Raw genomic sequence first — 71,629 nt, 5'->3', positions numbered from 1 at the left:
CGACCACCCACCTATATAACTCCTAGCCATATCCCGATCACCCATGAGGAGATGGGGGTTAACGTGGTTCTTGCTAAAGATAGCCAATAGAATGTCGGCAACCCTCTTATTCTCAAGGGACAACCCCTTATATGTCACTTTTGTGAAGGCGTTCGCCCCCGTCTCGAAGCTCCAATAGGTCGGGATGTGGCGTTCTCCCTCCAGGGTCAGCCAGAAGGGGTGCCGACCAGCGGTAGGACGAACCTTAAAGTATCTATCCTTGAAGCCATGATACGAATCATTGAACAGACCAAAGATTCTTCAGCCCTGGGCTAACCGGAACGACATGAATCCCTTCTTGGCTTTTTCCTCCTTTGAAGGGTTCGTTAGGGTAAAGAGAAATAAGAAGACCTCCACTGAGGCCGGTAGCTCTAAAAATTTGCAGACCATCTCAAAACAGCGGATAGAGGCCCAGCTATTTGGATGCAGTTGGGACGGCGCCACGTCACACCGGTTTAGCAGCGCCATCTGAAAGGCGGAGAAGGGTAGGCGGACTCCCAAGCTAGTAAACATTGCTTTATATACCCAGATCCAATCGGCAACCCGGGGAGTGTGTAGGTTTAGGTGGAATATCTGCTCATGAGCAGTAGGGACGAAAACCTCATAGTTGGCCTCCTCGTCGCCCCCTCCACAGAGATACTCAGCTTGTTGGAACTCCGTGAGTTCCTCTACCGTCATTTGGTTAGGGGTTTCCTTCAAGTCTAAGGTCACCCAGGCGTATCGGTCGTAGGGCGCTCTCGCGATAGGAACCCTCATGACAGGACGCTGGGCCATACCTATAGTGGGGGCAACATTCAAAGATAGTCTAAGAGGTCGGAAAATCGGCACTAATACCAGAAAACTACTGTCTGCCTACCCAAGGTCTATAGTTAAGCAAAGCCTAAATCTATGGTAAAAAACGAAGTCTAAACATCAAAAGCCTAAAATGGTTACCCCCTAATGCCTATGTACTGAAACTATTCAAGCATTCAACAAAATGTATAGTGCGCATGCAAAATTGAAATAGAAGAACGAGTGGCTTAACAGCAAGGTTAAACTAGCCAAAATAAGAAAAAGAAAAAGAACATACCAGAATGATGATGATCGATGGAAACCGGGACGATGATGATCAAAAGAAACTGGGACGTGCTGTGAAGATTTGGACGAATCAAGGGCGATTGTGAACAAAGACCTTTAGAAAAATGTGGAAAGGGAGATTGTGCGGTAGCAATTTGAGGGAGTGAGAAACTGAAACACTGAGGCAAAGAAAGGAAAAATAAAAGCAAAGCGAAACTACCATGAAGAAGAGCAAAAGACAGGGGTAAAATAAACTTTTCCCCAAGCTTTCAAATCACCCATAAATGCACTTAATGGCAGGCACGAGGAACGAGGCAACAAAAGGCGCTTCCCCAAAACGACGAAACTAACTCGAGCATAGGAGGGATGCACCAACCACGAGCAGCCGACCTCGCGAAGAAACAAAACGATTGAAACACGCCAACAACGGCGCTCCCGGCCTTAGCTGGCGCGTTGGGGGCACTGTTACGGCCTGGCCCAGTTGGTGCGGTGTCTCAACCCGGGCGACCGACCCGACCTAGACGACGGACCCGAACCGGGAAACCGACGCAGACACTTGTCCCTCTACAACCCCACCATGCAATAGTTGTGCAGGGAAACTTCTAGGAAGATGGGCCTGTCCTTGCAGAACCCACCCCTAACAGGGTATATATGGGTAGGGCCAGTACGTCACTACCACTCTGACTCTCAGTGCCATCTGTATCATTTCTGACTTGAGCGTCGGAGTGTCATTGCAGGTGGCATCCTGGTGCACGAAATTGTGATCATCAATGGCGCCATCAACATGGTACGCTCATTGCAATCTCAACTCTCTATCACAACTCCGCACAACTAACCAGCAAGTGCACTGGGTCGTCCAAGTAATAAACCTTACGCGAGTAAGGGTCGATCCCACGGAGATTGTTGGTATGAAGCAAACTATGGTCACCTTGTAAATCTTAGTCAGGCAGACTCAAATGGGTATAGATGATATACGAATAAAACATAAAGATAAAGATAGAGATACTTATGCATATCATTGGTGAGAGCTTCAGATAAGCGCATGAAGATGCTGTCCCTTCCGTCTCTCTGCTTTCCTACTGTCTTCATCCAATCCTTCTTACTCCTTTCCATGGCAAGCTTATGCAAGGGTTTCACCGTTGTCAGTGGCTACCTCCCATCCTCTCAGTGGAAATGTTCAACGCACCCTGTCACGGCACGGCTATCCATCTGTCGGTTCTCGATCAGGCCGGAATAGAATCCATTGATTCTTTTGCGTCTGTCACTAATGCCCCGCCTTCAGGAGTTTGAAGCACGTCACAGTCATTCAATCATTGAATCCTACTCAGAATACCACAGACAAGGTTAGACCTTCCGGATTCTCTTGAATGCCGCCATCATTTCTAGCCTATACCACGAAGACTCTAATCTCACGGAATGGCTGGCTCGGTTGTCAGGCGAGCACTCGGTTGTCAGGCGATCAACCATGCATCGTGTATCAGGAATCCAAGAGATATTCACCCAATCTAAGGTAGAACGGAGGTGGTTGTCAAGCACACGTTCATAGGTGAGAATGATGATGAGTGTCACGGATCATCACATTCATCAAGTTGAAGAACAAGTGATATCTTAGAACAAGAACAAGCGGAATTGAATAGAAGAACAATAGTAATTGCATTAATACTCGAGGTACAGCAGAGCTCCACACTTTAATCTATGGTGTGTAGAAACTCCACCGTTGAAAATACATAAGAACAAGAGTGATCATTGGCTTCGGTCCCAAAGAGGGAACCAGAAGAACCAAGATCTGATCTAAGAACTAGATGTCCGAAGATTTCCCAAAAAATACAATAGTAAAAGGTCCTACTTATAGGGAACTAGTAGCTTAAGAATTACAAAGATGAGTAAATGACATAAAAATCCACTTCTGGGCCCACTTGGTGTGTGCTTGGGCTGAGCATTGAAGCATTTTCGTGTAGAGACTCTTCTTGGAGTTAAACGCCAGCTTTTGTGCCAGTTTGGGCGTTTAACTCCCACTTTGGTGCCAGTTCCGGCGTTTAACGCTGGAAATTCTGAAGGTGACTTTGAACGCCGGTTTGGGCCATCAAATCTTGGGCAAAGTATGGACTATCATATATTGCTGGAAAGCCCAGGATGTCTACGTTCCAACGCCGTTGAGAGCGCGCCAATTGGGCTTCTGTAGCTCCAGAAAATCCACTTCGAGTGTAGGGAGGTCAGAATCCAACAGCATCTGCAGTCCTTTTCAGTCTCTGGATCAGATTTTTGCTCAGGTCCCTCAATTTCAGCCAGAAAATACCTGAAATCACAGAAAAACACACAAACTCATAGTAAAGTCCAGAAAAGTGAATTTTAACTAAAAACTAATAAAAATATACTAAAAACTCAACTCAAACTACTAAAAACATACTAAAAACAATGCCAAAAAGCGTACAAATTATCCGCTCATCACATCCCCCCTTCGCTTATCAGCAACTCGGAAGGTTGTTTGCCCTCACATCTCGCTCACTAGACGCAGATCCAGGCTGATTCCCACCATATCAACCGAACAACATCCCCGACACGTCCGGCATACGAAATCCCGAACATGTTATTTTTTATTTTAATTGAAATTAAATCTTTTCTTTTAAAATTGAAGAGTATTCTTTTCTTCTTTTTTCCTTCTCTATTTCTCTTATTCTTTCACTTACTCTATATCTTTTATATATCATTATCATTAATGATGGAGTTCTCTAATGCAATGAGATCATGATCCCCAAATATTTTATAAAAATATGAGTAGTATGTAAATAGAAAATGAAATTAGTTCAATTAGTTAGAGGTGCGCGTAAATTGTGATCATCAACAATGGCGCCAAAGACTTGGAGCTCTCAAACGTGAATCATACTTTGTCACAACTTCGCACAACTAACCAGCAAGTACACTGGATCGTCCAAGTAATACCTTACGTGAGTAAGGGTCAATCCCACGGAGATTGTTGGTATGAAGCAAGATATGGTCATCTTGTAAATCTCAGTTAGGCGGATTCAAATGGTTATAATGGTTTTCGAAAATAATAATAAATAAAGCATTAAAATAAAGATAGAGATACTTATGTAAATCCTTGGTGGAAATTTCAGATAAGTGTATAGAGATCCTTTGTCCCTTCTGAATCTCTGCTTTCCTACTGCCTTCCTCCAATCATTCTTACTCCTTTCTATGGCAAGCTGTATGTAGGGCATCACCGTTGTCAATGGCTACTTCCCATCCTCTCAGTGAAAATGGTCCAAATGTTCTGTCACAGCACGGCTAATCATCTGTCGATTCTCGATCATGTCGGAATAGAATCTATTGATTCTTTTGCGTTTGTCACTACGCCCAACAATCGCGAGTTTGAAGCTCGTCACAGTCATTCAATCCCTGAATCCTACTCGGAATATCACAGACAAGGTCTAGACTTTCTAAATTCTCAAGAATGGCCGCCAAAGGGGTTCTAGCTTATACCACGAAGATTCTGATTAAGGAATCCAAGAGATACACGCTCGGTCTAAGGTAAAACGGAAGTGATTGTCAAGCACGCGTTCATAAGGATGGACGATGATGAGTGTCACGGATCATCACATCCATCAGGTTGAAGTGCAGCGAATATCTTAGAATAAGACTAAGCTTGAATCGAATAGAAGAACAATAGTAATTGCATTAATTCTCGAGGTACAGCAGAGCTCCACACCTTAATCTATGGTGTGTAGAAACTCCACCGTTGAAAATACATAAGTGATCAAGGTTCAGGCATGGCCGAATGGCCAGCCCCCAAAGTCTAAGAACTAAACGTCCAAAGATAGATACCAAGATGTCTAATACAATAGTAAAATGTCCTATTTATACTAGACTAGTTACTAGGGTTTACAGAAATATGTCTAAATGCAGAAATCCACTTCCGGGGCCCACTTTGGTGTGTGCTTGGGTTGAGCTTGAGCTTTACACGTGTAGTGGATTCTTTTGGAGTTAAAGGCCAAGTTGTAACGTGTTTTTGACGTTTAACTCTGGTTTGTGACGTGTTTCTGGCATTTTACTCCAGAATACAGCATGGAACTGGCGTTGAACACCAGTTTGTGTCGTCTAAGCTCGAACAAAGTATGGACTATTATATATTGCTGGAAAGCCCTGGATGTCTACTTTCCAACTCAGTTGAGAGCGCGTCATTTGGAGTTCTGTAGCTCCAGAAAATCCATTTCGAGTGCATGGAGGTCAGAATCCAATAGCATCAGCAGTCCTTTGTCAGCCTTTTATCAGAGTTTTGCTCAGGTCCCTCAATTTCAGCCAGAAATTATCTGAAATCACAGAAAAACACACAAACTCATAGTAAAGTCCAGAAATGTGAAAATCAATTAGTATAAATTATCCGCTCATCACAACACCAAACTTAAATTGTTGCTTGTCCCCAAGCAACTGAAAATCAATTAGTATAAAAAGAAGAGAACATACTATAAATTCCAAAATATCAATGAATATTAATTCTAATTAGATGAGCGGGACTTGTAGCTTTTTGCTTCTGAACAGTTTTGGCATCTCACTTTCTCCTTTGAAGTTTAGAATGATTGGTATCTATAGGAACTTAGAATTTTAGATAGTGTTATTGATTCTCCTAGTTAAGTATGTTGATTCTTGAACACAGCTACTTTTATGAGTCTTGGCCGTGGCCCTAACACTTTGTTTTCCAGTATTACCACCATATACATAAATGCCACAGACACATAGCTGGGTGAACCTTTTCAGATTGTGACTCAGCTTTGCTAAAGTCCCAGTTAGAGGTGTCCAGAGTTCTTAAGCACACTCTTTTTGCTTTGGATCACGAGTTTAACCACTCAGTCTCAAGTTTTTCACTTGGACCTGCATGCCACAAGCACATGGTTAGGGACAGCTTGATTTAGCTGCTTAGGCCTGGATTTTATTTCCTTGGGCCCTCCTATCCATTGATGCTCAAAGCCTTGGATCCTTCTTATCCTTGCCTTTTCCTATTCACTGCTTTTTCTTTCTTCAAGAATCAATTTTATGATTTTTCAGATTATTAATAACATTTCTCTTGTTCATCATTCTTTCAAGAGCCAACAATTTTAACATTCATAAACAACAAGATAAAAAATATGCACTATTCAAGCATTCATTCAGAAAATAAAAAGTATTGTCACCACATCAATATAATTAAACTAATTTAAAGGATGAATTCGAAATTCATGTACTTATTGTTCTTTTGTATTAAAAACATTTTTCATTTAAGAAAGGTAAATGATTCATGGAATTATTCATAGCCTTAAGACATAGACACTAGACACTAATGATCATGTAACAAAGACACAAACATAGACAAACATGAAGCTCATAAACCGAAAAATAGAGAAGTAAGAACAAGGAAGTTAAGGAATGAGTTCACCTTAGTGATGGTGGCGCCTTCTCCTTGAAGGACCAATGGTGATGTTGAGCTCCTCTATGTCTCTTCCTTGCCTTTGTTGCTCCTCCCTCATAGCTCTTTGATCTTCTCTAATCTCATTGAGAATGATGGAGTACTCTTGGTGTTCCACCCTTAATTGATTCATATCATGACTCAATCCCTCTAGAGAAGTGTTGAGTTGTTCCCAATAGTTGTTTGGAGAAAAATGCATCCCTTGAGGCATCTCAGGGATTTCTTGATGATGAGCTTCCTCATGCATCTCTTGAGATCCATGGATGGCCTCTCTTGTTTGTTCCATCCTCTTCTTAGTGATGGGCTTGTCCTCTTCAATGAGGATGTCTCCTTCTATGACAACTCCAGCTGAGTAGCATAGATGGCAAATGAGATGAGGAAAAGCTAGCCTTGCCAAGGTGGAGGGCTTTTCGGCTACTTTGTAGAGTTCTAGAGAGATGACTTCATGAACTTCTACTTCATCTCCAATCATGATGCTATGGATCATGATGGCCCGATCCATAGTAACTTCAGATCGCTTGCTAGTGGGGATGATGGAGCATTGGATGAACTCCAACCATCCTCTAGCCATAGGCTTAAGGTCCAGTCTTCTTAATTGAACCGGTTTAACTTTTGAGTCTCTTTTCCATTGAGCTCCTTCCACACATATGTCCATGAGGACTTGGTCCAACCTTTGATCAAAGTTAACCCTTCTAGTGTAAGGGCGTGCATCTTCTTGCATCACAGGCAAGTTGAATGCCAGCCTTACATTCTCCGGACTGAAATCTAAGCATTTCCCTCGAACCATTGTAAGATAATTCTTTGGATTCAGGTTCATACTTTGATCATGGTTCCTAGTGATCCATGCATTGGCATAGAACTCTTGAACCATTAAGATTCTGACTTGTTGAATGGGGTTGGTAAGAACTTCCCAACCTCTTCTTTGGATCTTATGTCGGATCTCCAGATACCCATTTTTCTTGAGCATGAAAGGGACCTTGGGGATCACCTTCTTCTTGGCCACAACTTCATAGAAGTGGTCTTGATGGGCTTTTGAGATGAATCTTTCCATCTCCCATGACTCGGAGGTGGAAGCTTTTGTCTTCCCTTTCATCTTTCTAGAGGTTTCTCCGGTCTTAGGTGCCATTAATGGTTATGGAAAAACAAAAAAGCTATGCTTTTTCCACACCAAACTTAGAATGTTGCTCGTCTTCGAGCAAGAGAAGAAAGAATAGAAGAAGATGAAGAAGAAGATATGGAGGAAAGGGAAAGATGTGTGGGTTTCGGCCAAGGGAGATAAGAGAGGGTAGTGATGTGTGAAAATGAAGAAGGATAGATGGGTTTATATAGTGGAGAGAGAGGGGTTAGATTTCAGTCATTTAGGGTGGGTTTGGGTGGGAAAGAGATTTTGAATTTGAAGGTAGGTGGGGTTTATGAGGAAGAGTGGATGGATGTGAGTGGTGAAGAGGTGATAGGGAAGAGTGATTGAGGTGATTGGTGAATGATGTTTGGGGAAGAGTGTTATGAAAAAGTGTGAGAGAGAGGGAGAAGGTAGGTGGGAATCCTGTAGGGTCCACAGATCCTGAGGTGATCCTGTGGGGTCCACAGATCCTGAGGTGTCAAGGATTTATCATTCCTGCACCAATTAGGCGTGTAAAATGCCTTCTGCATGCAATCCTGGCGTTTAACGCCAGACTGAAGCTTGTTTCTGGCGTTAAACGCCCAAATGTAGCATGTTTCTGGCGTTTAACGCCAACCTGATGCTTGTTGCTGGTGTTAAACGCTAGCTTTCCTTAGGGTGCAATCCTGGCGTTTAAACGCCAGACTGCTGCTTGTTTCTGGTGTTCAATGCCAGATTCATGCTCTGTTCTGGCGTTGAACGCCAGCCAGATGCTCCTTACTGGCGTTTAAACGCTAGTAAGCTCTTCCTCCAGGGTGTGCTGTTTTTTCTGCTATTTTTTATTCTATTTTTAATTTTAGCAATTGTTTTGTGACTCTACATGATCATAAACCTAATAAAACATAAAAGAACAATAGAAATATAGATAAATAAAAATTGGGTTGCCTCCCAATAAGCGCTTCTTTAATGTCAATAGCTTGACAGTGAGCTCTCATGAAGCTCACAGATCATCAGAGCATTGTTGGGACCTCCCAACACCAAACTTAGAGTTTGAATGTGGGGGTTCAACACCAAACTTAGAGTTTGGTTGTGGCCTCCCAACACTAAAACTTAGAGTTTGATTGTGGTGGCTTTGTTTGACTCTGTATTGAGAGAAGCTTTTCATGCTTCCTCTCCATGGTTGCAGAGGAAGGTCCTTGAGCTTTAAACACAAGGTAGTCCCCATTCAATTGAAGAACTAACTCTCCTCTGTCAACATCAATCACAGCTCCTGCTGTGGCTAGAAAGGGTCTTCCAAGAATAATGGATTCATTCTCATCCTTCCCAGTGTCTAAGATTATGAAATCAGCAGGGATGTAAAGGCCTTTAACCTTCACTAACACGTCCTCTACCAATTCATAAGCTTGTCTTATTGACTTGTCTGTCGTCTCTAATGAGAATGTGGCAGCCAGTACCTCAAAGATCCCCAGCTTCTCCATTACAGAGAGTGGCATAAGATTTATACCTGACCCCAGGTCACATAGAGCCTTTTCAAAGGTCATGGTGCCTGGTGCGGAATTTATAACCCACACTTACTAACCGGCAAGTGCACCGGGTCGTACCAAGTAATACCTTACGTGAGTAAGGGTCGATCTCACGAGGATTGATGGATCAAGCAACAATGATTGATTGATTGGATTAGTTAGGCAAGCAAATATTGGTTTTGAGATGTTCAAAAGGTTTAAGTTTGAACTTAGAATATCAAAAGGATAGACAAATAAATGCGTTGAGAATAAAATGTCGAGAAAGCAGTTAAGGCTTCAGAGTTATCTATTTTTCTGGATTAACTTTTCTTACTAACTATTTTAATTATGTAGGATTTAATTTATGGCAAATTATATGTGACTAGACCCTAATTCCTTAGACCTTCCTAGTCTCCTTTAAAATTCATTAACTGCCAATTCCTTGGTCAATTAATTCCAATTAAAGGGTACATGATCAAATTCCAGTTTGCATGTCACAAAAACTCTAATTACCCAAAGAATAAAAGGATTATATGTCACATATCCCGTTAAATCCAGATAATTTAAAATTTAGGAGAATATGTTTTCAAGCTGTTGTTCAAGTATAGAGCTTTTCCAAGTTATACAAGAACTCAAATAGAAAGAGGGTCATACTTCCGTTCCACCCAAATTCATAAGATAAAGAACGAAAACAATTCTTAAATATAAATCCAAAACATAAATTAAAATAGAAAAAGTAATAAAATCAATCCATACAAATAGACAGAGCTCCTAACCTTAACAGTGGATGTGTAGTTGCTCATGGAATGTAGAATGTAAATTTGTATAGAATTCCCTAATGGAATCTCTCTAATGTAATGTGTCTTTAATAGAAGAGAAGTATCCCCTTTTTATAACTAATCCTAATTAATTTAAAATCTAATATTTTAAATTAAGATAACATATTTTCCTAAAAGATAAGATTTGAATTTAAATTCGAATTAATTAACAGATTTTCAGTTGATGGGTGGGGACCACTTGCTTTGTCCATTCTGCAGCTTCTAATATGTGTTTTCTGGGCTGGAAAGTGGGTCAAAATAGCCCAGAAATCACCCCCAGTGTTTTCTGTATTATTGCAGATCACGTATGTGACGCGTCCGCGTCATCCACGCGCTCGCGTTATTTGTGCTGATTCCAGTCCACGCGTTCGCGTCAAGCACGCGATCGCGTCATTGTGATTTCTCCATTCCGCGCGATCACGTGAGCCATGCGTCCGCGTCGGTCTTCGCTGATCATCTCTTTGGTTTCTTTTTTTTCTTTGCAGAAACTTCATCAAATCCCTCCGAATGCTACCTAAAATAAATAAAATTGCACAAAACTCAAAATAGCATCCATAGTGGCTAAAATATAGTTAATTCTTAATTAAACTCAACAAATTAGATGCAAATTCACTAGGAAAAGATAGACAAGATGCTCACGCATCACAACACCAAACTTAAACTGTTGCTTGTCCTCAAGCAACCAAAAATAATATAAGCTTATGATGTGAATTTGCATGAGTATGAGAGTTCGATTAAGCTCATGTCTCTTTTTATAGTGGGGTTTATAACTGTAATACTGAATAGGTTTGGCATCTCACTCTCCTTTGAATCAAGAATGTTATTGTCATTCAGAATTAGAATCCGGATGATATTATGAATTCTCTGATCTTTACATTTCAGTTTAATCCTTGAACACTGCAACATTTACTTTAATTTATTTTTCTTTGGTGCTTTGCACCTTGAGCCTAGCCATGACTTTAAATGTTTTGTCTCAAGAGTTACTTGACACAAAAACACCACAAGCACTTAACTGGGGAACTCCCTTTGAGTTCTGATTTTTCTTTCAGTTACTCCCAGACAGTGGTGCTCAAAGCCTTTGGCATACTCTGTTAAATGCACTTGGTCTCGACTCTAAGTGTTCTGTCTCAAGGATTACTTGACACAGTCACACCACAAGCATATGACTAGGGAAACAATTCTTTGAGCTTTTAATCATGTCTGACCTCCCTAGTCATTGATGCTCAGAGCCTTGGACCTTGCTTTTATTATTATTTATTTATTTATATAATGATTTTTTTTCTTTTGCTGTTTCTTTTGCTTCAAGGATTAAATTTTTCGTTTATTTCAGAGAAGTCATAATAATTCTCTAAATTCCTGTTCCTTATACATCAACATCTCTTGATACAAATTCAAATATGCACTGTTCATATCATGCATTCAAAAATCACGGAAAATACCACCACATTTAAGTAAATAAGACTATTCTTAGAATTAAACTCAATTTCTCATGCAATACATCACTTTTTTTTCTTTTCTTTTTAGATTCAAGTTCAGTGAGTGGTACATGAAACATCTTTTCAGAATAAAAAAAAGGAAACTAAACTAGTCCTAGAATTCTAACTAATAAAAGATCATGCAATAAACAAAGCAAAATAGTAGAAAACCAGAACATAACATAGAAAAAGAAAGGAGGAATAAAAATGAAAGGAACTCAACCACCTTAGTAATCCTAGTGGTCGCTTTATTCTTCAGGTTGTGCTCCTCCGTGAAGATGATTCGCCTCCCTTTTGTGCCAGAAAACCAATAAGCGCAGCGTCCAACAACACCAAACTTAAAGGTTTGCTTGTCCTCAAGCAAATAAGAAATGAAAATAGAAAAGACAAATATTATGAGGAGATAAAAATAAAAGGATAAAAGAATAAGAGAGAATTAGGATTGGGAGAGAGAGAGAGAAAGAAAACTGGGCGGCGAACTAGTGTGGCGCAAGCGACGCGAATGCGTGGAGCACGCGTTCGCGTGATTGCGTTTTAGTTAGTTGACGCGGTCGCGTGACCCATGTTATGCTTCGGGCGTGAGTGCAGCCTCGCGCCTGCACAACTCTCTGTTCGAATTTAAATATTTGCCAAATTTAGGGTGACGCGATCGCGTGGGGAATGCGATCTCGTGAGTGGCTTCAGAAGGGAATGACGCGGACACGTCGGTGACACGGTCGCGTGATAGGGATTATGCGTCTAGCACCAAGCCAGCACCACTCAAGCACAATATTTGGTTGTGCACCTTTTTTACGTCGAAAATCAGGGCACGCGGCAGCGTGGGTCACGCGGTCGTGTGGGAAGCTAATATTCCCACATGACACGGACGCATCGGCGATGCGGTCGTGTGGGGCGATTTGTGCCACTGGCACGCCTCTAGCCACGCTCCAGCGTGACTCTCTATTCGTTTTTATTTTCTCCCCTCTCTTTGCGACGCGGACGCGTCCCTGATGCGGTCGCATCGTGTGGCATTTTTTTTATATAGCTTGAGGTGTTCAGTTCCTGAGATAAAATAGCTGCATGATCAGAAAATTAGTAAGAACTCAATAAAAATAAAATAAATGAGAAATTAACTAAGGATACGAAAAAGAACGATCATACCACGGTGGGTTGTCTCCCACCAAGCACTTTTAGTTAAAGTCCTTAAGTTGGACATGTGGCGAGCTCCTTGTCATGGTGGCTTGTGCTTGTACTAATCCAGGAATCTCCACCAATGTTTGTAATTCCAATGGCTACCGGGATCCCAAACTAGGCGCCTAACGCCTTTGAGCAAGTTGAAGTAAGTGACAGGGCCCCAAGAGAGTTGATTGTGGGAATGAATTCCAGGGTCCCAAACCTTGTTTTTACACCCGTCTTCTTGTGTATCACCATTGTTCCCACCTGGTGGCAAGCAATCTGAATCCTCACAGAGACATCCAAACAAGCTTCTAGACCCATTCAAGTGAGCTCTACACCAATCCTTGCACTTCGATTTAGAGCATGCAACCATATTGGACCTTGCTTGACAACTCTTACCACTAACCATCTTCCTCTTACTCTTAATGCCACAAAGAGCTCTAAGTTGACCATCCGTTTCCAGTAGCCCATATTCAAGTGAGAAAGTAAAGGTTAAGGGTAGGAATTTTACCCACTTGAATGTTGTATTGGATGGTGATGGCTTTGGGAGAGGTCTTGCAAGCTCCACTCCCTTGTGTTCTTCTTTGAATTCTTCTACCTCTTTGCAAGCTTCCTCAATTTCAATCTCTTCCTCTTAGTAGCTTTCTGATGAGCGGATAATTTGTACGCTTTTTGGCATTATTTTTAGTATGTTTTTAGTATGATCTAGTTAGTTTTTAGTATATTTTTATTAGTTTTTAGCTAAAATTCACTTTTCTGGACTTTACTATGAGTTTGTGTGTTTTTCTGTGATTTCAGGTATTTTCTGGCTGAAATTGAGGGACCTGAGCAAAAATCTGATCCAGAGACTGAAAAGGAATGCAGATGCTGTTGGATTCTGACCTCCCTGCACTCGAAGTGGATTTTCTGGAGCTACAGAAGCTCAATTGGCGCGCTCTCAATGGCGTTGGAAAGTAGACATCCTGGGCTTTCCAGCAATATATGATAGTCCATACTTTGCCCAAGATTTGATGGCCCAAACCGGCGTTCAAAGTCACCTTCAGATTTTCCAGCGTTAAACGCCGGAACTGGCACCTAAATGGGAGTTAAACGCCCAAATTGGCATAAAAGCTGGCGTTTAACTCCAAGAAGAGTCTCTACACGAAAATGCTTCATTGCTCAGCCCAAGCACACACCAAGTGGGCCCGGAAGTGGATTTTTATGTCATTTACTCATCTCTGTACACCCTAGGCTACTAGTTCTCTATATATAGGACCTTTTACTATTGTATTTTCATCTTCTGATCTTTGGAATCTTCTGTTCTTTAGATCTTTTGATCACTTTGGGAGGCTGGCCTCACGGCCATGCCTAGACCTTGTTCTTATGTATTTTCAACGGTGGAGTTTCTACACACCATAGATTAAGGTGTGGAGCTCTGCTGTACCTCGAGTATTAATGCAATTACTATTGTTCTTCTATTCAATTCCGCTAGTTCTTTGTCCAAGATATCACTTGTTCTTCAACTTGATGAATGTGATGATCCGTGACACTCATCATCATTCTCACCTATGAACGTGTGACTGACAACCACCTCCGTTCTACCTTAGATTGGGTGAATATCTCTTGGATTCCTGATAACACGATGCATGGTAGATCGCCTGACAACCGAGCGCTCGCCTGACAAATGAGCCAGCCATTCCGTGAGATCAGAGTCTTCGTGGTATAGGCAAGAACTGATGGCGACATTCAAGAGAATCCGGAAGGTCTAACCTTGTCTGTGGTATTCTGAGTAGGATTCAATGATTGAATGACTGTGATGTGCTTCAAACTCCTGAAGGCGGGGCGTTAGTGACAGACGCAAAAGAATCAATGGATTCTATTCCGGCCTGATCGAGAACCGACAGATGGATAGCCGTGTCGTGACAGGGTGCGTTGAACATTTCCACTGAGAGGATGGGAGGTAGCCACTGACAACGGTGAAACCCTTGCATAAGCTTGCCATGGAAAGGAGTAAGAAGGATTGGATGAAGACAGTAGGAAAGCAGAGAGACGGAAGGGACAGCATCTTCATACGCTTATCTGAAGCTCTCACCAATGATATGCATAAGTATCTCTATCTTTATCTTTATGTTTTATTCATCATCTATACCCATTTGAGTCTGCCTGACTAAGATTTACAAGGTGACCATAGCTTGCTTCATACCAACAATCTCCATGGGATCGACCCTTACTCGCGTAAGGTTTATTACTTGGACGACCCAGTGCACTTGCTGGTTAGTTGTGCGGAGTTGTGATGGAGAGTTTAGATTGCAATGAGCGTACCATGTTGATGGCGCCATTGATGATCACAATTTCGTGCACCACTTTCTTTTTCAACTAACTCTTCATTGATCTTGGTCTCAGAGCCAACTGTTTTACCACCGTTTAGTTGAATAACCTTGCAATCTTTTTCAACTGGCTCCTCATTAACTTGTGCTTCCATACTTGCCACTTGTCCACTTATCAAGGTGATAGCCTTGCCTTCCTCTCTTGGGTTTGGAATTGCGTTACCAGGAAGGCTATTAGTGGTGCTCTGATCAATTTCATTAACTTTTGTGGCTAATTGACCCATCTGAATCTCCAAGTTCCTGATTGATGCTCTGGTTTCCTGTCTAAAACTTGCCAAGATTTCTTCCAAATCATCGTTCTGTTGGGGCTGAGAAGTTGCTTGCTGAGATGACTGAAACTGGGGGTTGTTAAAAATATTCTGTTGAAAACCACCCTGAGAACTATGATTAAAATTTTGTGGCATCTGAGGTTGCTCTCCCCACTCAAAATTTGGGTGTTGGGTGTTGATAGTTGGGACTTGCATGCCACTCATCTGTTGAGTAAGTAGACTTAATTGCTGAGTCATAAGCTTGTTTTGGGCAAGAATAGCATTAAGAGTTTCTACTTCCATAACACTCTCCTTCTGAGAAGTTTCAATATCTGATGGTGGCTCTTGACATGGGTAGAAAGATGATGGTTCTTGGTAGTTAGAACATGGAGCACTAAAGTTTCTTTGGTTTTGGCTTTGCCAACCAAAATTTTGATAGTTCCTCCATCCACCATAGTATGAATCACTACTTGGATGTAAGTAGTAACCCATATGATCTCTTTCCATTATTTTTCCTTAGCACAAAACACCAAAAAGGATTAAATGCACCATGTGGTAAACAGGAAAGCAAAGAAGACAAAACAGAAATATTTATTTATTTTTTTTAGAGAAAAATTACTACGGGGACACCAAACTTAATTTCAAAAATTACCAAAAATATTAGTGTTATTAAATAAGTTTTTTTTTTTGAAAATTCAAAGCAAAATTTTCAAATAAAATTAAAACTAAAACGCCTAATCTAAGCAATCAAACAACTAATAGTTGTTAATCACTATCAATCCCCGGCAACGGCGCCAAAAACTTGGTGCGGTATTTTATAACCCACACTTACTAACCGGCAAGTGCACCGGGTCGTACCAAGTAATACCTTACGTGAGTAAGGGTCGATCCCACGAGGATTGATGGATCAAGCAACAATGATTGATTGATTGGATTAGTTAGGCAAGCAAAAATTGGTTTTGAGATGTTCAAAAGGTTTAAGTTTGAACTTAGAATATCAAAAGGATAGACAAATAAATGAGTTGGGAATAAAATGTTGAGAAAGCAGTTAAGGCTTCAGAGTTATCTATTTTTCCAGATTAACTTTTCTTACTAACTATTTTAATTATGTAGGATTTAATTTATGGCAAACTATATGTGACTAGACCCTAATTCCTTAGACCTTCCTAATCTCCTTTAAAATTTATTAACTGCCAATTCCTTGGTCAATTAATTCCAATTAAAGGGTACATGATCAAATTCCAGGATCTTGTTTCTTTTGAGGTAAAGTTTGCTGAACCCATGTATCTAGTTCACTAATGAGCAAGGGAGGTTCACCTTTCCAAGTCTCATTACCAAACAACTTGGCATTCAACTTCATGATGGCTCCTAGATATTGAGCAACTTGCTCTTCAGTTATATCTTCATCCTCTTCAGAGGAAGAATAGTTCTCAGAGCTCATGAATGGTAAAATAAGGTTTAATGGAATCTCTATGGTCTCTAGGTGAGCCTCAGATTCCTTAGGTTCCTCAGTTTGGAACTCCTTTTTGTTTGGAGGACGTCCCATGAGGTCTTCTTCATTGGGATTCACGTCCTCTCCTTCATCTTTGGATTCGGCCATATTGATAATATCAATGGCCTTGCACTCTCTTTTTAGATTCTCTTCTGTATTGCTTGGGAGAGTACTAGGAGGAGTTTCAGTGATTTTCTTACTCAGCTGGCCCACTTGTGCCTCCAAATTTCTAATGGAGGACCTTGTTTCACTCATGAAACTTAAAGTGGCCTTAGATAGATCAGAGACTATGTTTGCTAAGCTAGAGGGACTCTACTCAGAATTCTCTGTCTTTTGCTGAGAAGATGATGGAAAAGGCTTGCTATTGCTGAGCTTCTTTCTTCCACTATTATTAAAGTCTTGTTGGGGCTTTTGTTGATCCTTCCATGAGAAGTTTGGATGATTTCTCCATGAGGAATTATAGGTGTTCCCATGGGGTTCACCCATGTAATTCACCTCTGCCATTGCAGGGTTCTTAGGATCATAAGCTTCTTCTTCAGAAGATGCCTCTTTAGTACTGTTGGATGCATTTTGCCATCCATTCAGACTCTGAGAAATCATGTTGACTTGCTGAGTCAACATTTTGTTTTGAGCCAATATGGCATTCAGATAATCAATTTCAAGAACTCCCCTCTTCTGAGGCATCCCATTACTCACAGGATTCCTCTCAAAGGTGTACATGAATTGGTTATGTCAATGAGTTCTTGAGCTTCTGCAGGAATTTTCTTTAGGTGAATGGATCCACCTACAGAATGGTCCAGTGACATCTTAGAGAACTCAGATAGACCATAATAGAATATATCCAAAATGGTCCACTCTGAAAGCATGTCAGTAGGACACTTTTTGGTCAACCGTTTGTATCTTTTCCAAGCTTCATAGAGGGATTCACCATCTTTTTGCTTGAAGATCTAAACATCCACTCTAAGCTTGCTCAGCTTTTGAGGAGGAAAGAACTTAGCCAAGAAGGCCGTGACCAGCTTATCCCAAGAGTCCAGGCTATCTTTAGGTTGTGAGTCCAACCATGTTCTAGCTCTGTCTCTTACAGCAAAAGGAAAAAGCATGAGCCTGTAGACTTCAGGATCTACTCCATTAGTCTTAACAGTCTCACAGATCTGCAAGAATTCAGTTAAAAACTGATAGGGATCTTCTGATGGAAGTCCATGGAACCTGCAGTTCTGTTGCATTAGAGCAACTAGTTGAGGCTTCAGCTCAAAATTGTTTGCTCCAATGGCAGGGATTGAGATGCTTCTTCCATAAAAGTTAGAAGTAGGTGTAGTATAATCACCAAGCATCCTCCTTGCATTATTGTTGTTGTCATTATTTTCGGCTTCCATCTCCTCTTCTTTTTCAAAAATTTCTGTAAGGTTGTCTCTGGATTGTTGTAATTTAGCTTCTCTTAGTTTTCTCTTCAGAGTCCTTTCAGGTTCAGGATCTGCTTCAACAAGAATATTCTTGTCCTTGCTCCTGCTCATATGAAAAAGAAGGGAACAGAAAATAATAATAGGGATCCTCTTTACCACAGTAGAGAGATTCCTTTATGTGAGTAGAAGAATAGAAGAGTAGAAGAGGGATGAAAAAAATTCGAACACAGAGGAGATGAGAGGGTTCGAATTTTTAAGATGAAGAGAAGAGTGTTAGTAATTAAAAAAATAAATAGAAGAAGATGAGGGAGAGAGAAATTCGAAAATTGTTTTTGAAGAAATAGTTAGTGATTTTCGAAAATTCAGAGAATAAATAAAAATAAAATTAAAATTTGAAACAATTAGTTAATTAAAAGAATTTTGAAAAAGAGTGAGGAATTTTCGTTAATTAGAGAGAGAAAAGTAGTTAGGTGGTTTTGAAAAAGATAAGAAACAAACAAAAAGTCAATTAGTTAGTTGAAAAAGCTTTGAAATTCAATTTTGAAAAGATAGGAAGTTAGAAAAGATTTTTGAAATCAATTTTGAAAAAGATATGATTGAAAAAGATATTTTGGAAAAGATTTGATTTTCAAAATTAAAATTTGATTACTTGACTAACAAAAAACTAAAAGATATGATTCTAGAATTTAAAGATTGAACCTTTCTTAACAAGAAAGTAACAAACTTCAAATTTTTAAATCAATCACATTAATTGTTAGTAAAGTTTTTGAAAATTATCAAATAAAAATAAGAAAATATTTTGAAAAATATTTTCAAATTTTCGAAAATCATAAAAGAAAAATGAAAAAGATTTGATTTTTGAAAAAGATTTCGGAAAGATAAGATTTTTTTAAAAATTGAAATCTTGACTTGACTTACAAGAAACAACTTATTTTAAAAATTTTTGACTAAGTCAACCCAAAGATTTCGAAATTTATGAGAGAAATAAGGAAAAAGATATTTTTTATTTTTGAATTTTTAATGATGAGAGTGAAAAACACAAATATGACCCAAAATATAAAAATTATGGATCAAAACCAATGATGCATGCAAGAACACTATGAATGTCAAGATGAACACCAAGAACACTTTGAGGATCAAGATGAACATCAAGACTTATTTTTGAAAATTTTCAAGAAAAGAAAATCATGCAAGACACTAAACTTAGAAATTTTTAATGCTTAGACACTATGAATGCAAAAATGCATATGAAAAATAACAAAAAACACAAAACAAAAAAATTTAAAGATCATACAAGAAGACTTGTCAAGAACAACTTGAAGATCATGAAGAACACATGCATAAATTTTCGAAAAATGCAACGATTTTTAAAACATGCAATTGACACCAAACTTAAAAATTGACACTAGACTCAAACAAGAAACACAAAATATTTTTTATTTTTATAATTTTATAAAAATTTTTTCGAAAATTATATTTGGAAAAACGCAAACAAAGAAAAAAATTTTGAAAGATTTTTGAAAACTTTTTGAAAAGAAAATTACCTGATCTGAGCAACAAGATGAACCGTCAGTTGTCCAAAGTCAAACAATCCCCGGCAATGGCGCCAAAAACTTTGTGCGCGTAAATTGTGATCATCAACAATGGCGCCAAAGACTTGGAGCTCTCAAACGTGAATCACACTTTGCCACAACTTCGCATAACTAACCAGCAAGTGCAGTGGGTCGTCCAAGTAATACCTTACGTGAGTAAGGGTCGATCAATCACACTTATTCTTTTGCGTCTGTCACCACGCCCAACAATCGCGAGTTTGAAGCTCGTCACAGTCATTCAATCCCTGAATCCTACTCGGAATACCACAGATAAGGTTTAGACTTTCTGGATTTTCAGGAATGGCCACCAAAGGGGTTCTAGCTTATACCACGAAGATTTTGATTAAGGAATCCAAGAGATACACGCTCGGTCTAAGGTAAAACGGAAGTGATTGTTAAGCATGCGTTCATAAGGATGGACGATGATGAGTGTCACGGATCATCACATCCATCAGGTTGAAGTGCATCGAATATCTTAGAATAAGACTAAGCTTGAATCGAATAGAAGAACAATAGTAATTGCATTAATTCTCGAGGTACAGCAGAGCTCCACACCTTAATCTATGGTGTGTAGAAACTCCACCGTTGAAAATACATAAGTGATCAAGGTTCAGGCATGGCCAAATGGCCAGCCCCAAAGTCTAAGAACTAAACGTCCAAAGATAGATACCAAGATGTCTAATACAATAGTAAAATGTCCTATTTATACTAGACTAGTTACTAGGGTTTACAAAAATAAGTCTAAATACAAAAATCCACTTTCGGGGCCCACTTTGGTGTGTGCTTGGGTTGAGCTTGAGATTTACACGTGCAGAGGCTTCTTTTGGAGTTAAACACCAAGTTGTAACGTGTTTTTGGCGTTTAACTCTGGTTTGTGACGTGTTTCTAGCGTTTTACTCCAGAATGCAGCATAGAACTGGCATTGAACGCCAGTTTGCGTCATCTAAGCTCAAACAAAGTATGGACCATTATATATTGCTGAAAAGCCCTGGATGTCTACTTTCCAACGCAGTTGAGAGCGCGCCATTTGAAGTTTTGTAGCTCCAAAAAATCTATTTCGAGTGTAGGGAGGTTAGAATCCAACAGCATTAGCAGTCCTTTGTCATCCTAAATCAGAGTTTTGCTCAGGTCCCTCAATTTCAGCCAGAAAATATCTGAAATCACAGAAAAACACACAAACTCATAGTAAAGTCCAGAAATGTAAATTTTGCATAAAAACTAATGAAAATATCCCTAAAAGTAGCTAGATCCTACTAGAAACTACCTAAAAACAATGCCAAAAAACGTATAAATTATCCGCTCATCAGTTAGCATTATATTTTTTTATTCATTCAACCTATTTTTATTTTAAATTTAACATGTATGTTGAACTAATAATGGACAAAGTTGGAATGAACTTATAACTTAACAAACTCATATTTGATATTAACACAATTTTATTATTATCCACTATTTTCATACAACTACAGCCTTATTTATTTAGTTTTTTTAATGTAAGTTAGTGTTATTTTAGATTTTATTGGTTTTCTAAATTTAATTTTTTAAACATTAGACAAAACATAAAAATAATTAAATAAATATTAATTTAATTATATTTATATAAACTAATAAAAAATTTACAAGTCTTTAATAAATTGGATAACATTTTATATATTAAATTTAGTATTTATTTTATATTTCATTAATTTTTTAATTGAATTTTTTTAAAAAAATATATTCAAATATTTAATAAATATTATAATTTTTAATATTTATTATTCTAAGCTCTAACTAAATTTTTTATATATTTTACGCCTTATAATATTCTGATTTTTTTATAATCATAACTTTTTTTATTTATTTTTATCATATTAGTAACAATCTTAAAAATAATCAATACAAATAATATTATATAATTTTATTTTAAAATATTTTGCTCTCTCCCGCAATAATTTTGTTTGAGTTCCGTCACTCTTTATCAATGACTAATTATAAATTTAAAAATTAAAATAGGTAACATAATATTTTCTAATTGCATTTAAATCAAATTAAAACTAAAATTGAAATATTGAAATTGAAATTGAAATAGTTATATTATATATTATATATTATATATTAATAACTAATTTAATAACCAAAATATTTCACATGACACTCTCTTATTAAAATTGAAAGGAAATATTTTTTTCTAAAATTAATAAATTCTCTTTCTACATTCTTTTATCTATCTCTCTCCCTTTTTCTATTTCTCTTTACCTTTCTCACTTTATATATAATTTATATTTTATATTTTATCTTAGTAATTTGACAAATTAAAATGTGTCACCAATTATTTTTCATTACAATTAAAATAAAATTTTTTCTTCCAAAATTAGCAAACTTTTCCTCTCATTCTTCTTTTTATTTTTCTCTCTCTTTCTATTTTTTCTATCTTTCTGTTCTATAAAAAATAAAATTAACAAAATAATATAATTTAAATAAAAATATTAATTTTTTTTACCAAAGATAGGGAGATTCAAACCCACAACCTTTTATATGAGTTTGAGGAGACTATGCCATTTGAGTTATAACTCATTGGCCAAAGAATAATAATAATAATAATAATAATAATAATAATAATAATAATAATAATAATAATAATAATATAATAATAATAATAATAATTTAGTTTCAAATTTTTACTACTTATCTTTCTAATCTATATTTTCACTTCTCTTTCTTCAAATATTTATTAAATATAATTTAAAGAGAATATTAATGTTGTAATTAAAAGTTAGAATCAAGATTCAATTATTTAAAAAAAAATATTTTGAGTTAATTTTATAATTATCGATATATTTTTTTCATACTAATATCTAATTATATTTTATATACATAGAGAGAGAAAATATTTTTAAACACCAAGTATAAAAATTAATTATTTCTATTTGTGTAACAGACGTAACACCTAATCAAATATAATAGTGTACACGTTAAAGTTTTTCAAATTTTTTATAACGAATTTTAAAATTAAGAGGAGTGCTACACATACAAGTCATTTGATTTACAAGTCATACAAGTTGGGAGAAACTTAACAAAAAGCACGCTGGCCCATATACGATTTTCATGGCGTGCTTCGCGTTCTTCCTTATCCTCCTCCTCTTCCTTCTTTTTCTTCTTCTTCTTCTCCTACTTTTCTTCTTCTTCCTCCATGAAAATGAGTTTCTTGTCAAATTTGTTCGATCTCCTTCATACCTTCTCTCTTTGCCTTTTCATTCGTTGTTTTATTGGTATTCTTGCTTCGTTTTTTTTCGATTTTCATGATTTTTGAAATCAAGTTTTGAAATCATTTTGAAGATAATGGAACTTCAAAAATACACCCAAATAATTACAGAAATACACCCAACTGATTACAGAAATACACCCAAACGGTTACAAGAATACACCCAAAGGATTACAAAAATACACCCAAAGGATTTAAAAAATACACCCAAAATTCGTTGAAGTACACCTTATGTATAATTCAGAACTCTTCCTCTTTCTCCTCCTCATCTTTTGCTGCTTCTTCTTCTTCTTCATTTTCTTATTTCATATTCTCATAATTCTTTTTGGGAGGAAAAAATCAAACAAAGAAGAAAAAAATACATAATGTTGCAAAATCAAAAGAAGAACGAGGAGAAACACGACGATGAAGATGAAACACTTCAAAAACGAAGAAGAGGCACGGAAAAAGAAGAAGAAGGAGAAGTAAAAGATGAGGCATGGAGAAAGAAAAAGAAGAAAAAATAAATGACTTGTATGACTTGTATGGAAAAATGCTTGTACGTGGAGAATTCCTCTAAAATTAATTATTAGTAAAAAGTTAAACTCTTTCACATGAAAATAATAACTAAAATCTTATCATTTAATTTTTTTTATTTACGAAAACCCTGGTTTTCTTAACTCACAGAGACTTTTGTCTCCTACGATCTTTTTATAAAAATAATTTAATTTTATAAATTTTGTGTGCCATAATATATAACGTCAAGACAAAGTTAACGTAATTTTAAAAGATTTATATTTTCGTAATGTTATTATGGGTAAAATTACTAATTTTTTCAATCAAGATAAGGAATAGAGTTTAATAGGACAAATGTACTATAAATAATACAATAAGTAATAAAAATGTTAGGTGATTAATATTTTTTAGTTTTGTTTTATATTTAAATTAATATTAGTCAAGATATTTTTCTTTACATTAAAGCTTTCTAGTATTTTTCATAGAAAAAGGATAGAAAATTAAGAGTACATTTGGTCTTATTTTTATTTTTAGCTTTTTTTAATTTTGTAAAGAAAAAATCAAGAAATAAAAACAAAAAATAATTTTATTATTTTCATAATTTTCTCTTTTTTTATATAAAGAAATTCTAAAAACAGAAAATTCTAAAAATAAAACAAAAAAAGAAAACACAAATGAAACGTACTTTAATTTTTCCATAATTAATTTCTACTAACTTTTTTTTAAATAATTTTTTCTTATTCATTTTTTTTTCACTTGCCCGAGTCAAAATTTGACTTTAATATCAAATATACTAGTGTTAAACCCGTGCGATGTACGGGCTTATATTTAAATTCGACATGTTAAATCGAAAATAATATTTTATAATTATAAATTTTTGAATTTAGTATAACACTATCATCATCATTATATAATAAACGTAATGAATATGTTATTTTATCTTTATTCAAAGTAAAATACAAATAGAAGAGTTTGAAGTCTATAATATTCTTGAACCATAAGGAGGGAGCCATGAAAAAATAAAAACATATATAACTGTAATAATAGCATGTCAATTTTACTCTAAATTTTATATCAAAAGGCTAATAAAAAATTATCGACAACCTAGTATCTTACTAATTTCATTAGAAAAGCTATTGCATATGATGTTGTGCTCCCTGTTACACATTTTATCTCAAATATGAAAACAGAGTTATAGATAAATTAGTTATATCTGCAGTAAATATTTGTACACTTGTGTAAATCATAACATGCTATTAAAATGAAAATAATATTATTCTTACCTAATATTATTACAAACTTATTTGAACACGACATTTGTTGTTGATGACTGATGAGCGAATTCCTTGCGTGGTCTAGAATTCGCAAATATGTTCTCGTTAAAAGTATAGCTTCTAGACCGACATGGAATTCTTTCATACAAAAGTTTGGTTGTCACAAGTAACAAACCCTTAATAAAATTGATAACCGAAGTATTTAAACTTCGGGTCGTCTCTCAAGGAATTGCAGGGAAGTGTGCTTTTAATTGGTTATGGAAAAGTGTGTTTTGGGATTTTGGATAGAAAACAAGAATTGTAAATTGCAAAAGGAATAAACTAATAAATAGAAAAGCTCTTGGCAAGGTGTGAGAACTGGAAGTCCCCTATCCTAGCTATCCTTATCAATTGTGATGAGAATTGTTCATTACTCCCACTCAGTTAACCCTCTAATTTTGAAGGAAAGTCAAGTGGACGAATCAATTTGGTTCCTCAAGTCTAGTCAACTCCTAAGGAAAGACTAGCTTTAGTGAAATTCAAATCAATTAACAACTTTTAATTATCAATCAACAAAGGAGTTTGATAACTCAAGTGTCATCAATTACTCAACCAAGGCCAAAAAGGATAAAAGTCTACTCTAGAATCCAACCAAGCATTTTATCAAACACTTGGAAGGCACAACACAAAAGCATAGAAAAGCAACAAGAGAGAATAAAATCCAAACAACCAATTGAGAGCATTAATAACATAAATTGAAGAAAGCAACCATAAATATGAAATACCTCAAATTGCATTAAATAGAAAACCAAATCTAACATGGAGTTCATAAGCTAAATTGGCAACATAAAGTAATCAACAAAGGAAATAGATAAACTAGAATGCTAGAATAAATAAAAGTAGAAGAGAAACTAAATTGAAATAGAGTAGAAATCTAAAATTGAAAATAGCTAAACCTAAGAATCTTAAAACCTAGAGAGAGGAGAGAGCCTCTCTCTCTGGAAAACTACATCTCTAAACCTAAATTGTGAATGAGAAGTGTCTCCGATTCCTCCACACTGCAGCCTCTAATCTGTATTTTCTGGGCCAAAAACTGGGTCAAAATGGAGCCTAGAAATTGCCCCCAGCGCTTTTTGCACTTTCTGCACGCTGACGCGTACGCGTCGATGTGCAAGTCTCCAAGTCCCGCACACGCGTCAGGTACGTGCACGCGTCGCTGTGAAAATCTTCAAGTCACGCGCACGCGTGAGTCATGCGTTCGCGTTGATTCTCGCTGGCTATCTCCTTTGTTTCTTGTGTTCCTTCCATTTTTTTCAAGCCTCCTCTCCATCCTCTAAGCTATTCCTGCCCTATATAGCCTGAAAACACTTACCACACAGATCACGGCATCGAATGGTATTAAGAGAGGATTAAAAATAGTGAACTAAAGGCCAAAGAAGTATGTTTTCAATCATAGCACAAAATCAGGAAGGAAAGTGTAAAACATGCAGATTCTGTGAATAAATGTGAGAATATTAAGCACAAGATTTACCACGAATTAGTGGTGCATCAAATCTCTCCACATTTAAACATTAGCATGTCCTCATGCTAATCTCAGGAGAGACTATAAGAGAGTGAAGGCAAAATGGTAGGATGTATGAAATGCAACCTATCTATATGAATGCAACTAAATGTAAAATGCTATTGCCTACTTGGTTAAAAGTAAATCAATCTTCCAAGAACAAATATAAACTGGATTTCACTAATTCAAATCATAAAAATGAAGTACAAATAAACTTATAAAAGAAAATAGCTCACGAAAGTCGGGAACAAAGAATCGAGCATCGAACCCTTACCGGAAGTGTATACACTCTAATCACTCAAGTGTTTAAGGTTCGATTCTCTCAATTCTCTACTAATCTTGCTTTCTAAAGTTTGCTCTTCTTCTACCAATCAACCAAGAATTAATGTACAGATACACATATCAAGAGGTCTTTTAAGGGTTGTAATGGGGTTAGGGTCAAGGTAGGATTGTATTTGGTCAAGTGGACTAAAATCTGAATCCTTAATTAACCTAAACTTACCACCTAACTTATGACAATCCATGTAATTATAATATAAAGCCTAACTACCCATTAACTATGTTTTGCCACATATTCATGCATCCCAATTTTAGTAACTCATATGCATTGCTTTCATAATTTACTTTGGGGCATTTTGTCCCCTTTTTTATTTATTTGCTCTTTTTCTTTTTTTTTTCTTTTTATTCTTTGTATTTATTTTTTTTTGTTTTTCTCAATGCGTATGATTAAGATATTAAATGCATAAACATGTCATCAACATTCTTTTTCACATTTTCTCAAGAATATACAACACCCAATTCTCAAACCAAATGTTTTCAATCCCAATTTTCCCACACTTAAATCATGAACACTTTCACTAGTCTAAACTAACCAAGGATTCAAATTAAGGACATTATTGTTTTTCGCTTAGAGTTAATGATGTGTTAAAGTAAAAGACAAGGGTAAAATGGGCTCAACTTTGGTTTGCAAAGGATAATAAAAATGTTAAGGCCATATGGGTATGTGAGCTATAGTGAACAAAGGCCTCAATCTAGTGGCTGAGCCACATTCATGGAAAAGGGGGCAATGGCCCCTCCCAAACTTCTAATTTTTTAGTTTAACTCTCTTTTAAGTTTTAATTTTTCTCTCTTCTTAGTTTATATATTTTATGTTCGCCCCTCCCAAAAAAATTTTTAGCTCCGCCCCTGCCTCAGTCATATAAGTGCATGCATACATCAAATAATGGAAATATAGAATTAAGCAAGCCAAAAATCACAATTTTAGAGAGAACAATACACACTAAAAATAAAATATTGGTTGATAAGATGCAACCAATCAAATAGGCTCAAAATCTCACAAGGCTGTGTGTTCGAGCTCTAAACCATGTTCCAAAATACATTTCTTCAAACAAGTTTAATAAAAGTTTTAATTCAAATTAGTGAAATGCTATAAAAAGTTTCTTGAAAAAGAAGATATCACTTCAACCAAGTAGTACATAACTACAAGCAGCTAACTAACTATGCAATCTATTATGCAATGCAACAACTCAGTAACAAAAAAAACTAAATATTGGTGTTGAAAAGAGAGTAACTAACCCACAGAAGTCGGTATCGACCTCCCCACACTTAAAGATTGCACCGTCCTCGGTGCATGCTGAGATGTGCAAGTGGACATGTTGCTACAGCTGATGCTTTTCACCAAAAGTTGTACAGATGGACTTGTCAGTTGCCCCATTGAGAAGCTTTTCCTTTCCCTTCTCGGTGGCCATCCTGAAAGAAGAGAAAAAGGAAGAAAAGTAACCCAGAAACAAAGATAAGGAAACAAAGAAAATATGGGTGGGTTGATGCCAAATAATGAGGATCTCAACTACATGGTAGCTATAACATGTAAGTGAGAAAATAATAGAAGCAAATGGCATATCAATAGTGTAAAAATTGCAATAATGGAGGAGAGAGTGTGGGTAATGAAAGACAATATAAGTGCATATCAATGCAAATGGAATACAAGTGTGATAAAAGATTAGCATTGATCAATAAATAATATCACTCAACAGTTTAAAACAAGTCATGAAGCACTAAAATAATTCAAGAAAAGATGCAATAGTTGAATAAGAACATTTAACACCAACGGAGAATAATAAACTTAGAAAAGAAAATAAAAACATGAATAAGATTAAAATGTAAGGAAAAGAAGTATGCAAAAGCAGCAAGTAAAAGAAATGAGAGAGAATAAGGATGAGAAGAGAGGGGAGGAAAGAATTAGGATTGAAAGAGAATTAAGATTTGTGTGGTGGGAAAGAATGAAAATTGGCGGCGCTGGGATTTAGTGGTGCGGCACAACCGACGCGCACGCGTACTGCGTGCGTCCACGTGGGTTGCGCGAAAGGAGAGGGACGAGAAGGCGTCCAGTACGCGTACGTGTGATAGGGGTTGTGCCGCTAGCGCGAGTCCAGCCCCACGCACGCACAACCCTCTATAACTCTCGCATTCATGGAGAGAAGGTGTGCGATGCGTGCGCGGCATGTACGCGCACGCGTGGGTGACCAGATGGGCAAGGTGACGCGTACACGTGGGGCAGGTTGTGCGTCCAGCACAATATCAGCGCCAAGCAAGCACAACATTCAGCCAAACACCCATTTACGCCGAATTCAAGGTCACGCGTGCGCGCCATGCGCGCTTTCGCGTGGTTGCCTGAAACTGTAAGCGACGCGCACGCGCCAGGTACGCTTACGCATTGAATGCTTTTTTTTATAGTATAGTGGTGAGTATTCCTGCCTGTCATGGGGCGACCTGGGTTCGATCCCCGGCAACGGTGCCATTTTGATGAGCGAATTCCTTGCGTGGTCTAGAATTCGCAAATATGTTCTCGTGAAAGTATAGCTTCTAGACCGACACGGAATCCTTTCATGCAAAAGTTTGGTTGTCACAAGTAACAAACCCCTAATAAATTTAATAACCGAAGTATTTAAACCTCGGGTCGTCTCTCAAGAAATTGCAGGGAAGTGTGCTTATAATTGGTTATGGAAAAGTGTGTTTTGGGGTTTTGGATAGGAAACAAGAATTGTAAATTGCAAAAGGAATAAACTAATAACTAGAAAAGCTCTTGGCAAGGTGTGAGAACTGGAAGTCCTATCCTAGCTATCCTTATCAATTGTGATGCGAATTGTTCATTGCTCCCACTTAGTTAACCCTCTAATTTTGAAGGAAAGTCAAGTGGACAAATCAATTTGGTTCCTCAAGTCCTAGTCAACTCCTAAGGAAAGACTAGCTTTAGTAAAATCTAAATCAATCAGCAACTTTCAATTATCAATCAACAAAGGATTTTGATAACTCAAGTGTCACCAATTACTCAACCAAGGCCAAAAAGGATAAAAATCTACTCTAGAATCCAACTAAGCATTTTATCAAACACTTGGAAGGCAAAACACAAAAGCATAGAAAAGCAACAAGAGAGAATAAAATCCAAACAAGCAATTGAGAGCATTAATAACATAAATTGAAGAAAGCAACCATAAATGTGAAATACCTCAAATTGTATTAAATAGAAAGCCAAATCTAACATGGAGTTCATAAACTAAATTGGCAACATAAAGTAATCAACAAATGAAATAGATAAACTAGAATGCTAGAACAAATAAGAGTAGAAGAGAAACTAAATTGAAATAGAGTAGAAATCTAAAATTGAAAATAGCTAAACCTAAGAATCCTAAAACCTAGAGAGAGGAGAGAGCCTTTCTCTCTGGAAAACTACATCTCCAAACCTAAATTGTGAATGAGAAGTGTCTCCGATTCCTCCACTTTGCAGTCTCTAATATGTGTTTTCTGGGCCAAAAATTGGGTCAAAATGGAGCCTAGAAATCGTCTCCAGTGCTTTTTGCACTTTCTGCACGTGGCGCATGTCACGTGTATGCGTCAGTCACGTGTACGCATCGATGTGCAAGTCTCCAAGTTACGCACACACGTCAGGTATGCGCACGCGTCGCTGTGAAAATCTTCAAGTCACGCGCACGCGTGAGCCATGCGTGCGCGTCGATTCTCGCTAGCTATCTCCTTTATTTCTTGTGTTCCTTCCATTTTTTTCAAGCCTCCTCTCCATTCTCTAAGCCATTCCTGCCATATAAAGCCTGAAAACGCTTAACACACAGATCACGGCGTCGAATGGTATTAAGAGAGGATTAAAAATAGTGAATTAAAGGCCAAAGAAGTATGTTTTCAATCATAGCACAAAATCAGGAAGAAAGGTATAAAACATGCGGATTCTGTGAATAAATGTGAGAATAGTGGATAAAATCCACTCAATTAAGCACAAGATGTACCAAGAATTAGTGGTGCATCAATGACTTTAGATTGCCATCTTCGTTTAGAATTAAAATCCTTAGGTCACTGCGACTCTTAACTCTTGACAAAGCAACATAAAGTTGTCCATATGTGAACACTGATTTTGGCAAGTAAAATCCTACATGTGATAATGATAGACCCTGACTCTTGTTAATGGTCATTGCAAAGCATATTGTTAATGGAAATTGTCTCCGTTGGAACTTAAATGGCAATTCTGAATCTGAAGGGATCAAGTTCATTCTTGGAATGTACACTTTATCTCCAATATTTCTACCAGTCACTACCGTCGCTCCAATTATGTTGTTGCCGAGTTCATTAACTATTAATCTTGTCCCGTTGTATAAACTTGAAGTCTGGTATATGTTTCGCAGTAGCATTACAGCAACTCCTGGCTTCAAAGTCAACTTGTGATTGGGTAGTCCTGAACATTTGATGTCATTTAGGAACTCTGGTTTGAACCACTCTTGTTGTATAACTTCATTCTCATCAGCTTGACATGTTGTGTCAGAACTCAAATACTCGTTTTTCATCCCTAGAAAGATTGTCAAGACGAAATCGTTTACCTTCTCAACACTCTCAAGCATGGGCGCAAGAATTGTCCTACTCTAAAAATACTTGTAATCTAATATGTTTTACAACAAATTTAGATATGCAAAGTGTACTAAATGAGAGAGAGGGTCATCAATAGTGATAATCAATAGATCATCTGAAATTTCAACTTCTGATTCATCACTAACAACAGAATCAATATTTTCATTTTCAACATCAAGTATCCAATTAGCAAATCTCTTCATTTCACCTTGATCTTCATTCGAAGAAGACATTAGAAGCCTCATGTTCATATGCAGTTTCAGAACTTTACAAAACGACTACAAATGGGATGATTTAATAGCTAATGACAATATCTCGTGTCTACTTCCTTTCGGAATCACCGAAAGTATCTGTCTGAAATCACCTCCTTGAACAACAATTTTACCACCAAATGGTTGATGTGTCTTATGTTGATCGGTAACTGACATAAGATCCATGAGCGTCCGATCAAGTACTTCAAAGCACATTTTATTGAGTATTAGAGTTTCATCCCAAATTATTAAACTACTTTGGATGATCAGCTCAACCTTCAAACTGCCATGCTTGATGTTGCAAGTAGATTCATCAGTAATTGTAATGGGTATTGAAAATCTAGAATGAGCCGTTTTGCTACCAGGTAGGAGTAAAGACACAATTCAACTGGATGCGACATTTAAAAAATCTTTCCTCTAGACTGGATAGCAAAAGAAAGTTCATTCCAAATAAATATATTACCACACCCACCATGCCCATAAACGAAGTAAAGATCACCAGAGTGTGTAATAACAGCATTGAGTATCTCATCGATACTTACCTTTGCTCATGAAAGTCATCTTTTGTTCTGTATATAAGTTTGTATGAGTCAACTCATTTGTGTCATATGCTAATTTCTCCTCTATTAGCTTATTCTGAAAAAGGCGAACATCAGACATCTCAGGATATGGCATTGATTGATAGTCTTTAAAGATCTCGCATTGGTGTTGAGTATCTTCTCAATCTCAATAAGGTAGAGATTTTTCAATTCGTCATCAATCATGTTTAGTCCTAGCCAAAATACATGATGATTTTATGAAATATTTAATAAGTAATTCCAAAATAAAACTATTAATATTATTAATAAAAATAAAATAATAAGAGAATAAAATTTTGATATTAAAAAAAGATATAGTAAAATACCTTGGTTTTTCAAAGCTTTTCTCCTCTTATATAGTATTTCATAAGCTAATAATATCTAAGTTGCATTCCAAACACACTCTAGTTTGTTAATGCTATTAGATATCAGTAGCATCGCAAATAGTTTTCTCAATTGATGACCAGATGCAAGTTCAGCTACTTCATTAATAGTTGCAATGAATTCCCTATCATCGCACAGTAGTCCCATGGAATAGCAAGCATCTTAGAAGCTAGAATGTGTAATACCATTAACTGTCCTAATAGACTCATATATTGTGCAACCTCTCTTAATATCTAACAAAATTCTCATATAGTAAATATCACATGTACCCGGTGGAACATAATTTAACCTCCCGATAGAATATCCTCTTTTAGAATACCCTCTTTTAGATTTTTGATATATGTAAAGAAAGGGATTGATGTACTTTGAATTGTGGCGCTATAAATATCTCATAACTTATACTTTTTTATAATTGACTTATAGCTAAAATTTTTTAAATTTGATTGACTTTAATTTAAATTTAAATTTATAAACTTGTAGATAAAGTAAATAAATATATTAACAATTTTTAAAATTTTAAAATAACGTAAATATATGTAAAAGGACGTATGTAGCTGCAACTTTTAAAAAGAATCAACAACATTTTAAAAACAATGTTAAAAAGAATCGACAAATTTTTAAAAAATAGTTTTAAAATTTAAAAAATAACAACTTAAGTAAAATAATTTAAAATTTAAAAAATAACAACCTAAGTAAAACAATCTAAAATTTAAAAAACAATAATCTAAATAAAATAATTCAAAATTTAAAAAATAATAACCTAACTATAACAACCCAAACAAATAATTTAAAATTTAAAAATAACAACCTAAGTAAATAATAATTTATAATTTTTAAATATAAATTTAAAATTTTCTAACGATGACACGTAAGTAAATAAACTCTCAAACTCAACGTATGAGCGCCACGTCAGCATATGAGCTCCCATTTGTATTACTATAAAGATAAAAATAAAAATAAAAATATTACTAATGACTTTCAACAAAATTACTATTAATTTTGAATATTTTATTTTACTTTCGAATTTTTTTAATGGAGTTTTGATGTTCTTGTATTATGTGGATTTTAATGTTGATTTGAATATTAATATGAGTTAAAAACTTTTTCAAAATTAATTGATATTAACCGATAAATAATTGCTTCCCTAATTATACTCAATATATTATAGGGTATATTTGTTTTAGCATTTAAAAAATAAAAAATACGTTTAAATTTTTTAAACGCTTCAATTTTTGATTTAGCTATTTTTTTTTCCTGTAAACACAGAGGTGATTTTGTACGACAAATCCTAGCTATAATAGTTGCCTAATATTAAACAACCTAAACTGCTATCATTCCTGTAAACACAGAGGTGATTTTGAAGTTACGCAATGGTTGTTGCTGGCGCCACTCTCAGATTTTATCAAAACCCTTAGTTTGTTTAGTTCTCTTTTCATGGTTCTGCAACTGATGATTCTTTCGGTTATCAGATGCAAAAAAAATGCTGAGATTAATTCAGGTTCATATCAGAACCAGCTATTAAATAGGCAAAGTCAAGATTACGTTGCTCAAGAAAATGCAAATGGTTTTCTCTGGAAGAAATAATGAATATGCGAATAATAATAATAATATCGTTGCGCGTGGTGGAAATTTTTGATGGTGTGAGTGATGGAGTGGTTGCTGAGAATGACGATGAGTCAGCAGGAGGTAGTTAGTCTGAGTCAGCATGAGTTTGTTATGCTGTTACAACTTACAAGTATTTGGGAGGACCTGGAAGTCAGTTAGCTTGTGCTGTAAGAAATGTGTATAACTGAAAATATGACAAATTCATCATTTTCCGTCATTGTTTCTGATTCCACTTCTCTCTCAATAACGAACCTGGGTCTGATGCCTTTAACAAATTCGAGTTTATGAATATAAAGCTGCAGAGACTTCTCATGCTGAGAATGATAATATATATATGCTTTGCTTAAAGGTATGAAGTCACAGATGAAAGAAGCCGGCTAGATTCCGGAGACATAGACCAAGAAGGGAAAGAAGAAAGCTCTTCTTGCCCATAGTGAGAGACTTGCTGTTGCTTATGGACTCCTTAGAAGCTCTGCTCGCTCTCCTATTAGGGTAATTAAGAACCTCCGAGTTAATGCACTGAAAATTATTTCTAACATTGTGGGCAGAGAACTCATCATAAGAGATGCTAAAATGTTCCACCATTTTAAAGAGGGGCTATGTTCTTGCAGTGATTATTGGTCAACAACATGAACTTAGCTACTCTAACGCTTCTTAGTGTTGACAATCCCGTTTGTTAATAACTTGTTAGGCTAATATATTAAAACTGAAGGGGCTGCAATTTGTGTAAGCATAGTTTTATATTGTACATGTTAAGATGTAGTCTCGATCGACATGGAACAAATCTTATAATTGCTGCTTACCGTTCCCATGATTGATTTGCAATATTTATGTTGTTATTTATAGTAATTAAAATCCAGTTGTCCAGGTTTAGAAGTATTTCTTTTCAACCACACTTTTTTCTGTTAATAAAACAGAAAGATTTAACAAAATCGTTGCTAATATATCATTATGTTCTAGATTCTAATATAGCTTTTTGAGTTAGCTTGAAAGGCATTTTAAGTTTTCACTCCTATGAGTGCAATTGAGCAGAGAGCAAGTAAAATATGTTAGCTAAGCGTGGAGCTTGGAGCGGTTCTGAATTCTGATTATGGTGAATGGTTGGAGCCATGGGGAGAGCTTCAACAAGTTCTCCTTCGAGATGTGACCACAGCTGGTTGGGCTGTTTCCATTTTTTTCCTCTGGTGGTTGTTCTTGAATTGTTTAGACACCAAAAAGGGCAATAAATTGATTATAACAAATTTTAAGTACTGCCTCCTATATTTAGATGATGATGATTCTTCTTTTTCTCTTCTCCCCTCAAGAAAGGAATAATCTCCTATCATAACAGAAGAAAGACACTAGGTCTCTACAATTTATGTCTATCTCATAATAGAATTGTATTGCTTAAGAAAATAAATGGATTGTTCAAGGAAATTGTTCGATAGACTTAGACAATCTATCTATCTATCTATTTATCTATTTTGTGTTTGTTTAGGTGTTATTAAATTGATGAAAAAAAATTTCTTTTAGTTTGTTTGATAAATTTTTATTAATAAAGTAAAAACATTAGAAAAATAAAAAACAAAAGTATTTTTGAGAAATTACAATATATATTTTTTAAAAGACTTAAAAAAAGATGTTTTCACATAATAAATAAATAAAAAAATATTTTTATATTGTTATACCTAAACATAATTGATAGATAAAATATATTTTTGCATAAAATATCTAAATATAAAATTATTTTTACTTTTCTGTAAAATCTTTTAAAAAAAGATAATTCAAAAAAAAAATCTTTTCTCACCTAAACAAATTCGTTGATATTTCATCTATTATTTTATTACCATACAAGTTTTTCTATAAGTTATAATTTTTGTAGAACTTTTAATTAATTTTTTTATTATTCCTGGTTGTTGAAATCTAAAATTGTCCAAATAATTACATATTATTATTATTATTATTATTATTATTATTATTATTATTATTATTATTATTATTATTATTATTATTATTATTATTATTATATTTTTTTAAAAAATAATAAAAATAAAAATTATAAAAATCACAAAAATAATTTTATTTCAATATTTCTTTTACATCAGTATCCAAAAAAAAAAGAAAAAAATAAGCAAGGTCAGAGACAAAATCTTTGTTAAGAAAAATATGTATTAGTGTGTACTATCAATTTAAAAATTTTAGCCAAAATATGTATTAGAAGATGAATTTTTACTTCAAATCGCATTGATTAAACTATGATTTTTCTATAAACATCAAGATGCATCAACGAAAAAAGGAGAGATTGAAGAAGAAAGAAGAGTAAAAAAAAATAGATCTGGATTTGTTTTTATAAAAAGAGTTAGAAAAAGGATTTGAGAAGAAAAGATTTCAAAGAGAGAGTTAAAAAATAAAAAATTTAGTGAGAAAAAAAATAATTTAGAGATATCATTATTGGTTGTGAGTATATAACTAGTTTTAATATTTTAGATTTTAATAAATAAATATAATAGTTATTTTAAATATTTTAATATTTTAAATTTTACTAAATAAATATAGTAGTTATTTTAAAAAAAATCATATTAAAATATTAAGATTCAACAGTTGATCTCACAAATTGGTTTTTCAATTATTGAGTTTTACCATATAAATTAAACAATAATAAAAATTATAATTTTAAAAAAATTAAAAGATTTAAATTTTAAAATAACTATTATATTATTTAATGAGATTTAAAATATTAAATTTTTAAATATATAATCAAAAATAATTTGATAAATTCGTTTAAATAAAAAAAATTTCCTATAAAAAATTTACAATGTGAAAATGTAAAATTTGAGGTAGGGGATATATTTTTAAAATTAAAAATTTTAATTTTATGAATGCCTATAAAGTTTAGTAAATAATTGTAAATAGATTAATAATTGTCTTGTGTGATTGAATTTTTTGTTGTGGAAGTGAATGGTAATTGATTTTGGTGTTAGTGTGATGATAATTGAATGCGTGTGAATTGAGATTTGTTTAACGGTTATGTGCATCTTGCAAGATTGTTTGGGAATGAATGCTTGTTGAAAGTTCTAATTTTTACTTAATAACGTTGTGATTGGTTGCTGAATTAAATTATGATGAGTAATGAAGTTTGATGAATGATAAATAAATTGAGGGTGAATTTATAAACTGAGTTCCTAAAATTGATTTCCTAACTAAAGTAGTAATTTGAAAGGTTTATAAATAATTTTACAATGACTGAAATTATACGGTGATAAAATATGTTGATTATTGAGAACTTTTTTATTTGATAATTGTTAAAAAAAGTTGATAAATTGATGAAATTGAGGAAATTCTTAAAAGGTGGTTAAGTCCACTTTTAAAATAGGTTATGTCCAAATTTTTATAAAAAAGTAAAAGAAAGAGTTGAAGGATAATTGAAGAAAAGATTAAAGTTAATGAAATGTTAAGTCAAGTTAAAGAAAAGTTAATGTTAAGAAAAAGATTGAGGTTGAGAAAAGGTTAGGGACAAGTTGAGAAAAAGGAATAAAAGAAAAGGAGAGAACTAAGAGGAGTTATAGAGATTGAGAACTAATAACTGAAAGAAACGGTTAAAGAAAAAAGAACAGAGAAAGAAACTGAAAAAGGTTTACAAAAAGAAAAAGTTGAAAGAAAAATGTTAATTGGGCTTTGGTGCCAACTATATAGTAAGAACGGTGATACGTAGTGCTCATTTGAGACATTGAGTACGGTCTAGTGAGGACAGCGAATACAAGATGCTTATGGAGGGAATATTTTGGTTTTCCTATGAGGACGGTGAATACTAAATACTCATAGAGGGAATGATTTTCAAACATAGAGACGGCGATGCGTAGCGCTTATTTCGGAGATGTGGTTGAGAGCAGGTAGCTAACCGACACATGAGCTCATGACCTGTTTAGGATAGACATTTATCATATGTATTTGTATAAAATATTTGGGTGTACTTTATATTATTGTGATGTGTTATTTATGAATTTCTTGTTGTATGATTCATGTGTGAATTGCTTGTCACTTCATATTATGTGTTTTGCTTGTGCTTGTTACTATATCAATAGGATAAAACTGACGTGAATTGAGTTTGTACATGTTAAGAATTTAAAGAAAGTAATTAATTATTTAAAGTAAAACCAAAAGCATTTTTAAAGGCTTGATAAAAATAAATTTCTTGAGTAAGTTAATTATTTGCATTTTATTTTTTATTTTTATGGTATTCACATTCTCTACTGAAAATGTGTGGATCTATTTTCACTCCAAAATTTTTAACTCTTTCAGTGACATATGAAGACTTATTATAAAGTTGTGAAAGCATACAAGAGTTAATTGCGAGTCAAGTTATTGTAGAGTTTATTGTCTCTTACCTTTATTACTTGAAGTTTTTATTTCTCTACAGATGAATGGGTATTGTATTTGAGTTATATCTAAATTTATTAAAATAATTATAATATATTATTATTAGTAATCATGTGAATATATATTTGCATGAACATATTTTGTTTAATGAATAGATGTTATAATGTATTTGTTACTGTGGGTAACCGGAGATTAATAAGATGGATGGCTTTGGTTGGCCCAATCGTCCGCGGATGGTGGCTTCCGAGCTGATTTGCACGTTGGAGCCTCCTTCCGACTTGTGTTCGTGAGTGAATGGGGGGTGGTACCTGCAAAGACACTCTGATGCCTAAGTTAGCAAGGGTGTGAGCAGGTCTAGAGAGTATTGGGCTTAGAGATATCTGAGAGGTGTCAGTGTATTTATAGTGGTGAGCCAATAACCACCGTTGGAGTAGTGCCATATTTTTAGGGTGTTAACCGTCCCATTATCTTAGGGAGGTTATGATATGGCTCGATAAAGTAGTTAGAGAGATTTTAGGGGCAGTTACTCATTTGAATGAGTGCTTATCTGCCAACTATTTTCCGTCCCGACCTCTTGGGAGTAGGTCGGGTTTAACACCGACTTCTTAGTGTGAAGGTTGGTGCTTAGTAAGGCTCAATCCTCTGGACTAGGCCTTTCATTTGGACCTTGGGCCTTTATTATTGGGCCAGGGTATGAACAGTGCCCCTACTTGAACCCAAGATCTTTATAAGACTTGGGTTCGAGTATTTTTACTCGGGGTCGTAGTCGACTTTGTGGAGGACTGACGTGATTTTCTGAAACCGACATGACTTTTTCGTGTCTTTTCGGTTCTGACAGTTACGTCTAATCAAGCGTCGTGTCCGTTAGGAATGTGCGTAGGCTTTCGTATCCCCTTAGGGATTCTCGTTTTTTATTCTTTTTCCGTTTTTCTTTGTAGGTTTTCGTCGCGTTTTTAGAAAAATGTCTTCTGTAGAAGCTCTTTCTCAATGGGTTGATGTCACAGTCCTAAGAGAGGAACCTTTGGTCGATGCGGAGTTTATTACTCATCTTCGTACTCACCACAGGATTTGTGTTTCTGAGGATGATGAGCCAAAATATGAGTTGGTAGTCCCGGGTCCAGAAGACCGGGTTTGTTTTGGGAGGGCCAATGAGGCGGCCCCTCATTTTTTCTTTATGTATGAATGTATGATCACCCGTCTGGGTGTCTTTCTTCCTTTTTCGGATTTTGAGATGTCTGTTTTGCACCACTGTCGAGTTGTCCCTACCCAACTTCACCCCAATTCTTGGGGTTTTCTGAAAATTTATCAATTTATTAGTCAAGCTTTGGACTTCCCGACCTCTTTGAGGATTTTCTTTTTTCTTTTCCATATGACTAAGCCCTTTAGTGGGCTAAACAACAAGCAGCAATGGGTGTCCTTCCGAGCCATACAAGGTCGGAGAATTTTCACCCTTTTTAACGAATCCTTCCATGACTTCAAAAATTATTTTTTCAAAGTGCAAGCTGTAGAGGGTCACCACCCCTTTTTTCTGGATGATAACTCTTCTCCTCGCTTTCCCTTATACTGGCTGGAGGCCTCCCCTTGTGAGAAATATGGTCTAGATGACCTGGATGAAGTAGAGGCTGCCATTGTGGGGTTCCTCCGAGAAGTGTGGGGGAGGGCCCCATATTTGGATACTAAAAAGTTTCTCCAAGGGTCTCCGACCTTTATCCAAGCGCAGCTAGGTAGCTTTTTCTTGTTTGTTAAATTCCCGACTTGTCAACTGATCATTCCGATTTGTTTGATTCCTTAGCTATTGTTTTTCTTTTTCAGAAATGGCAAAGACAAACGCTCAAGAATCTTTTCAGAGAGTTCAGGAGGCCAAAGCCAAGTCTCGCGCTCGGGCTGGTGGTGCCAGGGTTATCTCTCCTCCTCCTCCTCCTCGGAACGTGGGGACTCTTTCCAAGCCCATTGTGATTTCTTCTTCAGCTCCCCCTCAGCCGCTCCCCGTCGTCCGACCTTCCCCTGATCCAAAGAAGCGCAAGACTTTAGAGTCTGGCTCTTCTGGTGAGGTTAAGGCGGATGCTATTACGTTCGTCCGAAAGAATATCTATCCCCATGCTCGTATAAGCATGGATGATATGTCTGTTCGGAGCCACCTTACCACGATGATCGAGGAGAGTCTCAAAGCGGCGGGGGTTTGTGGCAAACTCTTGGATATCTTTGAGAAGGCTCCTCTCAGCTCTTTAGGGACGACCTCGAGGGTCGAGGAGCTGGAAGGAAGGCTTCGTTCATATCAAGAGCATGAGGGAGAGTTGAAGAAGGAGATCGCCAAGCTAAGGGAGGAGAGAGATACCTTCCGGGAGAAAGGGAAGGTTTTGCAGGCCCAATGCAACATGGAGATGGAGTTGAGAAAAACAGCGCAGGCCAGCTATCAAAGTTTATTCAATGATCTTGTGTCTGTGAAGAATGATCTGCTGAATTCTCGGAAGGCGTATGATGAGTTGGAGGACTCTATTGCTGACGGCGCCGAGGAATCTTGGAGGATTTTCCTGGAGCAAGTCAGGGTGATTGCTCCCGACTTGGATCTTTCTCCTTTACATCCTGACAAAGTTGTTATTGATGGTGCCATCGTGGATCCTCCTGCCCCCGTAATCGTTTCCGAGTCAGAATTGAAGACTCGGGGGCAGAGGATTATTGAGTCCCCTCCTCGTTCTAAAGACGCTACGAGTTCTTCAGTAGATCCTCCTATCTCTTCATCTCCCATGGATGCCTCTGGCGGCGCTCCTCCTGATTCTGGTGGTGGTGATCCTTCTTCTAAAAAATGATTAGTGGCTATTTGGGGGTCCGGCCTGTGGGCCCCCCATTTTTAAACTCTTTATTTATTTCTGTTTGGTAGTGCTGTTTGAACAATTTTTTTTTTGCCTTCCTAGGCCGTAAACAAAAATATTAAGAAATACCCCTTTTTTGATAAGGGGTTTTTAAGTTAACAAAATGGATACCCTTTTTTTTGGATAAGGGTTTAGATTACCTTATGCGTGTATGCTTTTTAATTTTCTGAAGTCCCCTTGATCTTTTCTTGAAAACCTTTCCTTTTGGCCTGTTTGTTTTTCTGAGCCTTTTGTTTAAGGACTTTTGGGACAGCCTTTAAACTTTTTCGTAAGTTTTTCAATCTCTTTTTGTTATTCCTCATGCTCAACTATGTTTTATTGAGTTTTTATGACTTAGGTTATTTTTGCGATGCGTTTTTTTTCTGCTCGGTTTTTCACTCCAACTTTTGAGCCAAAGTGTTTTCGAGCTTCTTCGCTCGGAGTTTTGTTTCGACTTTATGAGTCGAGTTGTTTCCGAGCTGTTTACGATCGGCTTGTATAACCTCTTTACACCGACTTGTACCTCGTCGTTTTATCCTGACGACCATCTAGGTCGGTTCATGGGATTTTCACGTTTTGTCGAGCTTAAGTCGGCGCGTTTCGTAGAAAAGACTTAGAAAAACTAGAAAGGAATTTATAAGAGATATTGTAGATGAGAAAAGATCTTTATTAATTGGGGAGGTACCTTCTTGCTACTAAGGGTTTTAATAGCCTATTTTTCCTTAGCCTCTACTATGATGCCTCGTTAAAAACCATTCTCCAGAAAAAACCCTTTTGGGAAAAAAAATCATGAAGTTGGGAAAAGAGTACATCAGGGAGTAGAGTTCGCTTTTGACTGTAGTACCTTTTCATATTACAAGCATGCCACGACCTCGGGAATTCAGTGCCGTTCAGGTCGGTTATTTTATAATAACCTTTTCCTAAAACTTCATTGACTTTGGATGGTCCCTTCCAATTTACGGCGAGCTTTCCTTCTACTGATTTGTTGACTCCGATGTCGTTTCTGATTAAGACCAAGTCATCTGGAGCAAATGTTCTTCGAATGACTTTCTTGTTGTACCTTGTGATCATCCTTTGCTTCAACGCTGCTTCTCTTATCTGGGCGTCTTCTCGGACTTCGGGGAGCAAGTCAAGCTCCTCTTTGTGCCCCTTTATGTTTCCGATCTCATTATGGAGAATTACCCTTGGGCTTTGCTCATTGATTTCTATTGGTATCATTGCTTCTACGCCATAGACTAGTCGGAAGGGCGTTTCTCCAGTGGCGGATTGAGGCGTTGTCCTGTAAGCCCATAATACTTGGGGGAGCTCTTCGGCCCAAGCTCCTTTTGCTTCTTGCAATCTTTTCTTTAGTCCTGCCAGTATGACTTTGTTGGCTGCCTCGGCTTGCCCATTGGCTTGTGGGTGCTCCACCGAGGTGAACTGATGTTTGATTTTCATACTGGCTACTAAGCTTCTGAAGGTAGCATCGGTGAATTGGGTTCCATTATCCGTAGTGATGGAATAAGGTATCCCATATCTTGTGATGATATTTTTGTAGAGGAACCTCCGACTTCTTTGAGCGGTGATGGTGGCCAATGGTTCTGCTTCTATCCACTTTGTGAAATAATCTATTCCCACGATCAGGTATTTGACTTGTCCTGGCGCTTGGGGAAAAGGACCTAACAAATCCATTCCCCATTTTGCAAAAGGCCATGGAGAAGTAATACTGATAAGCTCTTCTGGTGGAGCTACGTGGAAATTTGCATGCATCTGACATGGTTGACATTTTTTCACAAATTCTGTAGCATCTTTCTGCAAGGTCGGCCAATAGAATCCCGCTCGGATTACTTTCCTGGCTAGTGACCTTGCTCCGAGATGGTTTCCGCATATTCCACTATGTACTTCCTCCAACACCTCGTCAGTTCTTGAGGTCGGTACACACTTTAATAGTGGTGTTGATATCCCCCTTCTGTAGAGGATATTTCTCACCAAGGTGTAGTGTTGTGCTTCCCTTCGGATCTTTTTAGCTTCTTTCTCCTCTTTAGGGAGGATGTCGAATTTCATGTATTCAACTAAGGGGTTCATCCATCCGAGGTCTAAACCGACTACCTTAAGTACTTCTTGCTTGTCTTTTATTACTGAGGGTTCCTGAAGGGTTTCTTGGATCAGGCTTCTGTTGTTCCCTCCTGGTTTGGTACTTGCTAACTTAGATAGGGCGTCTGCTCTGCTGTTCAGATCCCGAGTTATGTGTTTGACCTCGGTTTCTGCAAAGTGCCCAAGGTATTCCAAAGTTTTTTCCAAGTACCTCTTCATATTTGGGTCCTTTGCCTGATACTCTCCACTTATTTGGGAGGTTACCACTTGTGAGTCGCTGTATATCATCACCTTTGTAGCACCGACTTCTTCTGCTAGTTTTAGTCCAGCAATCAAGGCTTCGTATTCTGCCTGATTATTTGAAGCTGGGAATTCAAATTTTAAGAAAACCTCTATCTGGGTTCCTCTTTCATCTACCAATATTATGCCTGCGCCGCTTCCCATTTTGTTGGAAGATCCATCTACATAGAGTTCCCATGTAGTTGGTTTTTCCTCCTGATCCCCTGCGTATTCTGCAACGAAGTCGGCGAGGCATTGAGCTTTAATAGCCGTCCGAGTTTCATATCTTAAGTCGAACTCGGAAAGCTCTATTGCCCATTGGACCATTCTCCCTGCAACATCCGTCTTTTGGAGGATTTGCTTCTTGGGTTGGTTCGTACGGACTCTTATTGTATGAGCCTGAAAGTAGGGTCGTAGCCTTCGTGAGGCTATTACTAAGGAGTAGGCAAACTTCTCTAGTTTGTGGTACCTTAGTTCAGGGCCTTGTAGAACTTTACTGCTGAAGTAGACTGGATGTTGTCTGACCTTGTCTTCTTTTATCAGGGCTGATGAGACAGCCTTGTTTGCTACGGACAAGTACAGGACGAGGTCTTTCCCAGGTATTGGTCGGGTTAGAATAGGAGGTTGGCTTAGAAACTTTTTGAACTCCTGGAATGCCTCCTCACATTCAGGAGTCCATTCGAATTGGCATCCCTTTCTTAATAAAGAAAATAGAGGAAGGGATTTTAGTGCCGATCCTGCCAAAAATCTGGAGAGGGCTGCAAGTCGGCCGTTTAGCTGCTGGACTTCTCTCAAACAAGTCGGACTTTTCATTTCTAGGATGGCTCTACACTTGTCGGGATTAGCTTCGATCCCTCTTTGTGTTAGCATAAACCCTAGAAATTTCCCTGCCTCCACCGCGAAGGCGCACTTTGCGGGATTTAGTCTCATCCCGTGCAGCCTTATGGTGTCAAAGACTTGAGAGAGGTCTGACAAGAGGTCGACTTCCTTCTTGGTCTTTACCAGCATATCGTCGACGTATACTTCCATTAGACTCCCCAGATGAGGGGAAAACACTTTATTCATCAACCTTTGATACGTGGCCCCTGCATTCTTTAATCCGAATGGCATGACCACGTAGCAGAAATTAGCTCTGGGTGTGATGAATGATGTTTTCTCCTGGTCGGGCTTATACATCGGGATTTGATTATATCCCGAGTAGGCGTCCATGAACGATAAGTATTGGTACCCCGAGCTAGAATCTACTATGGTATCAATACTTGGTAGGGGATAAGGGTCCTTGGGACATGCCTTATTTAAGTCGGTGTAGTCGACACACATTCTCCATTTGCCATTCTGTTTTTTGACTAGCACTGTATTGGCTAGCCATGTTGGGTACTTGACTTCTCTAATGAAGCCAGCTTCCAGGAGTGCATGTACTTGTTCTTCTATTATTAGGGTTCGTTCTGGGCCGAGCTTCCGTCTTCTTTGCTGCACAGGTCGGGATCCCGGATAAACCGAGAGTTTGTGGGACATGAGCTCGGGATCTATCCCGGGCATGTTCGAGGCCTTCCAGGCAAAGAGGTCGGAGTTATCTCTTAGGAGCTTAGTCAATCCTTGTTTTAGGGTTTCCCCTAGATTGGCTCCTATATGAGTATTTTTTCCTTCCTCCTTACTGACCTGTATCTCCTCGGTTTTTCCTCCCGGTTGTGGTCGCAGCTCTTCTTTGGCCCTTGCACCCCCGAGTTCTATTGTGTGAACTTCTCTGCCTTTTCCTCTTAGATTTAGGCTTTCATTGTAGCACTTCCTTGCCAACTTTTGATCTCCCCTTACCGTTGCTATTCCCGCTAAGGTCGGGAATTTCATGCAGAGGTGAGGAGTAGATACCACTGCTCCGAGTCGGTTGAGGGTAGTTCTGCCGATTAAAGCATTATATGCTGACCCCACATCAATGACTATGAAGTCTATACTCAGAGTCTTTGATTTTTCCCCTTTTCCAAAAGTAGTGTGAAGGGGCAAAAATCCTAGTGGTTTTATTGGCGTGTCCCCTAATCCGTATAGGGTGTCGGGGTAGGCTCTTAATTCTTTCTCGTCCAACCCTAGCTTGTCAAAAGCGGGCTTAAAGAGGATGTCCGCTGAGCTTCCTTGGTCTACTAGGGTTTTGTGGAGATGGGCATTGGCTAGGATCATGGTTATTACCACTGGATCATCGTGTCCAGGGATTATTCCTTGCCCATCTTCTTTAGTGAATAAAATGGTAGGGAGGTCGGATGACTCTTCTCCGACCTGATAAACTCTTTTGAGATGTCTTTTGCGAGAGGATTTGGTAAGTCCCCCTCCCGCGAACCCTCCTGAGATCATATGGATATGTCTTTCTGGAGTTTGCGGTGGTGGGTCTCTTCTATCCATGTCATCTCGCTTTCTCTTTCCATGACCGTCCGACCTTTCTATGAGATATTTATCCAGCCGACCTTCTCTAGCCAGCTTTTCTATCACATTTTTAAGGTCGTAACAGTCGTTTGTGGAGTGACCATATATTTTATGGTACTCGCAGTAGTCGTTGCGGCTCTCCCCTTTTTTATTTTTAATGGGTCTAGGGGGTGGCAGTCTCTCCGTGTTACAAATCTCTCTGTATACGTCCACTATAGAAACTTTCAGAGGAGTATAAGAGTGATATTTTCTTGGCCTTTCGAGACCGAGTTCTTCCTTTTTCTTGGCTTCCCTTTCCCTCTCTTTTGTTGAGGGAGGGGGCCCAGGTCGCCAACTCAGGTCTCTTAATTTGGCGTTTTCCTCCATGTTGATGTACTTTTCAGCTCTTTCTTGTACATCACTCAAGGAGGTGGGGTGTCTTTTGGATATGGACTGCGACAAGGGACCTTCTCTAAGCCCATTAACTAACCCCATTATTACTGCTTCAGTGGGAAGGTCCTGAATCTCCAAACATGCTTTGTTGAACCTTTCCATGTAGGCTCGTAAAGATTCTCCGGCCTCCTGTTTTATTCCCAGAAGGCTCGGTGCATGTTTCACTTTGTCCTTCTGGATCGAGAACCTCATCAAAAACTTCCTTGAGAGATCTTTAAAGCTAGTAACCGACCTCGGGGGGAGGCTATCGAACCACTTCATTGCTGCTTTCGATAAAGTGGTCGGGAAGGCTTTGCATCGCGTAGCGTCGGAAGCGTCAGCTAAGTACATCCGACTTTTGAAGTTGCTCAGATGATGCTTTGGATCTGTGGTTCCGTCGTAGAGGTCCATATCAGGGCTTTTGAAGTTCCTTGGAACTTTTGCCTTCATTATGTCCTCGCTGAAAGGGTCCTCCCCGCCTAAGGGTGGCTCTTCTTGTTCGTCACGGGAGTTGCGACTTTTGAGGGAGGATTCCAACTTTAAGAGTTTTCTTTCTAACTCTTTTCGTCGTTCCATCTCCTCTTTTAGGCTCTTTTCAGTTTCCTTTTGCCGCTCTCGTTCCTGCTCTAACTGCTCTAGGCGGCTGTGGACTAATCCCATGAGTTCATTTACATGGGGTGGTCCTTCTTTTTCTGACTCGTGCCCTTCTGAGGAGTTTACCTTCGGGTTCTTTACTCCGGAGGTGCCTTCCCTGTGTTGATTATCGATTTCCTGGTGAAAGGTGAGGTTCACATCGTTGTTGCCTGTGTCCAGATTCTCTTGTTCAGAATCTGTCTCCACATGGCCTTCTTCGTGGGATCTATCCGCCATCGATGGATGATCTCTCGGGTCCCCGGCAACGGCGCCAATGTTACTGTGGGTAACTGGAGATTAATAAGATGGATGGCTTTGGTTGGCCCAATCGTCCGCGGATGGTGGCTTCCGAGCTGGTTTGCACGTTGGAGCCTCCTTCCGACTTGTGTTCGTGAGTGAATGGGGGGTGGTACCTGCAAAGACACTCCGATGCCTAAGTTAGCAAGGGTGTGAGCAGGTCTAGAGAGTATTGGGCTTAGAGATACCTGAGGGGTGTCAGTGTATTTATAGTGGTGAGCCAATAACCACCGTTGGAGTAGTGCCATATTTTTAGGGTGTTAACCGTCCCATTATCTTAGGGAGGTTATGATATGGCTCGATAAAGTAGTTAGAGAGATTTTAGGGGCAGTTACTCATTTGAATGAGTGCTTATCTGCCAACTATTCTCCGTCCCGACCTCTTGGGAGTAGGTCGGGTTTAACACCGACTTCTTAGTGTGAAGGTTGGTGCTTAGTAAGGCTCAATCCTCTGGACTAGGCCTTTCATTTGGACCTTGGGCCTTTATTATTGGGTCAGGGTATGAACAGTATTATTAGTAATTCTATGTATATATATTATTTGAATATCTTTGTGCCTGATGGTTGATGAAAAAAGAAAACAAAATTTATGGACTTTTTCTTAAATCTATAAATAAGTTAATGTTGTAAAGACTCAATATTAAATAGATAATAAAATAAAAATGTTAGTAAAATCTTTCTTTTAGTATGATCATGACATGCTAGAAGTTGTGTCGTTACATAAATCACTATAAAAGAATGATGTGTTCACATCGAATTGGTGTAAATGCCAGTACTTTACAATTGAAATTGCCATCACAACTGTGAAAGTATTCATTTTCACAATAGGAATAAATGTATCTTTATAGTCCATTTCACGAGTTTGAAAAAACCCTATACCACAACTCGTGCCTTGTACCTCTTTACGGACCCATCTAGATTGAGTTGAGTTTAAAAACCCATTTGCACCCCATTACTTTCTTACCGTCAGGGAACTTAGTCAGAGTCCAGGTCTTATTGTTCTTTAGAGCAAAAAGTTTATTATCTATGGTTAACTTTCAATTATCACTTGTAACAGCTTCATCATAATTTCTATGTTCTACATGCATGAGTTTATCTAATGCATATATTTTAGGTTCAAGTGACACCACTTTTGATGTAACTACTTGTGAGATAGAATTTTATAGTGATAGATTGTGAGTAACTGAATTAATTATTGAAGTTATCATGCAATGAAAATCTTTTAAGTATGTTGGTGACCTTTTTGTCCTATTTGATCTTTAAGATCAGTATGGTATGGATAAATTATTCTTGAGATATCAAATGTTGAGCCTCTAAGGATGAATCTAAGTGAGTATCATTATAATCGTTTAGAGCTTATTGATCTATGATAAACTCACTTGAGTCAGAAACAATGTGATCACTATGAGATGCAACAATTGGTGTATCATTGTGTGGTGTCGTATCTAATATAACATTATGTGATATAGGTGCATATGTGAAAGTGTTATGCAATGTTTTACTAAAATAGTCATTGTAAGTGATGTCAAAAGGGTCTGTGAATGCAGGTATGCTAGTTGGTGTGTGCTTTGGGTCTTGGCCTAATTTAGAGAAAGCACTTGATGCAAAAGGTATGACATTTTCAGAAAAAGTAACATTTTCAAAAAGAAAAATTTCTCTCTTTGATAGATCATATAACAAATAACTTTTTATTTCTGGTTTATATTCAAGATGTACACATTTTTTGGCCTTTTTATCAAGTTTTTTCTAATGAGCAGTCAAAGTTACAGCATATACCAAGTAGCCAAACATCCTAATGTATTCAATCTCAGGTAATTTTTCTTTTAATTTTTTATAAAGAGACACATTTTGCAAAAGAGTGTTTGGTATATGATTAAGAATGTGGATCACATGTGCTGCTGTATATGTGAAATATTTTGGCACATTGTTTGAAATATTAGTGCTTTAGTTATTTTTAAAATGTGTTGATGTTTTCGTTTTATAATTTTATTTTGTTGAGAAGTCTCAACACATGTTGTTTGATGCACTATGTCTTTAAAATTGTAGAAAGAATTTAACTTAAATTCAAGGTCATTATCTGTTCTAATTTTTTTTACAGAAACATTGAATTGTGTTTGGAGAAGATTAACAAAATTTTTCACAAGAGAAGCTATCTCAACCTTTGATTTCATGAAAAAAGTCAAAGTCTATCTACTTTTGTCATTAATTATAGGAAAAAAATATGTATCCTCTAACGGAGACAGTTCCAATGTGGCCCAGATATTCTTTGTTTTGCATAGTGACATGAGTCACATGGTCCAAAGGATCCTTTATTTTCAAAAAATTATAAGAATTTTGCATCACATTTATTCTCTAAGATGGGACGTATCTTAATCTAAGATACTAAATTGCTTTTGAATCATCTTTGCTGGAGTTGCAAGGCAATACCATAAATGACAATGCTAATATAACGTTTGTTGCTGTGATTGGTTTTAAATTCTCAAATGCATATAATCACTTTTTTGTTCATCTATTCCAATCCTCTTCTTAGAAATTTTATCCTATATATCACTGTTAGAATCATCGAAAATAATCTTACATTTTAGATCACTGGTTAACTTTGACACCAAAATTAGCTTGAACTTAAATTTTGGAACAAACAATGCATATACTAAATGAAATTGTGTAGTGAACTCTGGCTGCGTTTCTTTATGAGAACAAGACAAAACAAGATATTAAGAACAAGACATAAATGACAGAGACATAAAATTTAGTGTTCTTGTATTCTATTTAGTAATAAAATAGAACAAATAATGAAAATCTAATTTATTTTTATTTTTTTCATTCAAAAAATTTGAGAAGAAAGTATATAATAAAAAAGTATAATTATAAAAAATTAACAAGCATAACAAAAAAAATAAAAAATAAATTATGTCTCTTATTAGTGTCTCTATGTCATTTCTGTCAAGATGGACACAAAATACACTAATTCAGTGTTTCTGGACATAATGTCTTTGTCCATGTCTCATCTATCAAACACGATTTTGTATCTCTGTGTCCTTGCCTTAATGTTCCATCCTTGTAAACAAATGCAGCCTATGATACTAGTTATATCTATGACAATTTGAGTTCCACAGGTAAGTTTATATGTACATGTTTAATGTAGTAGAGACTTTTAAATGCTTGAATTGAATATAAAACATGGTCAATGGCTCCTGAGTCAATGACCCAAGAGTTGTGGCTAAAAGTGGCTAATGGCATGAGAAATGCAATACATTGGCTATATGGTAATGTAATGGTTTGATTGTGACTTTGTTGTTGCAATTTTTGTTTCTCTAAAAATGCCAATAATGCCAACTTTTGGTTTGTAGAAAATATGATCTTAAAGTCATTCTGAACTTCCTGAGGTACATTGTTGATTTCTTCATCTTGCTCATTAATAATTATATTGTTCACTATACTTTTTCCATTTCTAGCTCTCATATGGTGTGAAAGACTATTTTTTCGTAATATGTCCTTTGTATGACCACTTTTCTTACAAAAAACATATTGCTTGTATCATTGAGTTCTGCCTCCTCTTCCATATGAGGTTCTACCACCTCTACCCCATCTCATATTCTGGCTTGCTTGGGGTTTATAGTAAAATTTGACTTTACATCTGTATTGGCCATTTAGGTTTTATATTCAATTGGTTCTACATTCTGTCTTTTTTATTGTAGAAGTAACAAAAAGGAAACATCAACATGGAAAAGCAGCTTCATGTGCATTACTTGTGATCTTACAATAGTATATTGATCACTGAGACCTTTCAATAGTCTTACCACACACAGATTTTATTTGTACATCCTCACAATTTTAAGTCTAGAGTCATACTCTCCAACACATAACTTGCATGTTGGTACGGAAGAAAATTTATTTAGTTCTTCCCATAATTCCTTCAATTTGTTGAAGTATGCAGTGATGCTCAAATCACCTTACTTGGTTGCAAACAATTCTTCTGACAACTCAATTATTCAAAACAAATCATCCTACCAATATCTGTGCTTTAAAGCCTTCCATATGTCAACAACAATGTTTATCCACATGACACTTCTTGCTATCTCATCCCGCTTAATGGCGGGTTAGCGGCTAAGTCTGTCAAATCTTTTTTTTATAAATAATTAAATATTAAACAATATATATAATTTCACAACTATTTCAATAAATTTATAATTTCTAAAGACATAAAAAAATTATAATTTTTAAATTCACAAACATTAAAGTCTTTATTATTAAAAATATATAATAAACATAATCATAAACCAAGTTTTTAAAACAAAATAATAAAACCAACATTGTCCAAAGTAAAACAAACATTGTCCAAAACATATAATTAAACATTTTTAAGTTTATAATCAATCAAATATAAAACATAATCCAAAATATAACTTATAACATCTTTAATTATCATCTTCATCTTCTTGTAGATTAATAACATTATAAAAATTTGTAAAAAAACTATCCCAACAAAAAAATTTTCTGGCTCGCTTGGAAAACCTGCCCTGTCCGCCGAAGTTCACGGATTAAGCGATGCGAGTTAGACGAATTTTTTAAATTTATCGAATTTAAATTTTCAGCCTAATCCACCTTTTTCAATAAATTACACAAACCGACAAGTAAATTTTGGCCCGTTTACTACCCCTAGCGCGAGCCATCAAAAGTTAAAAAAATAAAGGTAATATGTACCCAAAAAAAATTAAAATAAAGGTAACTAAGATCAATCTTATTATACAAGATCTAAAATATTAAAAGATTGCAAATGACGTGGGTCGCCACGCTGTCGGCACAATTTAAGATTCCTACGTTGTTCTCTTCCATGGAAAAGAAAAAACTCTACACAAGCACACGACAAAATCGTGAATTGGTTCACGCAAAATAGGAAATTTGGGGTTCCTTCCGTCTGGATTCCAATTCCGTCGACCAATTCCCATTCTATTCGCAATCTCCTTGGAACCGGTTTCAGGTTTGATCGATTTCTTCGTTCTTGCTTTTCCCACACTTTTATCGATACCCATACCCTTGACATTGATTTGATCCAACGCAAGTTGGGTGCTTTTTTGGTTGAAATTTAGATTTTTAGATACCCTTTTCTCCCTAAGTTAATGAGATTTCATTGGAATAGCTAATTGGTTTGCGTGATTATTGATTAAGTGATTAATCTCAAGAGTGAAGTGTAGGTAGAGGAAGAAGATGGGGGCAATGGCATCGCGGTTCTGGTTCATGTTGTTCCCTGCAAAGGAGTATAAGATTGTTGTTGTTGGTTTGGATAATGCTGGGAAGACCACTACCCTTTACAAGTTGCATCTTGGTGAGGTTGTCACTACCAACCCTACTGTTGGTAGCAATGTTGAAGAGGTTGTCTACAAGAACATTCGATTCGAGGTGCCTTTCACTTACTTAACCTTCTTTCATCAATTCACACCATTCACTTTGTTTTAATGTGCTTATCCTCCTTCAATGCTTCCCTTTCATCTACCTGTTGTTTACTTATTTAGTATTGTTGGTGATTGGGTAAGGGGTTGTGTATGTGTATAAATATTTTACCTTTTCTGGGTGGGAGAGTGGGGGTAGTATGCTACACTAGAAGCCTTATTTAGAGTTGGTTAGATATAGTTACCAGTTGTTACTCACTTTTCTCATCGTCAGTAAAATTCACTTCTAGTTTTTTGTTTTTTATATTTAAAATCTTGTTCTGGAGATGGTTGGATGAAACATGTGTACTGAAGATAGTTGTTGACGAAATTTGTGGATATTAATCAGTTTTCATGTGTTATTTCTCTGTTTTCTAAGACTGTTTTGGATACTGTTAAGTCTCAAAATATCAAATCACCATTTCGGCCTATTTCATTGAATGCTGGGTGTTTCTGTTTGTGTGGGAATGATCTCCTCTCAATAGTTTACCATTTTCTAATGTTGTTTTACTAATTTTGTCTTATATTGTTGGGAAGGGAGGGGGTTAGTTTGTTACTGGAAGATGATAACATTTGTTACACCTTTCTTTGGATAGAGGAAGAAATTTTATAAGAATAAGAGAACATACAAAAGAGGGCCATCCTTGCATGGATGCAAAAGGTATTAGCCAAGAATCAAGATGGAAAAAAAAAAAAAAGAAAAAAAGCTTAGTTAGCTATAACAGTGCATGCCAATCTCTTTGAATATCCGCTAAAGAAACATGTCATGAGCAATGAAGCGAAGCTAAGAAAAATGATACTATCCCAAATTAAATCGACAGTTGAAAAGGAAGACATCTCCTTATGACTTAAAACTATGTTTCTACTTCTATTCTTTTGGTTTTCTAAAGGCTGACAGTTTCAACCTTCGCTCGAGTTCTTGCCAATTATTTTTCAAATTTGTCCTGTATTCCTGGTGACAATATACATTCTGCATATTTTCATGAAGTTAGCATGTTGTAAAACAGTTACAAGCTTTGCTACTGTGCATGGTGACCGTATTACTCACTCTGTTTTCTTCATTTCAGGTTTGGGATCTAGGCGGACAAGAACGACTCCGGACATCATGGGCAACATATTATCGAGGAACACATGCTGTGATTGCGGTGATAGATAGTAGCGATAGAGCAAGGATCTCTATTATGAAGGATGAACTTTTCAGGTTGCTGGGGCACGACGAATTGCAGCACTCAGTCATCCTCGTCTTTGCCAATAAACAAGATATCAAGGATGCCATGACACCTGCTGAGATCACCGATGCACTATCTCTTCACAGCATCAAGGATCATGATTGGCATATACAAGCGTGTTGTGCCCTCACTGGAGAAGGGTTGTATGATGGTCTTGGATGGATTGCCGGGCGAGTAACCGGCAAGGCACCATCGTGATTGTAGGATTTGCTGGAGTCTTTTGAACGAGATTCATTTTTCATGTACTGAATTGATGTGATTACTGATTAGTTACAAAAGTATATGTATCATTTATACTTTGACGAGTCGACCACTCAAGCCAAACAAGTGTCTTTGGATTAGTTATGAAAGATTATTCAATAGTTGACTATATATGTATACAGTATACTTGATATTTTAAAATCGACTATGATAGAATTTGTTTTATGTTTGGATGTTAAATAGCTAGAAGACTGAAAAAAAAAACCGAACTCTCTTTTTTATTTTATTTTATTTTATTTTTTGAAGCTAGAAGGAGAAAATTCCTTGATGGACTTCTATGATGGTCAGTTAAAGTACACTGATCCGTACCAATTCTTTGTCTAATGTCATTAGATGGTTGCAAAATTATACAAATACCCGTTCAAATGGCTATTCTAAAATTACACCAATCACAATTTAAATTCCTATTCCGAAATAACAGAAATTACAAAACTATCAAGCTTCTTCAATTCTCCGGATTCAACATTATGTGGGTCAATACCACCATCTTGGAAGTTTTGTTCAACTATGTCCTTTGTAGCTGCAACAGGATGATGTTGGAATTGAGTATGCAATGAAATTAAATCATGCTCCTTTTGCATCTGCAACAATGTACAGAGTCAGATGGAGGTAGCATCATGACTAGTCAGTAAAATACATTACTACATTGCTCTCATTCACCTGAGATGTTGGTTACTATTTCCTTACTGCTATTAGGCTTTCTTCTTTACACTTAGACAGAGATCCACCCAAATGAAGAGGCAAGTATTGGAATAATAAAGCAAAGTGGAGATTGGGAATCAACATTTACAATTTATTTATAATTGTCATTACTAAACCCTAAAACATTAAACACACATGCACAAAACAATGTCAGTTGGACAACTTGATCATGCCGAACTTGTTTTGAGAACTACCAACCCTGGACTTGTAACCCTATAAATTATGCAGCATGGCATAATAGAAGGATCAGATTAGAGTGAGAAAATCACCATAATTGACCAATTGTTTTTTACCCAAACCAGATTTTCTCGATTCTGGTTTTAATATAACATTTTATCCAAATAATCTTAATATTTAACTTTAATTATAAAACCTAACTAACGCTGTTTGGTCTGCCAGTCTGCAAGGACCAAGTTTGGATTAAGAACAAACTAAGCATCATACACAACAAATTTCCACTAGTTTCAAATAATGCAAAATTAATACTTGATCTATTAATAACTTAACAATATTAGCAGAAACGCCAAGAAACGTCTAGTATGATTTTGAATGTTATAAAAGGTATTAGCTAATTATTAGCTAGTTATAATTATTGGAAATGGCAACCATTGTTAAACCAAATTAGATTTTTTCAAAATTAAGGTGGTGGAAAGCACCATTCCTACTACACCATTGTTAAATATGGTTTATTCATGTATTCCGCCGGTGGTATTGTCTAATATTCAACTTTCCAATTTTTTTTTCTCAACCTATGTGATATTTATGGAGGGAGACGAAATGAAGTTCGTCCGGGTAAGACGAGCTTTAACTAAATGCAAAACAAAATGAAAATTAAAGTTTGATTACTTTTTTTTGATAAAATAATGATTTCTTTTAATTTAAAGTAGAAAAAAAATCCATAATTTGACCCTTAACAAAGAAAAAAAGAGAAAGAAGAAAAATATAATATATATTTTTGTTACAAGGCAAGTCTGCAAACAAAAGTTTTGTATAATTCAATTGTGTTGTTGATAACAAATATAATAAAAAACAAGGATTGAAGAAAAGAAAGTAAAAGAAGTTAGACTACTGAAATTCCATCTCTTCTTCCAAAACAAATAGTTCAGTTTGAGAAATCCTCCTCTGTGGCAGCTTTGAGAACAGAGAAATCAAAGCGGTTGGCGTAAGGATCCCAGTGGAAACCAATCTCATGGCCGGACTTGAGAGACCTTCTTTTGACAAAGTCTTTAATCCAATTGGCCATGAAGACATAGCTTCTAGAAGAACCCCATCTCTTGAACACAAGACTGTGCATTGACTGTGTCAACGTCCCATATCTCGACCTCCATTCCTTCTTTCTGGTTCTCATCGTACCCCAACACCGCTGCTACCAGCGGCTCCGCCATCTCCTTCGGAAGCAACAGCCTACTCAAGCTCCCCACGTCGCTGCTGTTCAGCACCTTCTTCAGCTTCCATGGATCGTCATACATCATTAGCTCAGTTGAACATCCCCATGAAAACGACGGTTTCTTGTTTTCTTCCATTTTTCTCTTCTTGTTCGTCTTCTTGATTCTCTCCAAACATGAAGAGGTTTGTTCAGGACATGCATCCACCGCCATTGATAAGCAAGTGAAAGAATCATAATTTTCTTGATCACAAGAATCGCATTCCGCTCCACTTCTCAATCTCAAATGCAAGCAGCAACTCTTTCTCTTCTTTATCATCATTCTTGGATTATTATTATCACTTTGCATTTCTTATTTGAAAGAACCCACACTCTCCTATATATACTAATTTTCTGAGAGTTCAGCTTTAAGTACCATTTCGTTTATGTTCATATTAAATTCATATCTATATCTTTTAATCACTTGTATGAATTATCTAATCATGATATCAGTCATTTAATATCTTATCATTTTTTAAAATGAATACATCTTTTGAGTTTTATCAAAGATAAATTTTTTCTGTTAAGAGGTTTCAGTTTCTGTTTTTGCTTTTGCGGTCTTTGATCCTCCTTTCTCTAAAAAAAAAAAAAGATAAATATTATTTATATTGAAACACAATTAAACATATTCATTGAATTAAAATTTTTCATTTGATTTTTTATTTATTTTATCTTATTTTATAATTATCAGTTTATTAAAATTAATACCAAATTATGAAAAATGTGTAAGAAAATTTCATTACGTTTTATATAAAAATTTGATTATTCAACTATGATAGATTTAGGCCCAGTTCGGATAACCAACTAAATTAAACTTCTTTTGATAAAATAACTTAAACAATAAATAATTTTGTTAAAAGCAACTTATAAATAAGTTATTTTGTGTTTGGATTTTTAACTCTAAAAGTGTTTATTTTATAGAAATGTGATGAAAAATAAAAGTATTATGAGAGAAGTCATTTTTTAAATTTCTCTATAAACTTCTAAATAACTTCTTAAAAAATTTCAATTTGGTTTTGAAAATTGCACCAGACATTAATACTACTACTTTTTATAAGTCAAAAGTTAAAAAAAAGTTACTTCTAAAGTTTTCCAAACGACCCTTAATCATTCTATTTGATTATCCTGGTTATTAGTAATTTTATTAAAAAATATATAAAATAATATATATAATATATTTAAATACATGATGTCAAATTTGGTAATGATTTTTGTGTTTCTAAAATATTTTTTCTGTTTTTTTTTTAATTAAAAACAAAAAACAAAAATAAATGTAAATACTATTTGAATCCGTTTAAAATTCAAAAAGAAAAAGAAATTTCATCTTCAACTCTTATAGTTATATATGCGGTAATATTTGTTCAAAGAGACTTACTTTTCTTTTTTTTTCCTCAAAGATAAATGTTATTTTATTAATATAAAATAAGAGTAAAGAAAATTAGCAGCATCTATCAGGTATGGCTCACGAGTTCACGCACTAAATTGATAGTGCTGGCTTCTTTCACTATCTCTGGTGCCGGGCTTATTACCTTCTCAAAAACACACCGATTATTCGCTTTCCAAGTGCTCCAACACAGCGCCGCTATGAGGAGGGTCTTTTGTCTTTTGTCTACCGTCTAATTGAGCCGCTGCCCAGGATAAGACTCGTTGCTACCAATTAAAAATGTCTCTTCTTCTCTTATCCATAGGTCAGGGGTTATTAAGCTTAGTCTCCATATTATTGAAGATAGGGGGCATTGGAACAAAGCATGAGAAATTGATTCAGCCTTCAACATGCATCTTGGACAAGTGGCAGGAGTGGATGCGAACCGGCTGTGGACTTGTTGCAACACTGGAAGCTTTTCATGAAGACTTTTCCATAGAAAAATCTTAATTTTATGTGGTAATTTCAACTCCCAAATGCTATTCCAGACTCTGTTGTGTATGTTCTGGGCCTCAATGAAGTAGGAGAATGAAAGAATCCATAAGCAATTTTGTATCCTGACCCAACTTCATATATACTAGATTTTGTCCAGCACCAATTAACTTCATCCTCCTCCTCTGTTGGTTTGATTGAAAAAATTTTATTGCATATATCAACTGAAAAAATCGACTCAATCAGATTTCTATTCCAGCTTCTATCAGGATTTAGTAACGCACTAACGTAATACACTTGCAGATCTGGCGGGATTGTGAGTGCATGTTGAGTGACATTAAAGGGCACTGGTGGTGGGAGCCAGGGGTCATGGAAGATGCGAACATTAGTGCCAGAGCCTATTTTCCATAATAAGCCTTTCTCGATCACCTTGCGCCCTTCAAGAACACTTCTCCAGCCCCACGACGGTACGCTTCCTATCTCTGCATGTAGGAAATCTATATATATGAAATATTTAGCTTTGAGCATTCTTGATAGAGTAGAATTAGGGTATTTCATTAGACGCCAACATTGTTTTCCCAATAAAGCCAAATTTTGCGCCCTTAGGTCCTTGATCCCCAGCCCTCCATCTTTCTTCGGTCTCGTCATTGTGTCCCATTTAATCCAAACCATTCTTCGTTCTGCGCCTTTTTGACCCCACCAAAATTGCGAGAGCATGCTATGAATCTCAGTCAACAGCGTGCCCGGGAGCTTGAAACAAGAGAGTGTATAAATAGGAATCGCCTCCCCCACCGCTCTCAATAGCGTGTGCCTACCACCTGATGACAATAGACTTCTTTTTCAACCCATAATCCTCTTCTGAACTTTATCCTTGATAGCTCCAAAGGTTGCTTTCTTTGATTTTTGAACTATAGAGGGCAGTCCCAAGTATTTGTCTTGTGCTCCGATATTTTCAATATTTAGTGTCTGAGCAACTGCTAGTCTTGTGTTCTGAGGTGTGTTGTGACTGAAAAAGATAGCTGACTTATTCAGATTGACTTTTTGCCCACTGAAACCCTCATAGATCTCTAGCAATTCTATAATACTTTGGCTTGTATTAGGTGCGCTCTTGCAAAAAAGGATTGAATCATCAGCAAACAAAAGGTGATTAACTGTTTGGCATCTCCGATTAACTTGAACTCCTTGAATTAATCTGTTTTGCTCTGCCTTGTGTAGCAAGAAGAAAAGCCCTTCTGCACAAAAAAAAAAGAGATATGGAGATAGGGGGTCACCCTGTCAGATGCCCCTATTTGGCCTAAAATAGCCAAAAGGTTGACCTTCCACAACGACAGAGTAAGAAACAGTCGTTACCAATTCCTTAGTCCAGTTAATCCATTTAGCATCAAAGCCCAGCTTCTCCATAATATACCATAAAAAATGCCATTCGACCCTATCATAAGCCTTGCTCATGTCTAGTTTAATAGCCATCTCATGCTCTGCCCCACTTCTCTTATTTTTCAAATAGTGCATACATTCGTGGGCAATTAGGATATTATCTGAAATGAGTCTACCTTTGAGAAACGCACTCTGATTTGGGCTTATAATTTTATTCATAATACCTTGTAATCGATGCACCATAACTTTAGAAATAATTTTATACATAACTGAAGACAAGCTGATCGGTCGTACCTGAGTCATGTCATTGACATCTGGCACCTTTGGAATCAAACAAATTTGAGTATGATTGAAGCTTTTTAGAATTCTGCCACTGTGAAAGAAACTTCTTACTGCCTTAAAAACGTCACCTCCAACTATATCCCAGAAAAAGTGAAAAAAACTTAGCTGTAAATCCGTCATCACCAGGAGCACTCTGAGCGTGAACACTAAATGTAGCTCTTTTGACCTCGTCCATAGTTACTGGCCTTTGGAGCCTACGGTTCATGGAAGCTGTAACCTTTGGCTCCAAATCCTCTAAGTATGGATTCGGATCAGCCGAACAAGAAGAAGTAAAAATATCGCAAAAGTAGTCTTCAACTATCTTTGCAATATCCTCCGGTTTCGATGCAATCTCATTGTCCCTCCCCACTAATCTCCAAATTCTGTTCCTTCGCATCCTTGATTGAAATTTCTGGTGAAAGAATCTAGTGTTCTGATCTCCTTCTTTTAGCCACTTGAATCTAGATTTTTCTCGCCAATAGCTCTCTTCTTTCAAATATGCCAGCTCCAACTTCTTTTCCAAACTGGTAACCTCCTCTCCCCCATTGATTCCAGCCACCCGCAACTCCTCTAGTTTAGCTTGAAGGTCCTAAATTTCTTTTCGAGAGTTTGCTTTGTGAGTTTTCTGCCATTGAACTAGTCTATGTCTACAAACTTTCAACTTTTGGGCCAAGAAGAACATAACTGAGCCTACAACTTCCATTCTCCACACTTCACTGACAATTCTCTTGACATCCTCTTCTCCACACTAACGTTCCTGGTATTTAAACCGCCTTTTACTATGCCAGGATTGAGGTTCGGTTTCCATCAAAAGTGGAGCATGATCCGAGCCTGACTCTGTGAGCCTGTGCACCACTGCATTCGGAAACTTCAACTTCCATTCCATCCCAACTAAATAGCGGTCAAGCCTCTCCTTCACCAAATTCTCTCCTTGTCTTCGATTTGTCCACGTGAAAGGGTGCCCCACCATTCCAATATCTACTAATTCGTTACTGTCAATAAAATTAGTGAATGTTGTAATAGTGGTTGCTGATTTTTGGCCTCCAACCTCCTTTTTCGCTTGGCTTGTTATAGCATTAAAATCGCCTGCTATTACCACTTTTCCTTCTAGGTGTTGGCTCATTGTTGTAAGCTCCTCAAACTGTAAGGATCGAATTTGTTCCGAACAACTCAAATGGACACCAATGAACGCCCATACCTCACTGCTTCCGACTTCCTTAATTTCGGCTGTCACAAAGAATTCTCCACTGCTAATAATTTGAACACTGATGCTGTCCTTCCAAGCTAGCACAAGTCCTCCTGCCACTCCTGCCGAGTTAACAATATGCCAGTTTTCGTAGCCGCATACCCGAAGTTTTGCTTCCACCTGTCGAGATTGGTTCTTTGTTTCACTTATAAACACAATCTCGGGGGAGTAGGATTTACAAATCCCTTTTAAGGTGTGAATTGTCAGGGGTCTCCCCAAATCCCGACAATTCCAAACTATAGTTCTCATGGCGCCTTGGGTGCCATTTGTAGGCTGGCACCCTCCACTATCTCTTCAACTGCATTTTCATCCTCTATTCTTGCTTTCTTTGTAGATCCTTCAGCTATACCACTCATCAACCTTTTTTTGGGTTCACTTTTAGTATCTGACTCTGCAGCACCTTGTCTTGCTAACCTTTTCCACTTCCTACCTTTCTCTGTGGTGAGACACTGCCCAATAGCGAATTGCATAAGCTGCCCTTCATCCTCCTTGGTATTGGACTGACCAGCTATGATAACCTCCATGCATTCAGTTCTAGAATTGGCTGATTGAGGTGACTCAGGTGCTGCCCTATTACCAGTGTCTTGTGGTTTCAAACTTTGTTTTCCTTCTTGCATTGACATCCCTGCAAATTCTTCCAATAAGCAGTTTAAGACCGGTTTTTTCTTACGTTGAGTGGCCTTATTCTGGTTTTGGGATGAGTTGTTGAATGCTCTTTCTCCTTCAGAGTAGATTCGCGTTCCCACTTGGCTGGCTTTAACCCATTCGCCAATGTCATCCTCTTTTACCATATCACTCTCTGTGTCCTTCAGCAGATCATGACAGTTTTTCACCTCGTGCCCCAATTTTGCGCAATAGGTACAGAATTTTCCAAGTCTCTCATAGCGCAGTGCCACTTCTACCTCCTTTTTATTAGGTTCTGCCACTATTAACTGATCTCTCACTTGCCTGGCAACATCAATATTGATTTTGGTCTTCACAATCCTAGTTTCTCTGCCTCGCATATGAAATTTACCTACCTCCAACACTGTACCCAATTTTTCTCCCAATTTACGTCCAACTTTGAGGGTTTTAAACGATTCTGGCAAACCCCAAAATTGAACCCAAACTGGAAAATTGGAAATAATCTCTTCATCACAGTTCTGATCTTCCTTCCATCTCTTGACATGGAGCACATAATCTTTGAATAGCCATGGAGAACCACGTTCAACACGCAAGACATCCACTTCTTTATTAAAAAAGAATTGGAAGGAAGTATCCCCTTTATCACTCACGCTAAATCCTTTCGGGTTTTTCCATATAGCCTTTAAAGCATTCCCCATGGTTCCAATTGAGAAGGTTTTCGAAGCAAAGAGTCTGCCATAGAGACTATTGGAGCAAGCGTTAATACCTTCTGATATGTCTGCCTCTTCCAGTAGAATCACATTCCTACCTCCTTTCCGGTTGTCTTCCTCGGGTCCGATCTTCATCCCTCATTGTCTCAGCCATGCAGATTACAGAAACTTGTATTGAGATTTAATTGACGTTGACAATGTAGCCTTGACGGCAATAGAAACTCCGTTAAGAAACCCTAACAGAGCACTAAGAAACTCTAACAAAGCACTAAAGAGATTTACTTTTCATATCTCTTATTTTTTTAATGTTTAATTTATTTCAATTATCCTATGGTATTTTACCTTCACATATTTATTTTCGTAAAATTTTTCAATGTCTCTCGTGTTAAAATTTAATGATTTTATTCTAAAAATTTGATTACATGAAGACTTTTGCAGACTTTAAATTTAAATATACTTAAATACATCATGACTAATTTGATAATTGATATTTATCAAACATTTGTGTAAATCAAAATACATATTTTTGCAGACTTTTTTTTATTGTATTTTAATTGGTATAAATATGCTATTTTTCATAATTATCTTAATAATATACCACTTGCAAATTAAGATTCCTATAAAAATAATGAGAAAGGTTTACAAACAAGTTAAAAGGATTTTTCCCTAATTGTCTTTCTCCTTGTAGTTGAACATTAAGTCAATTATATTGCAAATAGAACTGTCTTCTACATGCCTAAAACGGGGAACAAAAAGGACATTTGTACTGTATATACATTTCCCCTTGCTTTCCTGAATTATCTTTTATCTTTCTAATTTACAGAATTTCCATAATAAAACTATGTTAGATGTTACTTATTTTACAGTTTTACTCGTAAGACTTAAACTATCATCCAAAGTAAGTCACTGTTACTCTTCGCCATTCCTGTCAAATACTACTCAACAGGCTGTGGTTGACTGCTACCACCATCACCAGTCTGTTCCAATCTGATTTGCTTTTAATCAAGGAAAACTGATTATATATTTAGTGGGCCAAAAATATTACCCAGGGAAAGAAAATAGATAGGACCACAGCACCTTTAAATTTTGAGATTTCATGACAAGCTTCATGTACTGATGACGGGCCTCTGGATTGCGAACCATAGACTTTACTCTATCCAGAGCTTTGTTCACATCATCTGATTTCTGTCTCCTCCCAATGCTAAGAAATTCATATTCATCAATTTTTCTCAGGATTTCCAGCCACAGTGCAAGCCGACTGCACAACCCGGAATCCTCTCAGACCAACTCTTTTCCGTCTCCAACGCAGTATTGCCTTTTCCACGATGCCAACAGACCAAACAACTATTTTCTACTGCTTTCGAACTTGGTGACCTCTAACATGAGCCTGTAAAGAAGAAGCAAGTCAAATGAGGAAGCAATATTACCTCCATCGCAAAGGCATTTACAGCCAATAAACTGAATTGGTGAAATGCTAATGCAAACTGACCCACCCGACACCAAGGACAGAGGCAGTAAGAATTGACTCTGCAAGGCAAATCAAGGAAATGCCAAATACTAAATGAAATAACAGTATGTTACCTTTAAAAAAAAGCTACAGCCATCACAACAATTTGAGGGTTGTATATAAAGAAGCATATACTATGGAGAAAGGAAAGGAAAGAATTGTAAAAACTCAAAAAAATCACCTACAAGTCAAGCATGACCTTGCTGCTAGTAAAATACATTCTATGTGCACAAGTACCTGAATTTTTACAATGCCGGTGCGTATTCTCGAAAAATCTTTTCTTCCCTTCCACCCGTGGTATCTCTTTTGAATTTTTGAAGCTGCAGAATGCAGATAATCGTCAAAATGACCCATCTTCTGAACCTTGTTCAAAGAATCAGCAACTTGATAAAGTGCATCTTCAGAAATATCACTGCTATTCTTGGCTAGTTGTCTTTGACAGAATGATCTTGCTCTAAAGGCTGCTTGGATTGAAGCAGCAGCATAAGCTGATTTTTGAAAAGCAGCAAGTGACTCTCTTAGATAGTGCTGCTCATCCATTGTCATCTTTGATGAATCAGTATCAGCACATTCAAATGCATTGTCAGTTGCTAAGTTTGTGGCAATGTTGTCCTTCTCATTTTCATTAACAGTTAATCTAGACAATTGACTTACAAGATCTGCCTCAGCCAGATATCCAGCAATACCTTTATATCCTCTACTTGAAGCTAAATCAGCTGCTGTTTCCCCTCGAGGAAATGCTGATGTTGGGTCATCATCAAGACCTGGGACTGCACCTAATTTGACTAGTGCAATCACAGTTTCCTCTCTGAAGAGAATGAAAAGAAAACAGCGTCAAGATGCAAAGTCATTATACTAATATAGATATACCAGAAAATATGGTGGCAACGATTAAAAATAGACTAACACAGATCATAAATGAAGTCTAAGTGTTAAAAACTATAGACCCCTTAGCATGAAATATGGCATACTTTTATATCATAGATGAAAGTGAAATATAATGGCTGAACAGAAAATTAATACAGTACATCAAGAACATAATTTAATTTAACCAAAGAATAAATAGCAATGTGGTGATGCAAACACGAAACAAACCCTATATATATATCTTGCATTAAAGTGAAAAACATCCCTAAAATTACTAATATAAATAGGCACAAGAAAATAGTTTCCCATAGAATCTGGCCTCCTAAAATGTGATGCCTAGTGAAGTCCTGTTCTTCCATGAGCATCTCTGAAGTTAGGATTAATACCAGCATTAACTACAGGGGCCATAGCCCACACATAACCAAGACCAGCAGCCAAATGTATCACTCCTTGGCCTTCAGCATCCAACATGTTCGGCCCTTTTCCTCCTTCATGAACCTTAAAGACCAACCATTTAAAAAGCTTGTCACTAACTAATCTCTGAAATAACACATCCCTAGAGCTCATGTGATTGCTTTCACCGATCTGGAAATTCTTATTTTTGTCTCTAGTCAAATACATTGTTCTTTTAATTTTACAATTTTCACATTTGGGAACAGAGCATTTCCAACCCACACTGTGAGGACTCAAGTTTAAAATTTTAAGTAGTCGCACTTCAAGCCGTATCTCATCTTCTGGTTTGATTTCAATACCCACATGGCTTGCAGATTTATTTGGATTTTCAAGATATTCAAATTCTCTGATCTCACTGCAGGCTAGCCTATTACTGCAGGTTACATAGAATGGAACACGACCTGGAGAATGCAAAGGAGTTTGACACTTTATCACATTCTCTGCCAATACTTCAGCCGAAACCTCAATTTCACCAAACATACATCCCCATTTTACTCCCCAGAAATGTGCCAACTATTAAAACCTTTCAGAGAAGGAATAAATAAATCAGAAACCATATTGTCTGAGTCATGAACGGGGAATATATAATGCTATGGAAAACCAAAAATCATTACTGACCTTTGTTCTAACCCCAGCATATGCCCAATCTGGAGCAAAGTCAATGATACTACACAGTTGTTCTTGGGAAAGATAGGGACTTAATGAGTCCATATCCAAGTGCATGCAGCGCAAACTAGATACCTCCTTATCCTCATTATTAGCATCAAGTGATTTCCAGTAATTGCCAGAAACCGAAGCCATCAAGGAATTGTTACAATCTCAACCTATCTCCTTATCCATTCACCATCCAAAACAATCAAGCTTCTTCAATTCCCCACATTCAACATTTTGTGGGTCATCATTGTCCAAACCACCATCTTGGAATTTTTGTTCAACTACGTTCTTTGTAGCTAAAACAGGATGATGATGATGGAATTGGGTATGCAATGAAACTAAATCATGCTCCTTTTGCACCTGTGACAACGTACAAAAGAGAGTTACATGGAGAAAGCAACATGACTAGTAAACCATACACACACACGAAACAGAGTGTCAATCGGAAAACTTGTCAAGCACAGAAGTTTCGTATACATTTATCAAAAAACTGTAAAATACATTACTATATTGCTGTCATTCACTTGAAATGAAATGGCTAATTTTTCTTACTATTGTTAGGCTTTCTAGTTTCTATTTAACACTACTCTACCCAAACTATGAGGCTAGTATTGGAATCATAAAGCAAAGTAGAGATTGGCATCAAAGCTTGCAATTTATTTATAATAGCCAATTTTCCATTCCTAAACCTGATTTACAGCATGTAACATTCCTGTAACTGGCTGTATGCACACATCAGTCATGAGCCTATCTCTGAAATTTTGAACATGCTGATTTATGGTATCTGCTTCTACATGAAGTTCTCCATCATTCATATCAACTGTGGTTCTAATAGTGTTCTCTATTGTTGCACATAATGATAAGCCAGAGCCAGGATAAAAGCTAGGGAGAGAAGATGACCATGAAATAAGAGGGTCCCTCATCAACTCAGCAAAACCTAAAGAACAGAGCAAATAAATTTATAGACCAGAAAATGCAAAGAAAATTGCCAGATAGACAAGCATAGGAACAAAATATTCATCCCCTTGGACCCAATAAACAAAAACAGTCAAGTCAAGTAACAAATGGAATTATCTTTGTTCATTTGCCACTTAAATATCACCAGATTAACAACAATTAAATTTAAAAATAAAATAAATATGAATACCAAATATCTGAAAATATGAATTACTGATACTTTTTTCTTAAAGTACAACCAGCACTTACCAGTGGCTTCATGTCCAAGCAGCCGTGCATTGTGAGGAATTGAAGTGTCAATAGGCCGAGCATGAGACAAGACTTGAGGACCATTCTCTGAGTGCCGATCATCACACACTGAAGCTCGTCCAGCCTGCTCAACTTCATTTGCAGTTGATGAAACAGATGTTTGAAATACAGATATAGGTGACTCTATTTTGACAGAGGAAGGCGCTGAACTTGTTCGAGAGCTACCAACCAAGGATACAGGAGCTGCAGGGGAATGTGAGACGCCGGACTTGTAACCCTGTAAATTATGCAGCATGGCATAATAGAACAATGGATCACATTAGGGTGAGAAAATCACCATAGTTGTTTTTAACCTACACCAGATTTACTTGATTCTAGTTTCAATATAACATCTTATCCAAATAATTTTAAGATAAAAATGCAAAAGAATAGATTAAAAACGTACCTCTTTAATATGACGATAATGTACAAGAACAATGTGCTCTAACTGCCTGCAGACAAAAACAATGTTTAAGTTGACATGAAAAATGATCAACACTAGCAATTTAAGTGATAATCCCCTTAAGATCCCCTATGGCCTTTTCTAGTTAGCCCGAGGATCAAAATGAGTCAGATGCAGCTGCAGGGTATCCTGCTTCAGCCAGTGGCTTTATCAGTTTTCAAAATATATTTAATCTCAATCTTTTATTATAACACCTAACAAACGCTGTTTGTCTGCAAGGTCCAAGTTTGGATTAAGAACAAATTAAACATCATTACAAAACAAATTTCCACAGTTTCAACTAATGCAAAACTAAGACTCAATCTATTAATAACTCAACAATATTACCAAAAATGCCAAGAAGCCTCTAAGTATCATTCTAAATGTTATGAAAGAAATCAGGAATAGGTCTTACAAACCCTAAGTTCAACAGAATGACAGAAACTTACTCATCAAGCATCCAATAACTTCTCCTTTGAAAGTTCTCATTATCCTCCCCATGAGCATAGTAACAATTCAGGACATCAACATTACCAGCCTACACTCAACAATCAAGGCAACTTGTTAGGCAACTAATGCAACAAAAAATAACATAAAAATAAAATTAATGGAAAAGAAAAGGTGATTAATAAATAGATTGATTTAAACTGAGAAACCTAGACACCAGAAAAATAGAAGACACCAAAAAAAAAAAAAAAACTGAGAAACCTAGAAACTACAATTTTGTTGAGTTACATGCAGGTATTCCAACACAATAGTTTGACCCATGACAGAGTTTCAATTGAATTAATGGATCCATAAAGGTGAAAATTACAACTAATAAAAAGAACAGCACACCTTCAACTTTTCATGAGCTTCTCTAACAGTTTTCCCATCTTTTTTCTTCCTCCACCTATGACCATCCTTGCGAAAATAACGAAGTGTTTTTCGATCAAACAAGAACAGTGATCCAGCTAAGATAAATAGGAATAGCAAATAATTACAAAAACGTCAGTACTCTATCTTTACAGTAAGGCATATACAAGTGTTAGGTTTAACAAGTTATGCACTGTCTGTATCAACTATGAAGATAAGATTTCCTTCTTTTCTTTTTTGTGTGTGTGAGCATGGGTGTTGGGGCGAGGGGGGGAGGGTGGTTCAAGTAAAAGTCCAACACAACGATATGCTCCCTGATCAAGGGAAAGAGATTGAAAGACTGGACTAATTATCCACTTCATTGGTCTTGAACGAAACCTCCTCTAAGGTTTAGGAATTCCTGAGTCAAGGATTGAAGTTGTTAATTTTTGAACGAAACCTGTTAACCACTTTTGGTGGCGAGGTGGGTGGTGAATTGAAGACAAAGTTGTTTTTTTGTCTTTATTCATTTCATTTTCAATAGAGTGCAAGTGATAAAGACAAAGATATTTATGATATGGAATTATATCGCTGATCAACCGATGGTAAATCCAATCTTAAATTTGAGCTTGATCGTTATTTGAATAAAAATTGTGAGTCAGATGATAAGTTTTTGGATATTCTAGAATGGTGGAAGGTTAACTCGAATTGGTTTTCCATCCTAGCAAATATGGCAGGGACATATTGGCTATACCAATTTTAACAGTGGCTTCCGAGTCTGCTTTTAGTATGGGAGGAAGAATCATCGATCAATATCGTAGCTCATTGACTCCTAAGATGATAGAAGCCCTTGTATGTATCGAAGATTGGTTTAAAGGAGACTTTTTCTCTTCTCTTGCACCTGAGAATTTCGAAGAGTTTGAAAAGGTCGAGTAAGGTAAATTGAATATTAAATATTTCTTAAATATATCATATGATTTACTTAGAAAATGTTTTAGTTTAACTTATAATTATAATTTTTTAAAATTTATAATTATAATTTTTTTTTGTGTGTAGATTTGATTTTATCAGAGGACGTTACTTGTTCAGTGGGTCCAGATTCAATTGCGCTTGAGGATGACTAGAAAGTCTTGATTGTTTATTTTATAAGTGGTGAAGAGATTAGACTTACTAAGTTAATTGTTGATGGGGGTAGCTTTCCCTAGATGAGAATTTCGGGTTCTTTTCTTTGATGCTCATTCTTTGCTGCTTCTTTTAGTCTTGCAATGTATGATAAACTTGTCAAAAATTTATGTACACTAATCTATGATATTATACACCTTGTCTTGTCTACATTTCCAGCTGTAATTCCTAAATTTAGGTATTGTTTACATTTTTCTTTGTGTATGCACTTTGTGCAAGTTGACCCAGAAATGATTCTCATCATTAATCATGATAGATTAAACAGGAAATGCTCTTGGGACCATTCTTTTTCTTTTATCGCCCTATTAGCCTACTTTACCAACTATTTTTGTACCCAATATTTAATATTTCACTTCCATTATCTTTAGTAGGTGTATGTGATAAGTATTGCCACCAAAAGTTTAGAAAAGTAATTATAATTTATAATGGAAGAAATTTTATTATTTACAAATGTTACTTGTATTATTTAGAAAGAAAAAAATTAATTTTTAGAATTAAAAAATAATTTAAAAGAAAAAGGTAAAAAATTTAGATTTTTATATGTAAAAAAAATTAATTTTTGTATAAAAATTAGTTTTTGGGTGTAAAAACTAATTTTTTGATATAAAAACCAATTTTTTAGTGTAAAAATTGGTTTTTTGATATGAAAACCGATTTTCAGTGTTAAAACCAGTTTTTTATATAAAAACCGTTTTTTTATATAAAAATTGGTTTTTTTATATAAAAACTGGTTTTCCTATATAAAAACCGATTACTTTTTTAAAATCGGTTTTTGTTTTAATAACCGGTTAAAAACCGATTTTGAATTTTACTAACCGGTTTTATCATATGAAACTAATTTGGTTAATTCACCAATACTATATTTTTAATTAACCAAAAAATTAGTTTGATTTTTGGATTAACCAAACCATGAACACCCCTAGATTAAAGTCCCTGCACTGGGAAAAATGGATTCCCTGGCTTTCGGCATAACAGAAAATGAAAAATCAACATAGTAAGCTTCATACAATAAAAAGTAAGCAACAGCCAACAGATTACCTGGAGGCCTGACAAGTGGATCAGGTGTTAACTCAAACCTCTGATAATTGCGAAGTATCTCGCTTATTTCAGCAGGTCGAAGCCACCGATGCTTTGCTTCTCGGAGTATCTCTCCAAGCTCTGTTACATTCCGAGGAACAATACAATTGTTTTACAGAATATCAGTATAATAACCAACACACGAACACATTGCCCAATTTGAAGTCGTGAATACTCAAGTTTACAGGAAGCTTTACATGTACTCATTGAAGGCAATACTTTGACACTAGTACTGAAGTCCAAACAAATAAAATTAACCAAAAAAACAAATATACGTGACATTACACAGATAATGTAGTGATTCAATTGGAAGTTGGAACCATTCATCAGCTAGTGTTGTTAATTATATCACAAGAACGAAATACATTTCCTAACATACACTAGTGATCAATGATCAAATCACATCCAAGTGAAGCATGCAATAATAATCAAAAGCAGATAAAAAATAATAATAATTTAAACAGAAAAATAAACCCAATGAGAGACAATAGTGGCACGTGGAATATGTTATATATGCATGCAGAAAGAAAAATGCGAAATTTCCCAAAAATTAATGATAGAGCATTGAAGGGAACATTATTAGCACCAGGGATGGATCTATATATGTTGTAGTGGAGTTAAACCCTAAAGTGGTCCTTGAGATTCACAAAATGCACCGATTTAGTCTCTTACTTCCCAATTGCACTAATTAAGTCCTCCAGATTGAAAAAAAATGCATCAACGTGGTCCTCCTCATATTTTTCGATCATATTTCTTGCCGGCGGGAGTGACGTGGCGAATGAGTGCCACGCTGGAGTGTCTAACGGTTGATTGATGTGGCAAATGAAAGTTTAAACCCTAATTTGGTCCTTGATCCCTTTTTAAACCCTAACTCAGAAGTAGCGAGCACTTCTTCATCTTCATCATCATCATCATCATCATCATCATCATCAT

The 71,629-nt window shown here is 36.5% G+C and overlaps 4 protein-coding genes, 1 non-coding gene and 1 pseudogene across 13 annotated transcripts; 2 read left to right on the top strand and 4 right to left on the bottom strand.

Moving 5' to 3' along the window:
- Window positions 1–17,547: 17,547 nt before the first annotated feature.
- Window positions 17,548–17,655, top strand: LOC130952125 (small nucleolar RNA R71). The gene has a single exon (XR_009074305.1). It is a non-coding gene; the product is annotated as a small nucleolar RNA R71 (small nucleolar RNA).
- A 12,875-nt stretch (window positions 17,656–30,530) lies between these two features.
- LOC130949885 (uncharacterized) lies at window positions 30,531–31,130 on the bottom strand. The gene has a single exon (XM_057878492.1). It carries the CDS (start codon window positions 31,128–31,130, stop codon window positions 30,531–30,533), a length of 600 nt encoding a protein of 199 aa, XP_057734475.1.
- A 20,921-nt stretch (window positions 31,131–52,051) lies between these two features.
- On the top strand, window positions 52,052–54,345 carry LOC130948618 (uncharacterized). Of its 3 annotated transcripts, none has more exons than XM_057877414.1 (3): window positions 52,052–52,242; window positions 52,452–52,661; window positions 53,758–54,345. In XM_057877414.1, the coding sequence occupies exons 2-3, from the start codon at window positions 52,470–52,472 to the stop codon at window positions 54,115–54,117; spliced, it is 552 nt and encodes a 183-aa protein (XP_057733397.1). In that variant the 5' UTR covers window positions 52,052–52,242; window positions 52,452–52,469; the 3' UTR covers window positions 54,118–54,345. The 3 variants fall into 3 exon arrangements, with proteins under 3 accessions (XP_057733397.1, XP_057733395.1, XP_057733396.1); XM_057877412.1 differs by having other exon boundaries at window positions 52,058–52,242; window positions 52,457–52,661; XM_057877413.1 differs by having other exon boundaries at window positions 52,058–52,242; window positions 52,445–52,661.
- A 1,623-nt stretch (window positions 54,346–55,968) lies between these two features.
- Window positions 55,969–56,747, bottom strand: LOC130947588 (B3 domain-containing protein At2g33720-like; annotated as a pseudogene).
- A 6,291-nt stretch (window positions 56,748–63,038) lies between these two features.
- LOC130950475 (calmodulin-binding transcription activator 1-like) lies at window positions 63,039–66,113 on the bottom strand. Of its 5 annotated transcripts, XM_057878980.1 has the most exons (5): window positions 65,881–66,113; window positions 64,597–64,750; window positions 64,180–64,488; window positions 63,929–63,962; window positions 63,039–63,822 (listed from the first exon to the last, which is right to left on the bottom strand). In XM_057878980.1, exons 1-5 carry the CDS (start codon window positions 65,898–65,900, stop codon window positions 63,812–63,814), a joined length of 528 nt encoding a protein of 175 aa, XP_057734963.1. In that variant the 5' UTR covers window positions 65,901–66,113; the 3' UTR covers window positions 63,039–63,811. The 5 variants fall into 5 exon arrangements, 4 of the variants coding, with proteins under 4 accessions (XP_057734963.1, XP_057734960.1, XP_057734961.1 ...); XM_057878977.1 differs by having other exon boundaries at window positions 64,180–64,750; XM_057878978.1 differs by lacking the exon at window positions 63,929–63,962 and having other exon boundaries at window positions 64,180–64,750.
- Window positions 66,039–68,967, bottom strand: LOC130950476 (uncharacterized). Of its 3 annotated transcripts, XM_057878982.1 has the most exons (6): window positions 68,441–68,967; window positions 68,053–68,141; window positions 67,568–67,613; window positions 67,123–67,399; window positions 66,817–66,853; window positions 66,106–66,276 (listed from the first exon to the last, which is right to left on the bottom strand). In XM_057878982.1, the coding sequence occupies exons 2-6, from the start codon at window positions 68,061–68,063 to the stop codon at window positions 66,255–66,257; spliced, it is 393 nt and encodes a 130-aa protein (XP_057734965.1). In that variant the 5' UTR covers window positions 68,064–68,141; window positions 68,441–68,967; the 3' UTR covers window positions 66,106–66,254. The 3 variants fall into 3 exon arrangements, with proteins under 3 accessions (XP_057734966.1, XP_057734965.1, XP_057734964.1); XM_057878983.1 differs by lacking the exon at window positions 66,817–66,853 and having other exon boundaries at window positions 66,039–66,276; window positions 68,441–68,965; XM_057878981.1 differs by lacking the exon at window positions 66,106–66,276 and having other exon boundaries at window positions 66,595–66,853.
- Between the last annotated feature and the right edge of the window lie 2,662 nt (window positions 68,968–71,629).

The sequence above is a fragment of the Arachis stenosperma genome, chromosome 9 (genome assembly GCF_014773155.1).
Source record: "Arachis stenosperma cultivar V10309 chromosome 9, arast.V10309.gnm1.PFL2, whole genome shotgun sequence".
NCBI classification, from domain to species: Eukaryota; Viridiplantae; Streptophyta; class Magnoliopsida; order Fabales; family Fabaceae; genus Arachis; species Arachis stenosperma.
Note: the sequence above shows the minus strand (reverse complement) of the source record. Positions and strands in the feature narration are given on the sequence as shown.

Excerpts from the sequence above, each read along its gene's own strand:
- LOC130950476 (XM_057878981.1), bottom strand. Across the intron at positions 67,400-67,567 it reads ATTATCGTCATATTAAAGAG|GGTTACAAGTCCGGCGTCTC; the intron begins GTACGTTTTTAA and ends CATAATTTACAG. Across the intron at positions 66,854-67,122 it reads GCTTGGACATGAAGCCACTG|GTTTTGCTGAGTTGATGAGG; the intron begins GTAAGTGCTGGT and ends TCTGTTCTTTAG.
- LOC130949885 (XM_057878492.1), bottom strand. The coding sequence starts at position 31,130 with ATGCTTGAGAGTGTTGAGAAGGTAAACGATTTCGTCTTGACAATCTTT.
- LOC130948618 (XM_057877414.1), top strand. The coding sequence starts at position 52,470 with ATGGGGGCAATGGCATCGCGGTTCTGGTTCATGTTGTTCCCTGCAAAG. Across the intron at positions 52,662-53,757 it reads ACAAGAACATTCGATTCGAG|GTTTGGGATCTAGGCGGACA; the intron begins GTGCCTTTCACT and ends TCTTCATTTCAG.
- LOC130950475 (XM_057878977.1), bottom strand. The coding sequence starts at position 65,900 with ATGCTGGGGTTAGAACAAAG. Across the intron at positions 64,751-65,880 it reads ATGCTGGGGTTAGAACAAAG|AGAGGAAACTGTGATTGCAC; the intron begins GTCAGTAATGAT and ends CATTCTCTTCAG. Across the intron at positions 63,963-64,179 it reads CCGGCATTGTAAAAATTCAG|AGTCAATTCTTACTGCCTCT; the intron begins GTACTTGTGCAC and ends TTTGCCTTGCAG.